This window comes from Theropithecus gelada, chromosome 1 (genome assembly GCF_003255815.1).
Source record: "Theropithecus gelada isolate Dixy chromosome 1, Tgel_1.0, whole genome shotgun sequence".
Taxonomy (NCBI): Eukaryota; Metazoa; Chordata; class Mammalia; order Primates; family Cercopithecidae; genus Theropithecus; species Theropithecus gelada.
The window spans coordinates 32,645,617-32,717,402 of NC_037668.1; positions in this window are offsets into that span (position 1 = coordinate 32,645,617).

Here is a 71,786-nt window from a genome sequence, read left to right on the forward strand (position 1 = left end):
GCCTGGCCTCACTCATAACAACAGAGACTTTGGTTCTCCATCTGCAGACACATTTGTCTCGTTTCTTATTTGGTCCAGAACTTGGGTGGGAAGAAGGGTGATGTTATTTGGGTCCCCTCAAGACCTTGACAACAGATAGTTTTAAAAATAGCATTTTAAAGCCACCAATTTTCTCTCCTCCACCTTGGTATTTCCCTGATTTTAAACAGAATGTCGACTCTGGAGGCAGAAAGCTTGGGCTTGGATCTGGGCCCTGCCACGCAGTAGCTATGTGGCCAGGGAATGCATAGCTTCTGGATCTCCGATCCCTACAGTAAAGTACAGATAAAAATACTTTCCATTGATGTGTTTAAAATCGAATGAGATAGTTAATGAATGAGTAAGTGCTCTGCAAACTCCAGAGCGGGGTGCGCGTTCTGATCTGTTTCATGCAATCTGACACACATCCTTTCCCACCCCAGCGTCTCTGAATTGGGATGCGTCTGACAGCAAGTGCGGCATCCGGGCTGCAGTTGCCGTTGTCTGCTCACATGTGAATTTAAAAAAACAATCTTAGCCTATGAAATCTCTAATCACACGTGAACTTGGCGGTTATTCCTGGTGCCATGTGGACAACTGCAGCCTTGACTCCCCAGTCCACAAACCACGTACGGACCAACTGAGGAAGGAGTAGGGGTTCTTGTTGCGGAAAACCCTCCCCCAACTTGTTCTAGAAGAGACCGGCATTCACACTTGGAGTGGGCGTCATCAGCTTGGAAGACACAGCAGTGGGCCCCTCTTAGCAGCAGCGCCCCGTCTTGTGGCTCTTGACGACCCAGAGGGTGATGCTGCATGGGGGCTCACAGACATCGGCACCATGAGTCGGGGGTGCTCAGGTGAAGGGGCTCTGATGGTGAGGACATTCAGAAATAACAGAGATTGGCTGGGTGCGGTGGCTCACACCTGTAATCCCAGCACTTTGGGAGGGAAGCCAAGGCGGGTGGGTCATTGGAGGTCAGGAGTTTGAGACCAGCCTGGTCAACATGGGGAAACCCCATCTCTACTAAAAATACAAAAATTAGCTGGGCGTGGTGGCACGTGTGTGTAATCCTAGTTACTCGGGAGGCTGAGGCAGGAGAATTGCTTGAACCTGGGAGGCAGAGGTTGCAGTGAGCTGAGAGTGCACCACTGCACTCCAGCCTGGACAACAGAGTGAGACTCTTTGTCTCAAAAAAAAAACAAAAACAGAGATTTACTTACGTTTTCCTCTTTTGTTTGTGTATAGTGAGGGAAATTAGGAAGCCAAAAAAAAAAAAAAAAAAAAAAGAAAAAAAAAAGAAAAAAAAGCCCTTCTAAGTCTATAGGAATTTTTAAAGTAATTTTATTTATTTTATTTTTTAAGAGACAGGGTCTTGCTCTGTGGCCCAGGCTGGGATGCAGCAGTGCAATCCCAGCTCACTGCAGCCTTGAACTCCTGGGCTCAAATGATCCTCCCACATTGGCCTCCCAAAGCATAGCAAATTTTAAAATTAAATTATAGATAATCAGAAAGCATTGTGTTAAAGTTTAATTGGCAGCATTTTAAATTCTTTCTTACTGGTCCATTAGATAATGGTCTCTGCCTTTGATGAACTGAATGTTGTATTCTAGGTAGATGCAGACAGATCTGAGTTCCAGTTTTAAGCTCAGATCTGCAGGTAAATAGTGGCATGAACCTGATTGCATTGCCTGGTCCCTCTGAGCCTTGGTTCCCTTATCTGACAGGAGGGCTGTATCTATTCTAGCTCTCTGGGTTGCAGGTGATGAGGAGAAGCAACCCTAATCGGCTGAAGCCAAAGAAAGGACTTAGATCTCGTTACTGCAAATCCCGGGGTGTAGCCTCATAACTGCAAATCCTGGGGTCTAGCCTCCCTCTCTGGTTCTTGTCACCTCCTTGTGGGCTTCAGTCTCGAGTTCCAGATTGGGGCAAGACATGGCCGAAGCCCAGGGCCTGCATCCTCCCAGATTCCAGCCACCTGGGAGTGTATCTGTGGTCCCTGCTCTCTGATGAGGTCCCAGGCCCTGCCATTGGTGCCAGGGGACTGCCGGAGCTGATGGGTCAGGCTTGCCCTGGAGCTGGGTGCAGTAGGCTCCATCCTGAGGTCACCCCACTGCCAGAAGGGCATGGGTGGTTTCCAGGGTAGGGAAAGTGTGTGCTGGGTGCCAAGACATTGAAGCCTACTGTGCCTGCTTCTGTGACAAGGCATGTGTCACGCGTGGCACCAGGACAGGCATATTCTCATTGAAGGGACTCAACAGGTTGAATTCTCCTTCCGCTCCTTTCCTCTCGCTTATGGTCATCCACTCTCTGGAGCTAGCTAGGCCAAGTTGGAGGGTGCAAAGGTGAATGGGGACACTGGCATTCCAAAGGGGACCTGATATGGTTTGACTGTGTCCCCACCCAAATCTCACCTTGAATTTCCACGTGTTGTGGGAGGGACCCTGGGGGAAGTAATTGAATCATGGGGGCAGGTTTTTCCTGTGCTGCTCTCATGATAGTGAATAAGTCTCATGAGATCTGATGGTTTTATAAAGGGGAGTTTCACCGCATAAGCTCTCTTTTTGCCTGCTGCCATCCATGTGAGATGTGACTTACTCCTCTTTGTCTTCCGCCACGATTGTGAGGCCTCCCCAGCCACGTGGAACTGTTAAGTCCATTAAACCTCTTTCTTGAGTAGATTGCCGAGTTTCGGGTATGTCTTTATCCGCAGCGTGAAAACAGACTAATAAAGGGCCCCTTTGCAAATACGATGGAGCCTCACATCCCACAGAGCCAGGCTCAGGCGCGTCTCTGAGGCAGGCTTTCTTTGTGAAGAGCTACCTTGCAAGGGAGCCACGGAAAGCACCTGGATTACATAGGAGTCTTTGCCTGGGGGTGGGGCGTCAGCATGTGTAACCTCCTTATTTTTGGAATAAGCTCATGTGTTTCTGCTCATGGGGGACGAAAAACAACCTGCAGAGGTGCTTCGCTGTGTTCACCGCAGCAGAGTTCCCAGGAAACTCTTGAGCTAATTCCAGGTCAAATTCTCATCCAAAACACTGGCTGCAGATGGCCCTGAATGCTGGAGTGATGGCAGGTCGTGACCAGACAGAGAAGACCGAGAGCCCTCCCGGGTTAATAGCGTAGGGGATTTATTTCCAGGATCACCACCCTGGACTTGCCAGGCAGAGGGCTGTTCTGAGCAGCGCTGGAGGACAGGGTATCTGAGGGCATCTCATTCTCCCAGCAGGACACCCCCACCTCTGGACCTCTATTGGCAATTCACCAGCTACAAAGGGCTCGCCCTCCCCAGTGCTGTTTGTGGCTTCGCTGCTCACGTGGGTCTCCTGCTTGGTTTGGAGGAAACCTTTGTGTGCCCAGAAGGCCACCAGTGGAGGCCAGCAAATGCTGCCATTTAACCCCAGCCCACAGTGCCAGCTGCTGTTGCAGGGACAGTCTTTTCCCTTTTCCAGATGGGGCTGAAAGTCATCAGCGTCTGGACCTCTCCCTTTTTCAAGGACAGTGGCGGTGGAAGGGGATGCTTTGCCCTGCTCCAGGAAATGCTCCTTCATGAGTGGGCACACAGGCTGTCCCCTGAGACTTCCACACTCTCTCTTTGCCTGGTGATGAAGGCCCAGGTTGGCAAGGTGTCTGGGACATCAGGGAGCCTAGGGTAGTGAGCATCGGCAACAGTGGCTACTCCCATTCCAGGGATCAGGAGGCCTGTGGGGAAAGACCCAACGCAAGCTGCCTCCCATGCACAACAAGGGGCTGCCCCAGTTCCATGGAGTGATAAAAACGCCCAGTTGTCCAGTCCCTGAGGCACTTTAACCACGCAGGACCAGCTCCATTTCCAGGACTTGCTCTAGGTATCTTCCCCCACCCTGCAGCCCTGGGCTGTCTTGGTCTCTGGGCCTCTCACCCTATGAATGCCATGGGGCTGGGTGCACTTTGCATATCTACATGTCATGGCCACCCGTGCCCCCGTCCCCAGGTGTTCACTGGCTGGTACCTTCCCCTGCTCCGTTCTGCAGGTTTCAGGCTGACAATAGGCACTGAAGTTCCAAGGGCATTGGAAATAGCAACCAGCTCGCCCTTCCTTCTTTCTTTCCTTCCCTCCTTCCTTCCCTTCCTTCCTTCCCTCCTTCCCTCCCCACGTCCCTTCCCTGCCTCCCTTCCTTCCTTATTTCCTCCCTCTCTCCCTCCCTCCCTTTGTCTTTCCCTCCCTCCCCCCTCCTTCCCGTCTTTTTCTCACCTTCCTTCCCTCCCTCCCTCCCTCCCTCCCTCCTTCTTTCTCTTTTTCTCTCTCTCTCTTCTTCTCACTCTGCCACCCTGGCTAGAGTGCAGTGACACAATCATATTTCACTGCAGCTTCGATGTCCTGGGCTCAAGTGATCCCTGCCCCTCAGCCCCTATGTAGCTGAGGATACAGGTGCATGCCACCACCACACATGGCTAATTTTTGTATTTTTTGTAGAGATGAGGTTTCATCGTGTTGCCCAGGCTGGTCTTGAACTCCTGGGCTCAAGTGATCGCCCGCCTCAGCCTCCCAAAATGCTGGGATTACAGGCATGAGCCATTGCGCCCAGCCCCGGCCCCTGCTTTAGGGAAAGGTGCAGCCAGATTATGACAGAAAGGCCTCTTAAAGCTGCCTCAATCATTTCTCAACATGCAAGCCCTGGCCTCCGACGACGGGGAGGTGATAGACTGGAATGGGGACTCAGAAACCTTTCTAGGGGTGAAAAAATCCAGCTTTGCACCGGAGGCTGCATTGGACTCCGCTTTCATTACCAGTAGAGGGTCTTGACTATGAGTCGTCCAGGTTCTTGGAGTTTTGAACAAAGGATTAGACAAAATGACAAAGCAATGAAAAAATGAAGCAATGGAAGCACAGATTCACTGAAATGAAAGTACACTTCACAGAGTGGGAGCAGGCTCCAGAAAGCCACTCAAGAGTGCTGGTTACAGAATTTTCTGGGGTTTAAATAGCCTTGAGAGGTTTCCCATTGGTTACCTGGTTTACACCCTGTGTAAATGAAGTAGCGACCTGCAACCAATCTGATTGGTTGCACAAGGCAACCAACTAGAGGCTGAAGTGAAGTTACAAAGTTACACCCTATGCAAACACCTGATTGGTTGTGGGAGGGGACCAATCAGAGGCTGAAGTGAAGTTACAAAGTTTTACTCGTATGCAAATGAAGACTAGACCCATGACCAGTCTGGTTGGTTGCAGGAGGGGACCAATCAGAGCTACTTTCCATTTCTCATCTGTGATGCAGTAAGCGGGGTGGTGGCAAAGGGAGGAGCTTTTGTTCTCTCGTTACTTGGGTGTGGAAAGTTGAGGTTTTCCTTTTGATTCAGTTCTAGAAAGTCAGTGCAAATCAGCCTTAGGTGCCCTGCTTCTAGACCCTATTCTCCTGCCTCACTTTGGTCCTTTTATTTTTTAGACAGAGTCTCGCTCTGTCTCCCACGCTGGAGTGCAGTGGCACAATCTTGGCTCACTGCAAGCTCCGCCTCCAGGGTTCACACCATTCTCCTGCCTCAGCCTCCCGAGTAGCTGGGACTACAGGCACCTGCCACCATGCCCGGCTAATGTTTTGCATTTTTAGTAGAGACGGGGTTTCACCGTGTTAGCCAGGATGGTCTCGATCTCCTGACCTCATGATCCACCCGCCTCGGCCCTCCAAAGTGCTGGGATTACAGGCGTGAGCCACCACGCCTGGCCCACACGTTGGTTCTTTTGACAAGATTGCAGATGGTGCTGGTTTCTGTCATCAGGAGGCATGTGATAATGTCTGGTTTCACTCTTTTTTGATGGTAGCAGCTGTAGTGGGTGTAACTGTGTCCCCTAAAAAGAGATGCCAAGTCCAAACCCCTGGTACCTGTGAACAGGCTCTTATTTGGACATCAGGTCTTTGCAGATGCAATCAAGTTAATGAGATCATACTTGGTTAGGCTGGGCCCTAAGCCAGTCGCTGGTGTCCTTATAAGAGAGGCAAATTTGGACTCGTAGAAGATGCAGCAATGCACACACAGGGAGAATGCCACGTGAAGGTGGAGGTCAAGGCGGAGATCAGGGCGAGGTCAAGGCAGAGGTCAGGGTGGTGCCTCCATGAGCCCAGGAATGCCAAGGATGGGTGACTGATGACACTGGAGGCTGGGAGACAGATTCTCCCTTAGAACCTCTGGAAGGAGCCAGTCCTGGCGACACCTGGGTTTGACTTCTGGCCTCCAGGACTTTGCGAGAATACCTTTCTGTGGTTCTGAGTCTCCCCATCTGTGGGACTTGGTCACAGAAACCAACAGGGCAGCCGTGATCCATTCACCTACTGGGCACTGCCAAACGGCGGTGTGCTAGTTCTGAATTCATTTCCATCCATTACCAGATTCACTGTATCTGGAGATGCCTCCTCCCATCCTTTATCCTTCCCACAGTAGCTGTACTTGAGTTTTATCTGGAACTCGACCTGTTAAGCCATAATTCCAGGCCTTCTGCACCCTTTAATCGCCTCGAATCTTTGCAGGGACCTGTGGAGTCGTCACTGCTGTTCTGAGAGGCAGTGCAGCCAGACACCACCACTCAAGTCCCATTTCTGCCACTGGCTCCCTGGGGACCTGGGATGAACCATGGCCCGGCTCCCTAATCAACTAAGTCAGGGTAACGAGGGCTCTGCCTCCGAAGGCCCTTCCAGGGGAAAGGAGCAGAGGCCGTGAAGCGCCTGGAACTGTATCTGGCACGCACCAGGGCTCACACGTGGCCAGCCCTTGTCGTGAGGAAAGTGAGGCACGAAGGGGTTAAGCAGCTTACCCCAGGCCCTGGCCCTCGGCACCAGCAGCCTCCTGTACACATCGTCCTGCGCCTTCTCTGGATCATAGCCCTGGGGCCTGTTGGGATCCGTGTCCTGCCAGGGGGCCTTCTGCTTCCCCACTCCTCACGCTCCCCAGTGACATACCAGGGTCTGGGCCCAATTCCTCGACATCACACAATGTGGGTCAGTGGGTGGACCTCACAGGAGGAACGAGAAACAGACACAGGTCTGGGGTCAAGCCGTGGACAGAGGGGTGTACTGGGTGGGCCTGGTTCCCAGAGGGGAGATGGCACCAACCCTGCCATTCCAACTTTCCACGGGGGCATGGGAGAAATCAGCTTGGTCCTTTATTCGGCACTAGGCAGTGTCTGGAAATGACAGTTGCCCTGCATTTGAGGCCCGAGGCCTGTGGGGTTTGTGGCCCCCCTAACCTGGGTGGAGTCTGTTTGCTGGGAGAAGGGGAGCCCATGTCTCAGCTGGCACGGGGTCCCAGGTCATTTGGGGAGAGTCCTTCTCATTGCACTCCATGCTTCCCCAGTGACAGACGGAAGGATTACGTAAGACACTTGCAGAGTCTGAGGGATTAAGAAAAAGTTTGAAGTCATTACAGACACTCTGACGGCGCCGGCTGAGCCATGGATGGGCTTCCTGATGGCGCCCCTTTGAAGCTGGCCCTCCTAAGGGCTTTGTGCTGGAGAGGCGGACCTCCGGGCCGAGGTGGGGAGCTCACCCCGGTGGATTCATGCGAGGACCTAACCCCATGGCCGCCTTCCTCCTTCCCAGGGTCCCTGCCTCTCTGCCCAGAGATGGTCTTAACTCACATGCACCCACCCCCGCCAGGGAGGTGCCCCTGCAAATCCTCCCGATGCTTTGCTAAGCAGCGCCCCCGTGCCTGGCCTTCCCTGCCAGTGTGGGCGGGAGAATGACAGGTAACTCCTCCAGCTGTCAGCACCCGGGAGAAGAACAAGGGATGGGGAGGCTTCTGTTCTGAGCCAGCAGGAGGAATGTGGTCTGCTCTTTCGGGGGGGTCTCAGCCACTTGGCAGCTTCTGTCTGGTTTGTTCTTAATGAAAACTGTCTTCCCAGCGTGCTGCCTGCCTCCAAAGTCCACAGCTTCATGCCGGGTTCACGGCTGCACTCCCTGGCCCTGACCCTGACCCTGGCCCTGGCCACACCCCTCCCCTGGCTGAGGGTGCTCTTTTCTCCCAGATACCCCAACCAAGGCCAGAGGAGCCCCTTGCCACTCCCTCCCCTCCTGGCCCATCAGCAGTTCAGCTGCCGCATAAATCATGTCTGCATGCTTCCTAAAGGGCCTCTGAATCTGCTCCATCCCTCCCTCCAGCCCTGCCACCCTGGGTGGCCCTGAGCACCTGCTCACTCATCTCCTGACTCATAGTGGTTTGTGCAACATCTCCTTCCAACCAGATGACAAATGCCTTTCTTAGCTGGGACCATCTGGAGACCTTTCCTAAGTCCCAACAGCTTGTAACCAGGTGCCGTGTACCTCGAAGGTGCTTAATGCTCACCAAGCCCATCTCCATCACTGTCTCTTTTGGGAAACCTGTCCCAGCCCTCTGGGGAGGTGGGATCTGCCCCACCACCCTACCTGGGCCTGCTTTGGGAAGGAGTGCCTGTTGTACACGTGATCTTGGTACCTTGCTCAAGGCTTTTCCTGCATCCAGGCTTTGGTCTTCTGGAGGGCAAGGGTTGATTTTCATTCCTGGTGTCCCCGCCAGGGCTCAGTCAGGGCCATGTCTCTGCCGGCACACACAATGCTGGATGCAGGAATCGGAATTTCCTGGGGAGCTTGGCTCTCTTCTCCCAGGTGGGTGCTGTGATCAGGAGGTGGAGGCATCTCCGCCTTCTTTCTGTCCCCCCCAAGGTTGTTATGTCACATGAGTCCCATGTATGACTTTGCCAGCCCACAGCCTCCCTTCACTCAGCACCAGGTCCACACCCTTCAGCCTTAAGTTTTCCTACCTGGGATGTGGGAGCTGCTTTTATCTAGCTTATCTTTCCCCTGACACAGGGTCATGAGACTGTGGAGCGGCTCTCCCGTGGCGTGAGTGTCCTCTGTGCAGCCACCGTAGCCAGTGCCTTCCGTGTCTACTGTATCAATGCGTGCCATCCTCATGCAGCCCTGACTAGAGGGCTCTTGCAGCTCCAGGGCGCCCTTCACAGAGAATGCTGTGTTGTCCTAATTTTGGAGGTGAATTCGGGCACTGAGAGGACAAGCCACTTACCCACAGAGCTAAGAAGTGGTGGGGGAGAATTTGAAGCCTGGCCTCGTAGAGAACCCGTGTGGCCAGTGTTGACCAGTGGTTGGGGGAAAAGCTGGAAAAGAAGTCACTGCATTCATTTCCCCTCATTCCTGCCAAAATAAATCACCGGCAACTCAGTGGCTGCAAGTCACACGTATCTGTTCTCCTGTGGTCGGCAGGTCAGAAGTCTGAAATGGGTCCTCAGGGGCCTTTTCCTTCTGGAAACCAAGGGACAATCAGTTTCCTTCCCTTTTGTGTGCAGGCAGCCTCCTTCCTTCATCTGCAAAGCCAGCATGCGTCCTCTTCTCTCACACTCTGCCCCCTGCCTCTTTCTCAGAAGGATGCTTGGGGACCACGTTGGACCTACCCAGACAATCCAGGAAAATCTTCCTGTATTAGTCAAAGTTCTCCAAAGAAATAGAACCAACAGAGTATATATGTTTATATCTCCATACACCTCTATTATCTGTCTATCATCTGTCTGTCTATCCATCCATCCATCCATCCACCTATCTATCTGTAATTATCTATGTAATCTAATCTATATATCTATGTATGTATGTATGTATCTATCATCTATGTATCTATCCATCCATCTATCTATCATCTATCTATGTGTATATCTATCCATCCATCTATCCAACCATCCTTCTGTCCATACATCCATCTATTCATCCATCCATTCATCCACCCATCTATCAATCATTATCTATGTAATCTATCTTTATCTACCTATCTTTATCTATCTAATATATCATCTATCATGTAGCTAATCAGCCAATCTACTTAATATATCTATCAATCAATCAATCTATCTTATCTGTGTATGTATGTAATCTATCTAATCTGTCATCTAGTCAATCGGTCAATCTATCTCTCATCTAATCTGTCATCTAGTCAATCGGTCAATCTATCATCTTCTATCTAATCAATCTATCTTATCTACCTACTATCTAATCAGTTAGTCTATCTATTTATATATCTATCTGGATCTGTCATCTATCTAATCAGTCTATCTCTATCTGGATCTATCTATATCTATCTTCTAATTAGTCTATCTAATCAGTCTATCTGTCTATGTGGATCTATCTATCATCTAATCAATCAGTCTATCATTTATCCAATCAATTTATCATCTATCTAATCAATCAGTCTATCTATCTATCTATCTATCTATCTATCTATCTATCTAATCAATCAGTCTATCTACTAATCAGTCAATCAGTCTATTTATCATCTATCTAATCAGTCAATCAGTCTCTCTCTCTCTGTCTGTCTGTCTGTCTGTCTATCTATTTGGACACATAAGAAGAGATTTGGTATGGGAGCTGGCCCGCATACCAATGCGGAGATGGAGGCAGAGGAGTCCCATGATCTGCGGTTTGTAGGTCTCCAGGGTCTCCAGGGAAGCCGGGTAGTGAGTCCAAGACTCGAAGCCTGAGATCTGTGGGGGCCACTGTCCCCAAGTCTGAAGGCCCGACCAGGAGCTGTGATGTCTGGGGCCAGCGGAAGATGGATGTTTCAGTTCAAGGAGAGAACAGATTCCCCCTTCCTCTGCCTTTGTGTTCTACTCAGGGCCTCAGTGGATTGGATGCTGCCCACATGGGTGAGGGCAGGTCTTCCGCACTCGGTCCACTGATTCAAAAGCTAATCTCTTCCAGAAACGCCCTCCTACACACACCCAGAAATGAGGCCTTACCAGCTATCTGGACCTCCTTGTCCAGTTAAGTTGACACACAGAATTAACGTCTTTGGGGTCATGATTCAGCTGGCCACAGCCCTGTGAGCTCTGCTTCATAGACATCCAGCATCCTTCTGTGTTCAGAGAGAATAGGGGACCAGGGAGGAGGCACCAGACTCTGAACCTCTGTGGCAAATGCCAGGCTTGCCTGGGCTAAAGGGCCCAACCTTCCCCGCAGCCTCAGGCAAAGCCCTGGCAAACCTGGTGCATTATTCAGCATTGTTTGTGGAGGGAGATTAAAATTGCATCTGGCTGTGGAAGCTCCTGCCCCCAACACCTGCCAGTGACAGAAGAGGCTGCTTCACAGAAGGCTCATTAAATATGAAAACATGATGTTGATTTCTAGCAAACTTAAATTACTTAAGCTGGTGTAAGTGGATAAATATTTCATGCTTCAGTTTATTAAGTTCCCACCAACAGTACGTCTGGCTGTACAGCCAGGGACCTCTCCAAATGCCTGTCTGTGGTCTCGGCCCACAGTCCTGAGGGGAACCCACTCCTGGCTCCACCAGTGGGTCTGCTGGGTTTTCGGGGTCATGCTTGGGCCCAGCTGCGAGTCACTGGGGTCCGAAGGGCTGCCCTCTGGTGCAGTTCCTGGCACAGTGGATAATTACCAAGACAGAGAAAAATACAGTGAGCAGAGAGAATAACGAGGGAGCAATGACTGGTAGTTTTGTTTTTCTTGGTGATAGAAATTAGAGCCACGACCATTTGGGAACTTAGCTTCTGCCCTGCTCCTCCTCAGCAGATGTGCGGAAGCTCTAGTGGCTTTGCCTGCCGAGCCCACCTGGGCTTCACTGGTGATGTGTCTGGATCTCCTGGCTTCAGAGGTGACTGGACAGGGACGCCCATCCCCGACCCTCCCCAGCCCCTGCTGTGCTAGACCTCCTCCCCCAGAAGCTGCAGCCAGGAAGAGCCGTCTGTGTCCTAAAAACTGTACAAAGGACTGGTACAGCAGGGAGCAAGAAATGGACACACTAGCATGAGTTGTGTCCCCCAAATCTATGTGTGGAAGGTCCTAACCCCCAGGACCCATGGGCGTGACCTCATTTGGAAACCGCCTTTCAGAGGCAAGCAAGTTAAGATGAAGCCATTAGAGTGGGCCCCAAGCCGGTGGGGTGGGGTCCTTATGTGAGGAGGAGATTTGGAGAGATACACAGAACATGAACACACAACACACAACATACACATAACACAACACATACAACACATCATACACACCACACACAATACACACAACAAACAACACGCACACCACACACGCAACACACAGCACACAATACACATAATACAGAGGTCACAACACAACACACAACTCACCACACACATCACACACCACACACAATACACAAACACAACACATACCACACACATGCAACATACACAACACACTACACACAATACACAAACACCACACACATCCCACACACACTACATACACCACACACGCAACACACAATACACACAACAAATGCAACAATACACACACCACACAACTACACACAGTACACAACTCACAACACATCACACAACTCACAACACACGTCACACACACCACACACAATACACACAAAATACACAACTCACACCACACACAACAAACACAACACACACCATACACGCAACACACAACACAACAAACAATACACACCATACCACACACAACAAACCACACATGCACCACAAATCACATACACCACACACATACAACACACAACAATGAACACACCACACACAATATACACAAGCACAAGACATACACCACACATGCAACACATGCAACACACAACACACACAACTACACACAACTCACAACACAATATACACGTAGACACAATACACAACACACACAACACACCACACACCACACGAACACACCATACACAATACACACACACCACACACAGTACACACCACATACACCACACACACCCGCACCCCACACACTGCACACCACATACACCGCACACACCACACCACACACCACACACACATACACATCACACACCACACACCACATACATCATACACACAACACACATGCAACACACAACACACACGTACACACACTACACAACTCACAACACACAACTCACCACACACCACACCCACCACACACACACACACCACACACCACATGAACACACTGCACACAATACATGCAACCAACACAACATACACCACACATGCAACACACCACACGTACACACAATACACAACACACCATACACACACCACACACAACACATCACACACACGCACACACACACCTCACACACAGGGAGGGTGCCGGGTGAGGATGGAGGCAGAAACTGTGGCGATGCCTCTATGAGCCGGATAGTGCTGCTGTTGCCACCAGCCTAGGAGCTGGAGAGGGGCCGGGACAGCCTCTCGCTCCTGCCTCAGGAGGTAGCAGCCCTGCACATGCCTGAACCTCGGGTTTCTGGCCGCAGGCCTGGGAGAGGACAGACTCCTGTTGCTTGAGCCCCTAGTGTGTGGTGCATTGTTGCAGCAACCCTGGCAGATGGAAACAGCTGATTTTGTTCCTTCTGGGAGGAACGGAGGGCGGAGGGGATGTGGTGGTTGAGTGTGTGGAGAGCTGGCTGAGATTTGAGCAGTACCTTTGGGGTTGAGAAGCTGAGGCAGGTCCATCATTCTTCACAGCCACTGGGCTGTTGGGTTCTGGGTACCAAACAGTGTCCAAGGTGCTTCAGGGACTCAGACAGCCTGAGTGGCACTGCCATTGCCCACTTGACTGGCACACAGAGAGGCGGAAATTCGCCCAAGGTCACAAAGCTGGCAAAACACAGCTGGCATATGAACCCAGGCTGCCCAACTCTGGGAGCCCTGCTCTTGTAGGGCGGAGTGGAGAACATCCCCGAGGGCATTTTCTGTCCCTGGAGGCAGAGGTGACTTGTTAGCCACATGGTCTAGATGGCCGCCAGGCTCTGCAGCCTCAGCTCACCTGGAGAGTGGTTCAGTGTCCTGTGGCTCTGTGGGTAACACTGGGCGCAGGGACCACTCCCTCCTGCCCTACGGGGGAGGCCACATGGGGACCTCTACCCACGCAGGTTGCAATTCCTTCCCCGAAAGAAAGAGGACTAGCAATCACCTTGGTCTCAGAGTCCAACCCATTTCCAGCCTGGGCCATTCCATTCTCCTGAGGTCCCTCTAGCAGCTTCCATCTGTCCGTGGAGCTGTCACTGGGTGACTCCCTACACTCAGCTTCTGCAGAAGCCCTTCCCAGAAATAAGTGGCCTCTTTCTGCTCCTTCCACTCCATCTGAAAGCGAGAAACACATTCCTAAAAGAAGCATTTAGATCAGTCAGTTGTTGGGAGACAGTTCTCCATGAATATTTCACAGTTCTGCATGGTCAGTTCTGGCCCTCTGAGCAAAGGGCACTGGCAAACTAATAGAGTAGCAAGACATTCACTTACATTCCTGATGAATCAACCTAGGAGAGGATTTGTTTTCTTCTAGAGTCGAGATGAGGTCTCCGCATCAGGAGGGGCCAGTGGGCAGATAAGCCAGCCACCCTATATAAGCCCCAGGTCTCATAATTTGGGGGTTCCTCCCTGGGGTGAACCCTCTGCACGTGTGGGGAACAACCTAGTTTGGCCACGTCACTCTGCGGGCATCGGGGCTGGGAAACTAGTGTTAAGATGCTGCTTCTAGGCTGCTTTTGCTCTGGGTAATAAATGTCTTGTTTCTCTAGCCCAGGGATCTTGTGCCTTTCTGCCCAAACACGCACGTAAAACTGGCAAGTTAACGGATTAGCTTGCGAACAGGGTAGCCAGTGAAAGAGAAAGACGGGGGCCCTCTGGACTGGTGAGAACTTGAGAGAGCTCCATGGGAATTAGTAGCAGATGTATTGGCCAAATCGTATGGTCTGCATGGGGATATGGGGGTACCTGGCCCCCCACTTTGTTGTCTGTTAATTAGCAAGGGTTTGGGAAGTAGATGAACGCTGGATGCTGGGATGTGAGGTTACAACACAAAGCCTAAATGGCATATTTGGGGTTTGTTTTCTTCTCCGGTTGGGGGAGAAAAGGTCTTGGAGTCCCCACAGCTGATACTGGGCTTGGGATGAGCCTGGAAAGATCAGAAGTTCGTTTGTTGGTTGCTTTCTACTCCAGGTGGGAGGAGAAAGGGTTAAGTGTTTCCCAAAACTGTGTGGGGCCAAACGCCGGGCCACAGACGTCCGTGGTTGAGCCGCAGGCATCTGCCGTGCTGCTCAAACCTGAAGGTCAGTCGGTCTTGCACAATGGCATGGAGATGCTTTCTCTGCGTCTCCCCGATTCACTGATGCCCCTCCAGCCTGGCCTCAGATACTGTGAGGGTTAGGGAGGAGGCCAAGGTCTCTGTTCCCAAGGGGGAACCAAAGGCCTTACACACTCATCCAGATATCCTGGGGAACTTCAGGGAGGAGAGGGATGCAGATGTTTGCAGTTCTGTTGGATGTGGGCACACGAGTCCCCCTCCTGCGTGGTCCCATGGAGGAACGGGATGCTGCCTGCAGGGAGTGGCTAAAGGCGCCACGGAATGTCAGCTGAAGCTGTGGTGGCATGTGAGGGGCAGGAAAAAGTCTGAGCCAGGACACTCCCTGGATTCTGTGAGGAGCACGGAGGAGGAGGCAGACCCTGGGATGAGGCGCCAAAAAGGAAAATACCTCTTGACTGCTCCGTTCCCCTCTCCGTCTCCTCTGCCCAGCCTGGAGGTAACATGGTCTCCTGGAAGCTACGAGTATAACTTTTTTTTTTTTTTTTTTTTTTGAGATAGAGTCCTGCTCTGTCGCCCAGGCTGAAGTGCAGTGGCACGATCTTGGCTCACTGCAGGCTCCGCCTCCCGGGTTCAAGTGATTCTCTCACCTCAGCCTCACGAGCAGCTGGGATTACAGGCACATACCACCATGCCTGGCTAATTTTTTTTTGCATTTTTAGTAGAGACGGGGTTTTGCCATGTTGGCCAGGCTGATCTCGAACCCCTGACCTCGAGTGATTCTCCCACCTCAGCTTCCCAAAGTGCTGGGATTACAGGCATGAGCCGCCGTGCCTGGCCAACTATAACTCTTGAAGTGCTGAATTTAATTGATAGGGTTTGAGAGAGAATTGCAGTAAAGAAAAAAAAAAAAAAAGCCAGGCATAGTGGCTCACACCTGTAATCCCAGCACTTTGGGAGGCCAAGGTGGGAGGATTGCTTAAGGCTTGGAGTTGGAGACCAGCCAGGGCAACATAGCCAGGGGAAAACCCTGTCTGTCTCTATTAAGAAAAGAAAAGGAGAAAAAAGGTCTGAGGGACATTGCACATCCTGCCTTTTGGGCCCATGTACTGTTTCTGCTGCTTCTGCAACATCAATTGTCATGGGAGCTGATGTGTTGCGTTGTGTTATGTGGTTGTCATTTTCCATCTCATAAGTGCCAGAGGGGATTATCCAGATCAGCGGAGAGCTGCATTTCTTTCTTTTTCTTTGTCTTTTTTTTTTTGAGACAGAGTCTCACTCTGTCGCCCAGGCTGGAGTGCAGTGGCGCGATCTCGGCTCCCTGCAACCTCCGCCTCCCAGGTTCAAGCGATTCTCTGCCTCAGCCTCTTGAGTAGCTGGGACTACAGGCACACGCTACCACGCCCAGCTATTTTTTTTTGTATTTTTAGTAGAGATTGGGTTTCACCATGTTGGCCAGGCTGGTCTCGAACTCCTGACCTCAGGTGATCCGCCTGCCTTGGCCTCCCAAGGTGCTGCGATTACAGGCGTGAGCCACCGCGCCCAGCTGGAGAACTGCATTTCTTCGTGTTTGTCCTGTTTGCAGGGCTCTCAGTTTCTTCAGTCTGTAGATTTGTCTTCCACCAAATTTAGGAAGCTTCACCAAATACCATTACTTCCTCGAGTTTTGCTTCAGCACGGCGTTCTTACTCCTCCCGTCCTGCAACCCCAGAGGGCACAAATGTTTGGCCTTTCTCCCTTTATCATCCCAGGAGCTCCTGAATCTCTACTTTTTCATGATTATACTCTGTTAAGAATTGACAATTCCTGTTAATCTAGTTTCAAGTTCACTGTCTCTTTCATTTATAATTTCTCATCTCCTTTCAGCTCATCCAGTAAGTTTTTAAAACGAATTTTCAGTTGCTGTATTTTTCAGTTCTAAAATTTCCCTTTGGGTTTTCCTTCTCTCCTCTGTGTTGCCAAAGCTTTCTGTTTTTCCTTTTGTGTAAGGGGAGTGTGCCACTGTGGCTGGAGCATTTTTGTAACAGCGGCTTTAAAGTCTTTGTCAGACAATCCTGAGACTCAAGTTATCCTTTCATTGGCCGTGGTTGGCTTTGTTCATGTGAATTGAGATTTTCCTGGTTCTTTGTATGCCGTGTAATTGTGGATTGTATCCTGGACATTTTAAACATTCTGTTACGAGATTCTGAGCTTTCATTAAATCCTTTGGAAGACATTGTGATTTTTGTTTAAGCAAGCAGCAAACTTAGTTGAATTCCAGCCGCATGTTTCTGCCCACCTTCTGTGGGTTGTGCTTCCATGGGCAGCTCAGTTTTCAGGGCCTTTGGAGCACGTTTTAGGTCCATCCCACATGTGCATCATTGAGTAATGGGCCTTTGAACCGAAAGATGGTTCAGTTCTTGAAGGCTTTGCCATGCTATCTAGGATCAGATTCATGCCACGTGCAGCTTTCAGGGTGATGGTGGGACCAGGAATTCATATATAATGGTAGGTGGTTGCTTCCCAAAGCTTCTCCATCTCTGCAATCGTCCTGATACACTTTGGCCCATTTGGTCCTTTGACCCAAAACCTAGGGCTCTAGTGACCCTGGTGTGACATGCACCTCTGTGTGTGTCAAACGGTGGAGAACAGAAAAAGGGAAAAGAGCAATGGGGTTTGCTGTGCTCTCTTGGGATTGCAGATCCACTCATCAGGGAGAAAGCTCTGCTCCCTCGGTGTTTCAGCTCTTGTGGGTTCCTGTTGGGGTCTCTGCCAACACTGACACAGGATTTATTGGGGGCTGGAGTGTGAGAATAGGAAAAATGTGGAACTTCCATGTTTTCCCTGAGCATTGGGAGGCCTCGTTCATGTCTCTTGAACCAGAATGACAGGGCTTGCCCTGGAGCTTTCTCTGTGCCAGCACCTACCTTTGTTTTTCAAACTGTGTTGTAGTCAGGCCAGGTGATCCTGGAGAAGAACATGGTAAATCACCACCAGTTTGGTGGTACTTTGACATCTGGTTTTCTTTCTCAGTCTGCCTGCTGCAGTTTACTTTTCAGAGTCCGCCAATAACTGGTCCATGCATATGTTCAGGTGTCACAGTTGTGTCCAGAAGGAAAGACCGGGTGGAATGTGCTTACTTCATCACATCTGAAGTTGGAATCCTTCCCTTTATGTTTTTAAAGATAACTTCACTGGGCCAGGTGCAGTGGCTCACACCTGTAATCCCAGCACTTTGGGAGGCCAAGGCGGATGGATCACTTGAGTCCAGGAGTTCGAGACCAGCCTGGCCAACATGAAACCCCGTCTCTACCAAAAATACAACAAATTAGCCAGGCATGGTGGTGCACTCTTGTAATCCAAGCTACTCCGGAGGCTGAAGTGGGAGAATCGTTTGAACCTGGGAGGCGGAGGTTGCAGTGAGCTGAGATCGTGCAGCTGCACTCTGGCCTGACCCTGTCTGAAAAAAAAAAAAAAAAAAAGATAATTTCACCGTACGGAATTGTAGGTTGACAGTTTTTGTTTTTTGTTTTGTTTTTGAGACGGAGTCTCACTTCTCACTCTGTTGCCCAGTCTGGAGTATAGTGGCACATACTATATATAGTATATATAGACCCACTGTCTTCTTGCTTGAATCATTTCCCTTAAGAAATCTGCTGTCATTTTAATCTTTGTTTCTCTGTATGCAACATATCTTTTTCCTCAGCTGCTTTCAGGATATTCTCCTCCTCACTGGGCTTAAGCAGTTTGATTGGGATGTGCTTTTATGTTTCTTGTGTTTGAGGTTCATTGAGCTTCTTGAATTGGTGAGTTTCTGGTTTCTGTCAAATCTGAAACATTTTCAGCCATTATTTCTTCAAATAGTATTTCTGCTCTCCCTCTCCTCCTTTGGAGATTTCAATTACACGTATCTTAGGCTGCTTGACATTCCCAAACTCACTAATTCTCTGTTAGTTTTTTTTAAATTATTTTTTTTCTCTTTGTGTTTTGTTTTGGATACTTTGTATTGCTATGTCCTTATGTTCAGCAATCTTTTAATCTGCAATGTCTAACCTGCTATTAATTCTATCCAATGCATTTTTCTTTTATTTTTTCCTTTCTTTTTATTTACTTATTTTTATTGAAACAGAGTCTTGCTCTCTTGCCCAGGCTAGAGTGCAGTGGTGCAATCTCAGCTCACTGCAACCTCCACCTCCCAGGTTCAAGCAATTCTCCTGCCTCAGCCTCCCAAGTAGCTGGGATTACAGGCTTGTGCCACCATGCCTAGCTAATTTTGTATTTTTAATAGAGACGCGGTTTCTCCGTGTTGGTCAGGCTGGTCTTGAACTCCTGATCTCAGGTGATCCACCCACCTCAGCCTCCCAAAATGCTGGGATTACAGGCGTGAGCCACCCCGCCTGGCCAAAGTTGTAATAACTTGTTAAATGTTCTTGTCTGCCAATTCTAGCATCTATGTCAGTTCTGAGTCAGTTTTGATTGATCTTTCTTCTTGCCATGGGTCATGTTTTCATGCTTCTTTGCATGCGTAGACTGTTTGATTGGATGTCATTGACATTTTATTTATCTATTTATTTTTTGAGATGGAGTCTTGCTCTGTGGCCCAGGCTGGAGTGCAGTGGCACAATCTCAGTTCACTGCAGCCTCCACCTCCCAGGTTCAAGTGATTCTCCTGCCTCAGCCTCCTGAGTAGCTGCAATTACAGGCGTGTGCGACCAGGTCTGGCTAACTTTTGTATTTTTAGTAGAGATGGGGTTTCACCGCATTGGCCAGGCTGGTCTCAAACTCCTGGCCTTAAGTGATCCGCCCGCCTTGGCCTCCCAAAATGCTGGGATTGCAGGCGTGAGCCACCGCGCCCAGCTGACACTGACATTTTATATTGTTGGTTGCTAGATTTTTGTTGTTGTTGTGATCATTTCTAAAGTATTCTTGAGCTTTGTTTGGCAATGCAGTTAAGTTCCTTGGGAACATTTCGATCTATTCAGAGCTTGCTTTTAAAAATTTCAAATCAGTGTTTAGTCTAGGGATAATTATTTCCTATAAAGGAGGCAAGACCCTTCTGAGTAGTCTACCCATGCCATATGAATTCGAAGATCTTCCTCTGTGGCTGGTAGGAGCAGTAGCAACCCCCACCCCTGTGTGAGCACGGGGAGCTGCTTCCTCCAATCTTTTCGGGTGCTGCTTTGCCCAGCCTTGAGTCATTTCCTTGCCTACATGCACTAATTGTTGCTTTGCCGAGTGCCTGGAGGGGACCCTCTGCACATCTCCAGAGCTCTCTGTGTATTTCTCTCCTGTTATGTCCTGTGAACCTTCCTGCCTTGGCTTCCCTGGACTCGGCTCTGTCTCCTCCACTCAGGGAGTCTCTTGGTCTCAACCTGGGTTCCCCGTCTCTACACCACAGCCTGGAGACTCACCCGACAGGAGAAGCCTGGGCAATCTTAGGGCTCACCTTGTTAGTTTTTCTCCTCTCAGGAATATCTGTCCTTTGCTGTCTAGTGTCTCATGGCCTGAAAACCATTGCTTCATACATTTTTTCATATTGTTTTGGTGGTTTGGTTGGGAGGGTACGTCCCATCTCTGTCACTCCACTTGGCCAGAAGCATTAGTCTCTGCCTCATCATTTAATCAGGGTGAAAATGTCAAGAAAATAACACTAACATTTACTGAGCACTCCCAACATGCGGGATGCAGTGCTAAGAACTTCATTTTTCTTATCTGTAGATTCGTCACATTGATTTGCATAAGCTGGTGATATTAGGACACCATTTTCCACATGAGGTCCCTGAGTGTTGCAGAGGCCACGGAGCTAATTAGTAGTAAAATCGCCACTCGAGCCCTGGTCAGTGGGCCTCTTGGCCACACCACTGTCCTGCCCTGTTGGTGGGCAGGTATCATGCTGCGATAGGAAGCTCCAGGAATCTCTTTTCAGGGGCCATTCCAGGACACTGAGGGCTTTTTTTGAATGGAATTTGACAGTACTTTCTGCGGGTCTTCAAAAACAGAGGTGACCCTTCTCAAGAAGCTTAGAGTAAACTTCTGGTGATAACCTTAATTTAGTCATTAACTTTTTACTTCCTTATCCCGTTGTGTGGTCTTCCATTGACTTGAATTTCTCCCAGGGTTGGACGTATGAAGGGGCCATAGAGGTCTGGCCACAGTGGAGACCCTCTAACTTTACATGTGGGGGCCTTTCTCAGGAGTTGGTAGCAGAAAGTCCAACGTGAAATAGCTTAACCACAGAGATCTGTTATCTCATGTGAGCACAGGTTCTGAGGCAAGGTGGGCTGCAGGCACCATGTGATCAAGGCTGTATCTCCCTTCCCTCCACCCTGCCTCCCCTTGTCCTCAGGCAGCGCCCCTCACCCTTTAGGATGGCCGCCTGCCTGCTGCAATGAGGGGAGCTTGCTCATTCACACCTGGTGGGAGAAGGACAGGTGGAGTGAAAGTCCCTCTCACCTCTCTGATTGGCCGGCCTAGGTCATGTGCCTGCTCCTGGACCTATTAGAGTTCCCTGAAGGAGTCTGTGTGCTGATTGGCTGAAATAATCCCTGGCAAGGAGGATGACGTACTGTGATTGGCTAATTGTGCGCTTAGCCTCCCAAGTCCATGGGCAGTGCGGAGAAGGGGCCAATCCTTGTGGTTTTGGGCGCCAAACCCAAAACTGGTTCCTATAGGGAAGGAGGGAGTGGAGAAGGCAAACGGAATGGCTGGTGAAGCTGTCAATCAGGCAGAGGTGGACGGTGCAGCAGGTGGAGAGCCAGGCCTTGTCCCGGGTCCTCCAGCACCTCACTGTGGGCAACGGGCAGTTCCCAGCCCGGGCTCCCTTCCTGCTTCTGCAAACTGAGCTTGCTGCACAAGACAACTGGCATTTCTCAGGTGCACGCTTGGTGCTGCCTCAGCACGATGTGAAGGCTGCGCGTGCACAGTCCCGTCCCGGAGCCTCCCGACTTCCCTTGGGGATGGGATTACGGTCACTTCAGTTTAGAGATAAGGAAACAGGCCTAGAGAGGTTAAGAAACTTGCTCCAAGTCAAACAGCTGGTCAGCAACAGAGCCGGGGCTGACGACTGTGTCCCTGGTGCAGGCCATGTCCCTGGCATCCCTAAACCAGGACATCCACCTGGCCGGGACAGGAAGGGCAGCGCCAGGGTCTGGGGTCTCCTCCATCCCCTCCCTCAGGACCTGCCTAGAGTGGCTGGCTGAGAAACCCACAGGAGGATGCGGCATGATGAATGCCTTCAAACTCGCACTGGGCACACACAGGCAATTCCTCCGTGGAAAGAGATGAATTCACAAAGGAGAAAGTGTGTAAAATATTAAGAAGACATTAAGTGGAGGACACGTGAACCCCTGGGCAGCGAGTGCAGGAGGCGGAGGCTGTGCCCCTGGACGCTGCAGCTGGGCTGGAGCCCTCTCCCTGGCACCATGGAAACAGCAGTATCAGAAACAACAGAGTCCTGGTTAGCGGCGTGCTCATGCCATGTGCCTGTCAGTTCTGCAAGCATTTGTTGGATGTGAAGGTTGACGTGATGGCCACGCTGTCACAACAGGTCAGCACGTTCCCAGGACTGTCCTGAAAGGTGGGTTCTTTTTTTCCCATTATCCAAATAAGGACAAGGACTCAGAGAAGCCACGTAACCTGGCTGGGAGGAGGGTTCAAGCTGGGTCTTCCTGTCCCCAAGCTGCACTCTGGACCCCCCTCCTGAAGCTGAATAACTGGGGTCTCCCCCGGCCCCCTCCCCAACTCGCTCTGCCTGGGACACGTGGCTGCATAGGGCTTCTATGCCCCAGAAACCAGGTGGCTCCTCTCCTCCTAGTCCCTCTCCTAATTGTTGTGTTGCAAGCAAAAGGGTGCAGACAGCTGAGGCTCCTCACTTCCCGCTCCAAAGCTCAGAACCTCCCTTCCCTCCTGGATCCAACAGATGCAGCGGCCACTGCTGCCCGTGCCTCTCAAACTTGTCACCTACGGATGCCGGGAAAAATGCACATAAAAGTAAGATTATGTTATTTTTTGTAAATAAGTGATGCAGTAACTCAGATCTGATTTGGGCCGTCAGCCCGATCCGGCAGAGAGAGAGAGATGGCTGCTGAAGCATTTGCGTGTGTTCTCAGGGAACGTTTATTGTGGAACGCTGGGCTCCAGTAAAACTTTCATATAAATTATTCATTATGGAATTCAGATGAAATGCCAAAAACCCTCCCACTAAGGGACTGCCTTTTTATTTTTATTTTTATTTTTTTACTTCTGAAGAGAGAGTCTTAGCATCTAACGCCATCAGATGCTACTTAGTGGGGGGAAATGGATTGGTCTGCGGAGAGAGTACTGACATTTTGTGCGGGTCTCTGAGGACATTTGGCATTTCTTAAAGGAGCCAGTGGACCGCATGCCAATGTCCTGCCCAGGAGCTCTGATTTTCTGAGGGGCACTGGGAGATGAGAGTCCCTGTCTCTCTTGCTGCCTGTAGTTGGAGAGGAAAGTGGGTGGCGCCTACAGCATAGCCCTCTGAAGCTCACAGGGCACCCTTTAGGCCCAATATAGTGGGTCTGCTCTGGGAGAGAGTTGGGGCAGGTGCTCTCTCTTTTTTTTTTTTTTTTTTTGAGGCAGGGTCTTGCTATCACCCAGCCTGGAGTGCAGTGGCACTATCTCAGCTCACTGCAGCCTCCACCTCTGGGGCTCAAGTGATCCTCTCACCTCAGCCTCCCGAGCAGCTAGGACTACAGGCATGAGCTGCCACGCCTGGCTAATTTATGTATGTTTTTTGTATAGACAAGGTTTCACCATGTTGCCCAGGTTGGTCTCAAACTCCTGGGCCCAAGTGATCTGCCTGCCTCAGCCTCCTAAAGTGCTGGGATTACAGGCGTGAGCCAACATGCCTGGCCTGTCTGTCTGTCTCTCTCTTTTTTTGAGATGGAGTCTCGCTCTGTCACCGAGGCTGGAGTTCAGTGGCTCGATCTCAGCTCACCGCAGCCTCCCGGGTAGCTGGGACTACAGTCATATGCCACCATGCCCTGCTTTTTTTTTTTTTTTTTGTATTTTTAGTAGAGACAGGGTTTCAGGGTGTTGGCCAGGCTAGTCTTGAACTCCTGACCTCAAATGATCTGCCCACCTCAGCCTTCCAAAATGCTGAGATTATGGGCATGAGCCACTGTGCCCAGCCTTTTTTTTTTTTTTTTTTTTTTTTATGAGAAGATGAAGGCTCAGAGATTGTTATGGGCTGAACTGGGTACCCCCTTACCAAATCCACATGCTGAAATCCTTACCCCCAGAACCTGTGAGTGCGACCTTATTGGGCGACAGGGTCTTGACAAAATTAAGTTAAAATGAAGCCATTCAGGTGGCCCCTAATCCCGTAGGACTGGTATCCTTCTAAGAAGGGGAGGTTTGGACACAGACACACACAGGCACACACAGAGGCCATGTGACAGTGAATAAGGCCTTCTGGGAGTCAAGGAGAGAGGCCTCAGAAAGAACTAGCCCAGTCCACACCTTGATCGTGGAGTACTGGGCTCCAGGACGGGGAGAGAATAAGTTTCTGTTGTTGAAGCTGCCCAGTTTGTGGCTTCAGGAAACCAACAGAGACGAAGGGACTTTTCAAGATTTGCCAGAGTGGAGCGGGACTCACCGTCTTGGCCGCGGGATCCTGCCTGCTGGTGTTTTTTGGTTGGAGGAAGTGGGAGCTCACTTTGCCAAGTCACCCTTAGGCCCCACGTGATGCCAGGATGCAATGAGAGAGAAGCTTAAACAGGAACTCTGCTAACGTCTTTATTTCTTCCCTTTGAAGAACCCTGGAAAGCTCTCTGTAAATATTTGTGAAGTTAATTTCACAACCCACAAGTGAATACATGAATAAATGAGTGAGTGAGTGTCAAACACAGCACTGTCCCGACGCCTGTCCTGTCTGTTCAGTGACCAGATGTGACTTCCTCTAGGGCCCTGAGGCAGCCATGGCCTCAAATCACTGCTGTGCCCTGAGGGCAGGGGTGCCAAGGGGTGAGGTCCAGTGGGCTGCTCTGCCCTCAGCACTGGGGTCTCTCGGGCTCAGCCTCTGGGAAGCGTTGAGGTCTTCCCTCTGAGGCAGGCAGTGGTGGGAGAGGAGGGTGAGGGACACGCCGCCCAGAGCTGTAGCCACCGGGCAGCCTGGACTTTGCTTTTCCTTTCCAAGGCCTTCCGTGCATGGCGAAGTGGCTGGCTCTGTTCACATTCAAGCTGGCCCAGAACAGCTTCACGTGCACCTCAGATCATCTTTTAGGGGTTTTTAAATTTTCATTTTTTAGCAGTGGTTATCATTTTGTTTTTCCATAGGGAGAAACAGGTGGTGCCTTAAAACAAACAAACAAAACTCTGACGTTTATTGGATTTATGCTGAAAATATTGAACCGTTCACAAAGGGGCCTTTGATCCTGAGAACCTTTCAGGTCTTCGGTGCTTTTGTGCTCACCGATTCCAGGCCAGGACACCAATGCTCCCACAGCCTTGAAGCCCAGTGGGAACGGGCCAGTCCGGGCCCAGGAGCCCCATGCCCCTCCCTCTCCTTTCTTCATTTGCCACCAGCTCAACATCCCTTGCCCTGCCCCGTTGCATCTACACACGTGTTTTGGTTTTGATTGATTTGTTTGCCGACACTTTTTGTTAGCAGCTCATTGAAGATTTCCAGTCTGCAGTAAGGACTGAGCCATAGAATCTTCTGGAATCCCTGCAGCCTGGCTGAGCCATGAGCTGTCCCATGGCTGCAGCCAGTGCTGCCAATCCTATGTTCTGTTTGCAGGGGACATTCTTTCCCTCCACGCCCGCACTGCCCCGAGACCAGCCCGGTCCAGGCTTTGGGGTCTGCCTGGCTGTCTCCTTGTCCTCCACTGCCCCGCCACCCCTGTCCCCAGCCTAGACCCAGAGCACTGTGTCCTGGCCTTTGTCAGACCCCGTCTATCCGCGCACCTCCGGGCCTGGTCCCTGAACCGCTGCCTGCCTCCCAGGGTCCACTCTGGCCTCAGTGAGTGACAGGCTCTCAGATCACCACATAAATGAATGAACTTCCGGAAGAAAGAATGACAACATGGGCGTTTAAAAACATTCCTTCATTCAGCGTCTACCCTATCTTTGGAATGATGCCTGATGTTCTCCCTTGAAAAGAGCAGCATTTGGGGAGAGGGAGGCCTCGCCAGCGGCACCGGTGGAACCCAGGATGGGAGCCTGCCACGCCAGACGCCAGACACGCCAGGGTTCCCGCACACCTGATCCCGATTGCATGAAGCGGAGGGGCCTCCTCCTCCCTCTTTGTTTGTGTTTTCCCTCTCCCTCTGTCCCTTCCACATGTCCCCACCCTGAGTCGGGATCTGTGCCGCGGTATAGACTGCAGAGTTTTGACCTCCTCCTCGCAGTCCTCCTTGTCTTTTATTTAAAAGGCAGCAGAGAGGGGGACTCTAGTCTCTCCCCCTGCCCTGCCTGCCAACAGCTGCACGGCATAGAGTTCACTGTTCTGTGGCTTTAGGCCTTCGTGTCCGGGCGCCTGCACAGTGGAAACAGGTGGGGGCAGAGACAAGAGCGAGGTGACGGGACAGCCACCTTGTCCTCAGCGTCCCTCCAGGAGCCCCTCGAGGTTGGAATGGCAGGCACCGGGTCCTTCCTGGAGCCTCTCGTCTCTGCTAGGCAGCGATGTGTTGTAACAGGTTCCTGGAGCACTTCCTTGCCATCTGTCTCCAGAGCTGCATTATCGCTCCGCTCCGAGAGGGGTTCCAATTTGCAATTGTAAATTGTGTTCTTTCCCCCTTTTCACTCCACATGTAGGGACTCTGACAGCTTGAAGGGGCTGTCGTGGTTTGCAGAGAGCATGGCTTGTTTTCCACACGGCACAAAACACCCTCCCTCTGGAGTCCCTCGGGGGACAGGGACAGTCCCCAGGGGTGCTGGGTGGGCACTGGAGGCCAGGTGAGTAGGAGACTGGGAGGGAGGGAGGCAGGCGCTAGACACATGGTCTTTCTCCAAGTTGACCTTGGGCTGATTCCGGGACTCGACCCTGGACTCCTCTGGGGGACCCGGAGCCCACCCTGACCAGCTCATGTGTGCAATGAGGTAAGAGTGGATGGTACTGGGGGCACCTGACCTCTCGCTTCTGTTCCTCTCCCGCGAGAGCCTTTACACCACGGGGCAGGGGCCAGAGGGCTTCCTTGCTACACAGCCGGGCCCTGCCACTTCCCCCGCGTGGCACTCTTCACACTCCTCACTCTGCCAGGCCCTGCATAAGGCCTGCTGCCCGCTGCCCGCTTCCCTCCTCTGTCCCGGGGGACACTGACCTCATCACTGTGCCTCGAACACACCAGGGCGCCTTTCACAGGCATCTGCCCCGCAGACAGCGTCACCGCCAAATTCTACCAAACATCTGAAGAGGAGTTAATATCAGACCTTCACAAACACCTCCAAAAGATGGGAGGAGAAAATGCTTCTCAGCGCCTTTTGAGTCCAGTGGTCCTTAGGTGCCAAAGCCGGACAAAGGTACCACAGGACAAGGAGCTGGCAGGCACAGCCCCTCCCAGGTCTCATTCTTCCCGCAGGCTCCCTCCCGCCGCTGGCCAGGGCCTGCGCTTGAAATGCCCGCCTGGGAGGTTTCCTGATTGTTCTGACGCCGGCTGCTCAGTGCCCCATCCCTCCCCCAGCCTTGCTCCCCCCTGCAGGGTCCTGCTGGGGACATGTGCCTGGCCCACCTGTCTGACACTGCCCCCCATCTCTGTCCCTGGACCGATGCTCCTGTCTGGCTGACTCTTTGTCTCGTGTTTACATCGGCTGTACCCAGAGCGGCACCTGGTTGCCAGAGGGCACCTCTGCTTGCATGGCGTGTAGCAGAGAGAATGGCTCCCAAGATCCTTAGCCATGGACTTGTCCCCTCATAGTCAGGGTGGGGTGGGCCTTGCCTCTGTCCGTGGAGCTGTGCCTCCCATGGCCTTCGATGGCACCCTTGTGTGGGTCTTCACCTCCTGCACCCCTGCGTGGGTCCTCAGCTTCTGCCCCTCTGCAGAGTCGGCTGCATCAGCAAGGTGCATCGGCCTGGCAACGCTGGCTACAAGGCTCCTTTGGTGCCTCTTCCGCATCTTGTTGCAGGGTCGATCTGCATCGAGGTCAGCAAAATGCTTTTGGCTCCTACTGTACAGAGAAGGAAACCGAGGCTGGCACATCCCCAGGTAGAGACAGCGTTCATGACAGCCAGGGGCCAGGGGATGATGAGCTGGTTTGTTCCAAGAGAGGGTGAAGCTTGTGACATGTGTGAAGCATGGGTGGGCAAGGTGGCACGTGGGCACCCAAGGCCAGTCCAGTTAATCCTCAGGGTTGAGCCCAGGACCAGCAGAGCCAGGGCCAGGCCTGATGCATGGACCTGCAGACCTATAGAGCATCCAGTGAGGGGGTCCCTTTCAGGCAGTACAGGGACCGCTCTCTGGGGCCACTAGGAAACCTCAAACCCACAGCTGGGCCCAGGGCAGCAGCGGGGTCGAGGTCAAGAATAGTGTCCAGTGGGAGGCTGAGCTTTGTCCGAGGCCTGCAGAGGATCCCTGGGGATGCTGTGGGGTTTTCATAGGCTGTGGAAGGAGTGTGGGATCTGGGAACCTGAAGCCCAAGGTACAGTCATTCAGCACCACAGGTGTGGCCCAATTTCTAGGTAAAGACGACAGTTTGGCCTGGGAAACACACCGCCGTTTGCCCAATTTTGAGGTCCGGGGTGTTTTTTCACTGGCTCAGCTTCCCACAGAAGGTCCCTGTTCCTTTTGGGGTTTCCTAAAGGCATCAGGGCCTGTTTTTCAGACTTGAGATCCAAGGCAAAGCGGCCTTTGCTCACTTTCAAAAAAAATTCATTTTTATTGGCGCATAATAGATGTACATAGTTTCTGGGTACACGTCAGAATTTAATACATTCATATAATTTGTAAAGATCCAATCAGCATAATTAAGGCATCCATCACCTTCAATACTGGTCTTTTCTTGATGCTGAAGACATTGGGGTTATTCTCTTCTGGCTGTTTGGAAATGTACAGTAGATTACTGTGAGCTACAGTCACCTGCTGCTCTAACACTGGGGCTTATTTCTTCCATTAAACCATATATTTGTACACATCAGTCACCCTCTCTTCATCCCCCGACTCCCTTCCCCTTCCCGGTCTCTGGTACCCACAATCTACTCTCCACCTCCATGAGATCCACCTTTTAGCTCCCCTGTGTGAGTGAGAACATGCCGTATTCGCTTTCCTCGGCTTAGCTTACTTCACTTAACATGGTGCCCTCCAGTTCCTCCGTGCTGCTGACTTTCAATACCTCGTTCTATGGTAGCTCCACCCACTCCCAGTAAACCCTCCGCGTCCTGATGTGCCATGAGACGGCTGCTGTTTCCCAAATAGTGCTACGGCCCTGCTTCTCCCCTCCTTCCCTGCCCCAGGGCCTGGGTCCACTCCCGCACACCAGCTCCCACCTGCTCCCAGCCTCCCCATCCCATCTGCACCGGCTGGGTTTTGGCTTTAATTTCAGCAAACACAGGCAATTCCTCTTCCCACTGGGGATGAGAACTGGCAGAAATATCACAGCAAAGGCAGCCTCCCCAGCTCCTACCAGCCAAGGAAAAGCAAAAATCCATAGGCGTTGCTCAGGGTGTGATTAACCTCCTGAAAAGCGCACATTCCCTCCATCATCATCATCATCATCATCATCGTGTTGATCTTGGCCGGAGTGTCCACAGCGCTCCTGACAATGCGAGTCTTCCCCAAAGGGCATCTCTTTGGTAAAGTGAGACACAGCTCCTGCAATCCAGGGAGGAGGCAGAGGGGAGTACTCGGCCCCACACCTGGGTAAAGTCACACGGATGGAGAAACCACTTCATACACTCAGTGAAAGCAATGTTCCTGATGAGTTTGAGTCAGCGCCGGGAAATTGGAGCCAGAATCAACCGCAGGAAATCAGCATCCTCTCGGCCCCTGTCTTCTCCTCGGCAGAGTGGGCTAGAAGGTCAGTGCTTGCTGGAACTGCCATCTCTGTGCGCAACGGTGATTGCAGTGACCGGCGTGAACAGTCTTCAAACGGGTCCTTGGCAGGGGTGGGAAAGTGGAGAGGGGGCACGCCGTCACACAGGCTCCTTATTAGGGATTTCCTTCCCTTTCCAACCTTAGAAGGATGCCAGAGATCTCGAGCTTTGGCCGTGGATGGACCTGGGTGTGAGTCATGGCTCAGCCATTTGCCAGCTGTGCAAACTCAGACAAGCTGCTTAAGCCGCTTCACGCTTTCGGTAAAGGCAAGGTAGATGGGGGATGAGGTATTGTACGGGGTGCATGGCCCTTAGGAGTGTCTGGTCCATAGTGAGGGCCCCGTGCATGGAAGCCATAGCAACCAGGATGTGTGCTTTCTCTGAGCAGCGCTTTGCTCCGTGGTGTCCACCGCATGTACACTAATTTCCAGGACCAGGAGCTGCTTTCGAGGACCCTCCCTAGCAAGTACTTAGGAGTCCGCCACACACAGATTGAGCACAGATCCATCTCTGGCTCCATCTCACAGCTTTCCCGCTGCTTTCCTTAGGCCAGTGGTTGACGTGGTCTCCATGAGCTGTGTGCATCCTCTGGTGACAGGAAAAGATTTGTCCCCCAGGAAGGTCCCCAGCCTTCCCCCACCTGCTCTCTGGGGGGGATTCTGCCTTGGTCTTCTCTCATCCATCCCTCAGGGGTCCCGTCTTTGTGATGTCAGTGTGAAGTGGAATCCGCAGAATGGCTAAAGTGGAGAAGACTGCAAATGCATTGGATGATGATAGCAGCATCATTTACAATCACCACGACTTGGAAGCAGCCGAGATGTCCTCTGGCAGGTGATTGGAGAAATGAACTGTGGCATGTCTACACAGACCACGGAATACTATTTAGTGCTAAAAATGAGTGAGCTTCCCATCCATGAAAAGACATAAAGGAACCAGAAATGCAGATCACAAAGTGAAAGCGGTCAGTCTGGGGAGGCTACACACCCTCTAACTCCAACTCTGTGACATTCCCAAAGAGGAAACATTATGGGGACAGGAAAAAGAGGAGGTGCCATCATTAGGGAAGCAGGAGCTGAAGAGAGTCAGAGTGACACCACTGAAAAATCTTCTCTGTCTTGAGACTAACAAGGCACCTTCCTTGCCAGTCACAACCCATGGTCCTAAGATGGTCACAGCTAAGGAGGCAGCTTGGTACTGCCTGCAAGGACAAACTCCTAAAACAACAGAAAGCCCAGATGTCCCAATACCTATAACAATATGTGCTTTCAAGATAATTATAGATACGCTTTGATGTACTCATGTACTAGACTGTTAAGGATAGTTTTCTATAAATCAATAGTGTAATCAATTTTGTCATGCCATCTGCTCCTCCTCACAGAGTCACAGCTTGGTTTAGTCATTACATAGACAAGACCCCTATATAAGAAAAACTTAAAGACGGTGCATTCTCTCAGAAGGTCCCCTGCTCTGTGAGAGTAGCTTTTAATAAACGTGCTTCCTTCGCTGCACCTTGTGATTCGCCTTGAATTGCTTCCTGTGTGAGATCAGAAACGCTCTCTTGGGGTCTGGATCAAGACCCCTTTTCCGGTAACACCATGGGTTGGGGAGAGGGAGCGATGAATAGGTGGAGCACAGGACTTTTTGGGGCAGTGAAATTCCTTCGTATCATACTGTCACAGTGGGTCTATGCCATTAAACATTTGTCTAAACTCATAGGCTGTACAACACCAACAGTGAGCTGTAATGTGGGCTATGGACTTAGGGTGATTGATATGGTTTGACCGTGTCCCCACCCAAATCTCATCTTGAATTTCCGTGTGTTGTGGGAGGGACCCAGTGGAAGGTGATTGAATCATGCGGCAGGTCTTTCCTGTGCTGTTCTCCTGATAGTGAATAAATCTCATGAGATCTGATGGTTTTCTAAAGAGGAGTTTCCCTGCACACGCTCTCTTCTCTTGTCTGCCACCATGATTGTGAAGCCTCCCCAGCGACGTGGAACTGTAAGTCCAATAAACCTCTTCTGTAAATTGCCCAGTCTCAGATATGTCTTTATCAGCAGCATGAAAATGGACTAATACAGTGATAATGACATGTCAATGTAGGTTCATCAGTTGTAATAAATGTACTGTTTGGTGGGGGGTATTAATAGTTGGGGAGGCTGTGTGTGTGTGGGGGGGTGACAGAGAGTACATGGGACTCTACCTTCTGTTGGATTTTGCTGTGAGCCCAAAAAGGCTCTAAACATATATAAAGTCCATTTACAAAAGTATCTGAGAGGCTAAATCCATCTCTATAAGAAATATGAAGAAAGAAGTAGCAGGGGGAGATGCAAAAGGTGATTGGGGTGGGGGTATTAGAGAGGATTTCTGGAATTTGCCCTGTGAGAGGCTCTGAGACAGATACAGGAGGAACAGAATTAGGGAAGGGAGAAAAGGAGTATGGCTGTGGGCTATAAATTAGATCCATGCTGAGGCAGGAGGATTGCTTTAGGCCAGGAGTTTGAGACTAGCCTGGGCAACATAGCAAGACCTTATCTCCACCAAAAAAAAAAAAAAAAACAAAACAAAAAAAACCAGAAAAAGCAGGGCATGGTGGCACATGCCTGTAGTCCTAGCTACTCAAGGGGCTGAGCGGAGAGGATTGCTTGAGCCCAGGAGGTCAAGGCTGCAGTGAGCTGAGATCATGCCACTGCACTCCTGCCTGGGCCACAGAGTGAGACTCTGTCTCGGGAAAAAAAAAAAAGTTAGAGTCATGATCATTTTCCTGAAGAGATTCAAGGACAGCGTAGTGCTACCTTTGATGCTGTATTCTACTTTTTTTTTTTTTTGAGATGGAGTCTCGCTCCCTTGCTCAGACTGGAGTGCAGTGGCTCTATCTCGGCTCACTGCAAGCTCCACCTCCTGGGTTCACGCCATTCACCTGCCTCGGCCTCCCGAGTAGCTGGGACTACAGGTGCCCACCACCACGCCTGGCTAATTTTTTATATTTTTAGTAGAGATGGGGTTTCACCGTGTTAGCCAGGATGGCCTCGATCTCCTGACCTCGTGATCCACCCACCTCGGCCTCCCAAAGTGCTGGGATCACAGGCATGAGCCATCGACCCAGCCTGTTCTACTTCTTTGAATTTAATTTCTCATTGAGACTGGACCACATGGGGTCCCAGCTTATATCTAGGTTACATTTGTAAACTAAGTTTAACCCATTTATGCCTAGTGTTCCATTATTGGAATGCTAAGCTTGTGGGAGCAATTTATGTCCGACTGCTCAAGGTCATTGCCAAGGTCTGATTTTTCACAAAAAATATTTGCTTCTGGATGAGACAGAAGTAGGATGAAAGTGAAGAGATTATGTGAACTGGACAACCCCTTCTGGCTTGAAAATACCTGTAGTGACCACAGTCTGATTTCTCCCTCCTCACACGAAGCTTTTGCGGCATTCCGTGAAGGAAGGAGCAGTCACTCCCTTCCTTCCCCAGAGGAAGATTCCGGCAGGTGAGTCAGCTGCAGAAGAGACAAGTTCTTATTTCAGCTGCGTGGAGCTGTGTCTGGGGCAGGTCGTTCCCTTTGTCTCCTTAGGGTAAACAGCAGAGCGTGGATGTAAAACTTTTAGTTTTACATAGATATTTTTGAGCATAAATTGCTGGATCTGCTGTAGAGCTCTCTGCGGTCACGACACACAGCTATTGATCCACCAGAGATCTATGCTCTCCATCTGAGCTGTAGGGATGTAATTTGGAATTGGCTTTTCAGGCAGGGATCACATTTCCAGCCTCTATTATATCTAGTAGGGCCATGTGACTGAGTTATGGATGGGAAACGTGGGTGGAAGTGATGTGTGCCCCTTCCAGGTCTCACCTGTGAGGTATTTCCTTCTCTCCCTTCCCCAACTGGGAAGTAACTGGATGGTGATGACCCAGGAAGCGGCCCTGTTGTCCTGGAAACGGGCTTACCCTGAACCACAGCCTGAAGGAGAGCCACCGACTGATCAGGAACACCCAATTGGACTTTATTCCAGCAAAACACAAAGCATTGTTGTGCTGGGCCATGGCATATTCTTGGGTTTCTTTTATTAGAACACTTGGCATTACCTTCACTAATATACACTCATATCATAGACATTTTCACTAGTTATAGACGACATGCACTATTTTTCCTTCTGAAACAGAAATTTGCAGCAGCACTACCAGAGGACAGTAGAGTTTTAAAAATCTGTTTTTAGATTGACTGGAGTTCATGTCTCTGCAAAGAACATCTAAGCCCTAAGCCATCCAGAGTGGATGAGGCATCTCTGCATGGGTTAAAATACACATTCCAGCTGCTGTAACCGAGAAGGAGTTTCATAGTGGTCAAAACGACATAGAAGTTTATTTCTCATGAATGTAACAGTCCAAACACAGCTCCACAGTGGCAAGGAGCCAGCGTCCTTTCTCTTGCTGCCCTGCTTTGCTCAACAGGTGGCTTTTGTCTTTGAGTCCAGCGTGGCTGCTCTGGCTCCAGCCATCATTTCCATACTCCAGTAGGTGGCAAGTGGGAAGAAGAAAGGGAGAGCTTATGCCTTTCACTTTAGGGACACGGCCTAGTGCTGCTCACATCACCCTGCTCACCTGTGTTGGGACCAGAATCTAGTCACATGGCAGCAAATAGCTGTGAGGAATATTGGGAAAGGTAGTCTTTGGCTACTTGGCCTCATGACCATCGGAAACTGCTGTACTACAAAAGGTGGGTTCTGATCATCTTAGTTGGAAATGCTGTGACAAATGACCATATCCTGGGGGCTTAAACAACAGACATTTATTTCGCACAGTCCTGGAGGCTGGAGACCCAAGATCAAGGTGCTGGCAGGCTTGGTGTCTGGTGAGGGCTTGCAGATGGCCACTTGTTGTATCCTCGAGACAGAGAGAGAGAGAGAGAGAGAGAGAGAGAGAGGCAGGGAGGGAGAGGGAGAGAGAGAGAGGTGGGGAGGGGGAGAAAGAGAGAGAGGGAGAGAGAGAAAGAGGCGGGGAGGGAGAGGGGGAGAGAGGCAGGGAGGGAGAGAGAGAGGTGGGGAGGGAGAGAGAGAGGGAGAGAGAGAGAAAGGGGGAGGCAGGGAAGGAGAGAGAAAGAGAGGTGGGGAGGGAGAGAGAAAGAGAGAGGCAGGGAGGGAGGGAGAGAGAGGGAGAGAGAGAGGTGGGGAGGGAGAGAGGCGGGGAGGGAGAGAGAGAGAGGCGGTGAGGGAATGGGGAGAGAGAGAGAGGCGGGGAGGGAGAGAGAGGCAGTGAGGGAATGGGGAGAGAGAGAGAGGTGGGGGGAGGGAGAGAGCGAGAGAGAGAGAGAGAGAGAGAGAGAGAAACAAGTTCTCTTGAGTCTCTTATCAGGGCACTAATCCCATCATGAGAAGTCCCCGCTTATGGCCTAATCAATCATCTCCCAAATGCCTCACCTCCCAACACTATCACCTTGGGGAGTGAGGGTTTCAGCACATGAATCTGGAGGCGACACAGACATTTAGTGTGCAGAGGCTGCCACCGTGCCTCTCTGTCCACATCCCTTTCCTGACACCTTAGGGTGTGTGCCTACACAGGCAACCAACGTCCTTTAGCATCTTTCTCCAGGAGCCCCCGAGCCTCCTTCCCTCTCACTTTATTACTGCTCCTATCCATACAGGTTTGGGCAGGAGAACAGGAGCCACACTCAGTATTCAGAGGAAAGAGAGACAGAGTGAGAGCGAGAGAAATTGACTTAATCCAGGAAATAAGAGGCTCACCTAGACATTGGAAGGGAGCAGTGAAGGTCAGTGTTAGGAAACCCGGAAGTGCAGAGATGACGAGGAAGCCCCGAAGATGCCCCTGGCAGCCCGCAGTGCCCAGTGAGCCATTCCCAGGGAATGTCTGGGAACTGCCAGAGGCTGACGAGCCTGGAACCACAGCGGGAGGGGACCTGGGAAACCGGGGGGAACGTGGAGGTGATGGGATGATGCTGAGTTGAAACGGACAATCCAATCCAGGCTTCTCAGCCCAGCAGAGCGGCTGGCTCATTTGCGGGGTTTGTTACCAGCCAAGCGTTTTCAGGGGGTTGAAAACGGCTCATTATCCCTCCTAGGTAATGTTGCCTTTAGTAAAGTATTTGATGCTTTGACCCGGACATGACTCCTCCTGAGGGCATGACAATATGTTTTTTTTCTTTCAACTTTTATTTTCAGTTCCAGGGTCCATGTGCAGGATGTGCAGGTTTGTTACATAGGTAGATCTGTGCCACGGTGGTTTGCGTTGAAGCAGGGAGTGGTGGGTGCGTAGGACGGACAGCAGGGTCCTCGCCTTCTGCTCCACTTCGGGCAAGGCCAGCTCCGCCCTGCTCCAGCCTCTCCTGGCTCTGCCCCCAGCCCCCCACTCAGCACTTGGCTTCTGCAATCACCTCCCCTCTCCGGTCTCTCCGGGTATGGCCCCTGTCTGGGTCACTCCCATCAGCATTCATCCTCCTCTCCAGGCGTGGGAGGCCTCCGTGACCCTGTGCCCCTGAATACCGCTGCCCTATTTCTCTGCTCCCTTTTGCAACCAGAGTCCTCAGAAGAGCTGGTTGCTCCCCCCTGCCTCTCCTCCCGCCCCTCTGCTGAGGCTGTGTCTTGGCCACCCAACACCCCTGCCACAGCAGGGGGCCGGCCCTCTGTCCTCCTCTTCTGTCTCCTCTTCGTCGCTTTTCTCACGCGTGGCCTTTCATCCCTTCTCTCCTGGGTTCCCGGGACCCCCTGCTTATGGGTTTCTTTCCACCCTATCTCTTTCCCAGCATTCTGGTCCTCTTCTTGGCATTCTGTTTTCAGTCTGTCCCTCTGCCCTGTGACTTTCCAGTACACGTGAGTACACGGGATGTGTTCCCCAAACCATTGAGGACGGGCTTAGCCACGTGATCTGCTTTGGCCAAGGACGTCTTGGCAGCGCTGCACAAGCAGAGGTCTCAGCTGTGCTCCTGCGGAGGGGCTCACCCCTGGGGCTTCTGTCACCTGCCTGGGGAGAATGTGCCCCAGGCATGGCCCTTCCAGAGAGTGTGGAATCCCCGGGGAGGCCCAGATGATCCATAGCCAGACGCTGGCTGAGGTTGAGAAACTGGCACTTGTTGATGTTAGCCACCGAGTTTCGAGTTTCGAGTTTCGGAGTGGCTTGTCAGACAGCAGCATTGTACAATGGCCGAATCATCCATGAAGCAGCTGAATTTCATTTTTATTTGCTGTTACAGCAGCATAACTTTGCTGATCTGGTCTGTGACCTGTGACAAAATAACTTTTTCCTCTGCCAGTCTTTCTCTTTTCATTAAAAAAAAAAAGTAGAGTCATTATTTACTCCTCCTCCACTCCCTCTCCACTCCCGTCTCTACATCATAGTAAGTTCCGAGTTTCTATCTCCACTGCCACCGCCACCCTGGCCTACGCCTGCACCTGCTCCTGCCCGGATGGTGTTACAGCCCCCGGCGGTGGTGTCTCCGCTGCCACCCAGGGCGATGCTGACGCTGGGTGAAATGCTTCTGCACACTCCCCGCCTGCGTCCCCCAGGCCTCCTGGCTTCTTGTCGCTCTCCCCTCACACCCACCCCACTCCTCTTCCCTGTTTCCATTTGCACACGGCGCCCACCTCACTGTGCCTAGAAGCTCTTTCTGCTTCGGCACTGCCCACGGCCGGCTCCTTCTTATCGGCTCCTCTCCCACAGGCCACACCCTGGAGAGAACCGCGGTTCCACCAATAAAACCGGAATCTGGACCTAGGAAGGAGAGACTTCATTGAAAAGGATGACTGCAAAGAAGAGTGTTTGACTGCAGTGGGGAAGGGGCTATTGCAATGGGGGAGGGGACCATTGCTTGGGGGAGGGGACTATTTCAGTGGAGGAGGTGACTTGCGGTGGGGGAGGGGACTGTTGCTTTTGGGGGAGGCTATTGCATTGGGGGAGGGGACTATTGCAGTCGGGGAGGGGACTATTGACGTGGAGATAGGGGACTCTTGCAGTGGGGATGGGGCTACTGAATGGGGAGAGGACCATTGCAATAAGAAGAATGATGTGTGTCGAAAGTAAAAGTTCCTCTTCAAAGTTTCCTTTCTTGTTAAAGAATAAATCATAAGTGTTAGAAATAATAGTTTCTTTTAAAGACTTACTTCCTTCAAGCCTCCTTACTTTGTGCTAATAACTCTTTGTTGGGCCCTGTCCTATGTAGCTGTTAAACATGCTCACAGGCACGTGGTACATCCTATGTCTTTGTACCATGACTAAAACATTTGTGCTGGACCTGCTCACAGGCACGTTCCAGCTCGCAGCCTACACTCCTTCCCTATTTGGCATAAGCAACTTTCTCTTTTCCTTTGTTTTTCCATTACTTCTACCTATTTAAAAAAGTTTTAAACTGTTAGCCAATCAGGTTTTAGTTTAGATTGTGCAGTCTGGCTCCAGCCAATAGAGACAGGGCACAGTAGCAGGGACAAACTGTGTAAGAGATAAAAATTGTTTCCCTCCTTTGTTCAGGTGTGCTCTTGCCATTGTTCCATCAGGGATGAGCACCCTTTCTGCAGAAAGTAAAAAATGGCCTTGCTGAGAAAATTAAATTTATGTTCAAGTGTGATTTCTTTGTTGCACTGGGGAACAAGCATTCTATTTCTAAATAAACGTTTTTACATATAACAATGTGACCATAAGCTCTGCAAGCTCTCAAGAGTTTGGCAGAAGAGGTTTTCTTTCCGTGTGGAGTAAACAAGGCTGGGCCATTCTTCTATCTCCAGTTCCCAGCCCGAAGGCTGACCCAGCATAGGCACTCACTAAATGTTTGCTGAGTGAGTGAATGGGTGGATGTTCATGGTCTTGAGCTGCATGGTGGAAAGGATAGGCCTGTCTGGGAATGAAGTGTAGTTGCAGCAGAGGTCACAGGCTCTTGGGACTGCCTGAATCCCAGCCTGAATGCCAGGGTCCTGTGTGAGTGCAGCCAAGGCCGTGGGCTCTCAGGACTGCTCTACCAGCCTGAGTGCCAGGGTCCTGTGTGAGTGCGGCAGAGCCCATGGACTCTTGGGACTGCTCTACCAGCCTGAGTGCCAGGGTCGTATGTGAGTGCGGCAAAGGCCACAGGCTCTTGGGACTGCTCTACCGACCAGAGTGCCAGGGTCCTGTGTGAGTGTGGCAGAGGCTGTGGGCTCTTGGGACTGCTCTACCGGCCTGAGTGCCAGGGTCACACTACCTGGAGTCCAATCAGGCCCTGGCTGTCAGAAAAGCTCTCAGCGAAATCCCAGCTGGAGGGGCTTAGCGGGGCTGAGGAGGAACTTCCTGGTAAGGAAGATCAGAGCTGGGAGTGAGGAATTGGGGAATTCCCTTCTCCAAGGATAACTTCAGGAACTCAAAGGGGACTGGGAGAGAGGTTTAGGGCACATGACATTGAGCTCCTGGCCTCAGTTTGCCCATCTGGAAATCGGTGGTATGATGTTTAAAGGAGGATCTTTCTCCTCACTGACTGCTTCTGGGTCCAGTGTGGCTTGGAAGGGTGTCCCTGGCCACCTCGCTGTTTGTCCTAGTCAGAGTCTGCAGGGTTCCTCATTTCATTTTCTCCCAATATAACAAAGTAGGGGGCCTGGGACCTTGGACCAGCATGATACAGACTCATTGGATTCTGGAATCCTTGCTCCCTCCATCCCAGGATCTCTGCTCTATCTCCCATGCTGTAGGCATCCATGCTCTGTCCTGCAACGTGGTTTATATTCAACTTTCCCTGACTCTTCTCCCCTGACTTTGTCACTTTTGGAGGGCAGGGGCTGTGTGTGAGCTAGGCTCACAATGGCTCAAGACAGAGCCTTGTATTCAGTAGGTGCTTAGTATGCACGCAGTAGATTCTGTTTGATCAAAACCACATGTTCAGTCTGTAAGCCAGAACGGTGAGAAGTGGGTCGTGTGCAGGCAGGACGCGCTTATACTGTCAGTAGTGGTTGACCGGGCAGGAGTCTGTGGGGGTGTTTATTGCATCTGAGCTCCTTCTTTCTCCTTAGTTCTTTAGGGGTATAATTTGATACCCAGACACTTAGCAGACACCTCCTGTGGTCACCCTCGCAGTGTGGGGTGTGGAGGGGCTGAAAGGACTCAGCCACGATAATCCATATTCTATCATCCCCAGCCTCGAGGGGCAGATGCATTACCCATAGTTTGCAGATGAGGAATTGGAGGCTCAGAAAAGCTTTAGAAACTGGCCCAAAGTCACATGGCTAGTGTGTGTTTGGAGCAAGATTTGAACTCTTCAAGTCCCTGTGCCTGCTTGTGTGTGCGTGTGTTCATGGGTGTGCACCCACACGGACGTGTGTACACACATGCACGAGCATGAAAATGTGTGCCTGCATGTGTGTACCTGGATGTATCTCTAAACCACACTGCCTGCCACGGTATGTCTCTCCCTGAGTGCCCGGCCTGGCTCTGTGGGCACCAGCGTGGATTAGGATATCCCAGGAAGCCCCTGGATCCAGGGCCATGAGGAAACTCTGGAGGGAATTCTTTCAGACAGGAAGCCCTCGGAGCAGAAGGAGCTTGGCAGGAAGAGGTTGTGCCCTCCTTGCACGTTGAGCCTCCTTTTCCCCCACTGCCCCAGGCCCTGGCATGTGTAAAGTCCCCCTCCCCAGCCCCTAAGTGACCTACAGCTACCGCTGAGCCTCTGACCTGGTGTCCCAGTTCACCACCTCTCAGGAGGCCTAGGTCCTCCCAGTGCCACTCCAGGTATGGAGGCGGTGCAGCCTGGGGTCTGCAGGGGCTCTCTAGGGGTCTCCTCTACCTGGACACCATCCTAACCAAGCCCTTCCTTCCACCCTGTGCTATTTGTTATTTTGTGTCCTTCAACATGGGACTAAGCTGGCTGAGGAGGACAGAGGTTGGGGGTCACCAATTCCAGGCCCTGAGAAGCTGGCTGGGCGGAAGCAGGTGGCCACCGGCGTGTATCTCACAACACCTCCCTCCCCAGCCCCAGGGTGACCTGATTATTTAGATTTCAGCCCCTCCCACACCCCACACTGTGAGGGTGACCACAGGAGGTGTCTGCTAAGTGTCTGGGTATCAAATTATACCCCTAAAGGACCAAGGAGAAAGAAGGAGTTCAGATGCAATAAAGACCGCCACAGACTCCTGCCCAGTCAACCACTACTGACAGTATAAGTGCATCCTAATAATACAGGGCCTTGTATTACTTGGGTCCAGAACATTCATCCACCCAACCGCTGGGGGCTGAATCCCAGCCTGGAGCCTCCGCTTCTCCAAACTTGAGGGGGAAAGCCTGGTCTTCTCTCTATCCTTTCCCCACCAACCAAACATCTTAAATCACCCTTGTTTATTTGGCTAATTGAGGAGGAGGAACGATAGCAATGAGTTGCGCAGGCTGGTGAGTTCCTCTGAGACGTTAATATTCTGATTCTGAGAGGGATCTGTCTGAATTCCTCAGTTACAGATAATACAATTATATTTCTAAATTCTTCCCCTAAATTAGTACAGATGGTTAAAAATACTCTCGCTTTTTAATTAATCATTGGAACAATAGTCTTATGAATACAAATGACTCATTGTCCCCTTCCACAGATGGCAGGGGAGGGGCGGGGGAAGGGCAGCCGTGGATTTGCCCGTGGTCCTGTCCCTGAAGGTGGAAGGTTGTGGGGCCTCAGCGGGATGGCAGGGCTGGGCCTCAGAGAGATTTGGGAGTTGTAGCCCCCGGGGGTAGAAACAGGGGCCCCCCAGCCCATTCTTTTTAGTCCTGCCTCTCTTTGTTTTTTGAGACAGGGTCTCTGTCACCTAGGCTGGAGTGCAGTGGTGCTATCTCGGCCCACTGCCACCTCTGCCTCCTGGGTTCAAGCGATTCTCGTGCCTCAGCCTCCCAAGTAGCTGGGACCACAGGCACACCCCACCCCACCAGGCTGATTTTTGTATTTTTAGTAGAGATGGGGTTTTACCATGTTGGCCAGGCTGGTCGCGACCTCCTGACCTCAGGTGAATTGCTGAACTCCTGAAGTCTGCCTCGGCCTCTCAAAGTGCTGGGATCACAGGCATGAGCCACCACGTCCCGCCGGTCCTGCCTCTTAAATCCTGTTAGCTTTGGGTTGTGACTTGTTTTCCAGGCAGGACTGAGAGAGCTGCCCTTTGCCTGAGGAGCCCTGGGCTGCCCCAGGAGCCCTTTCAGTTGAGGAGAGGAAAGATCTTAGTCTTTCAAGCAGGATGCCATGTCTCTGTCCTCTCCTTCTGGATCTGGTTAGGAACTCCCTCGTCCTCCTTCCAGGCTCAGCCCCGGTGTTCCCTCTGTTATGAAGCTGGCATGACCTCTCAGGCAGCTTTCCTCGCATTTTCCTCTGTGTGTGTGCATGGGTGCGCATGCGCCTGTGTGTGTGGCTGTGCGCTTTCTGGAGGGTGTGTTAGGTGCCATTACTGAGATGTGACCGTTGTTGTTGTGAGTCAGTCCATCCCACAGGCAGCTCCGCATCTTCTTTTGTGTCCCTAGATTCCAGCGCAGGGCTGGCCTTGGATGAGGCCAAGCACCATTGAAATCACTGTGCTTTAAAATTCAAAGCCAAATTCAATCCTGAACTTCATACAAATTAAAAACTTTTGTGCATCAATGAATACTACCAACAGAATGAAAAGCAGCCCATGGACTGGGAGAAAACACCGGCAAATCATATATCTAATAAAGAGCTAATATCCAGAATATTTAAAGACCTATAGTTCAACAACAAAAACATACAGGCCAATTCAAAAACGAACAAAGGACTTCAACAGACATTTCTTCAAAGAATATATACAAATGGCCAAGAAGCACATGCAAAATGCTCAACATTGCTAGTCATTAGCAAAATGCAAATCAAAACCACAATGTGATACCACTTCACACCCATTAGGATGACTATTTAAAAACAACAAACAGACTGAGCCCTGTGGCTCAGGCCTGTAATCCCAGAACTTGGGAGGCCAAGCTGGGAGGATCACCTGAGGTCAGGAGTTTGAGACCAGCCTGGCCAACATAGTGAAACCCTGTCTCTATTAAAAGTACAAAAATTAGCCGGGCCTGGTGGCAGCACCTGTAGTCCCAGCTACTCAGGAGGCTGAGGAGGAGAATCGCTTGAACCCAGGAGGCAGAGGTTGCAGTGAGTTGAGATCACGCCATTGGACTCCAGCCTGGGCAACAGGGTGAGACTTGGTCTCAAAAATCAATAAATAAAAAAATAAAATAATAAAAACAACAAACAGAAAATAACAAGTGTTGTCAAAGATGTGAAGAAATCAGTACCCTTGTGCGTTGCTGCTGGGAAAGAAAAATGGTTCAGCCGCTGTGGAAGACAGTATGGCAGCTCCTCAAAAATTAAAACCAGAATTACCCTATTATCCAGCAGTGGCACTTCTGGGTACATGCCTCAAAAGAGCTAAAAGCAGGGGCTGAAATGGGTATCTGCACCCCCATGTTCATAGCAGCCTTGTTCACAAGAGCCAAAAGGTAGGCAACCCATGTGTCCATTGATGGGTGAATGGGTAAACAAAACGTGGTCTACCCACACAGTGGAATGTTACTCAGTCTTAAAAAGGAAGGAGATCCTGACACAAGGGTCAACACAGATGAACCTTGAGGACAATATATCTGCACAATGTAAGCCAGTCACAACAGAACAAATACTGTACAATCCCACTTATATGAGGTCCGTAGAGTCATCAGATTCGGAGAGACAGAAAGCCTCGTGGTGGGTGCCAGGGGCTGAGGGAGGGGGAATGGGGAGTGAGTGTTGGATGGGGAACGAGGTTCATCTTGGGAAGAGGAAGGAAGTTCTGCAGATGGGTGGTGGTGTTGGTTGCGTGACTCTGTGAAAGTGCTTAATGCCACTGAAGTGGGCACTTAAAAATGGTTCAGATGGTGTAGGGGAGAAAAAATTCCTCCTCTGCTCTTTTAGGGTCTTTATTTGGGCCTAAGAATTAAACTGACTTAAGACAGATTAACAGCAGAAAAGAAAACAAATTTTATATGTACATGGAAATCCTCAAAAGAAAATGAAGAGGCCGGGCGCGGTGACTCACGCCTGAATCCCAACACTTTGGGAGGCCGAGGCGGGCAGATCACTTGAGGTCAGTTGTTAGAGACCAGCCTGGCCAACATGGAGAAACCCCATATCTACTAAAAATACAACAACTAGCCGGGTGTGGGGGTGGTGCTTATAATCCCCGGCTACTCAGGAGGCTGAGGCAGGAGAATTGCTTGAACCTGGGAGGTGGAGTTTGCAGTGAGTTGAGATTGTGCCACTGCACCCCAGCCTCGGTGACAGAGCGAGACTCCATGTCAAAAAAAAAAAAAAAAGAGAAAGAAGAAAAAGACAATGAAGACCTGAAGTGACCAGAACAGAGAGCTTATCCACCTTTTAGACAAAGAAGTTTGTGAGAAAATGACCCGGCAAAAGAGGTTTGGGCTCGGGGCAGTAAAGTGGGGAAGTGAGAGGAGCTGGGCTGCAGGGGGCTCTGGAAAATAGGGGTTATTTTGGTTTGTAGGTTCATTTCAGCACCGAGCCCCAGTCTCTGGTGATGGGGACGCTCTTCTCTTCCTGGTAACAGGGAGGGCACCTTTCTCAGGGAGACGTTGTGACCTGCTTTTAGGTAGAAAAGGGGAGTCCAGAGAGGCCTTCTTGCACCTGCCATTTCCCAAGTGTCTTCAGCTCAAAATAACCCATGTGCCAAAGCGGCATATTTTGGGGTGGCGTGTCCTGACCTCTTTCAATGGTAAGTTTTGTGTTTTGCATATTTTACCATAATTTTTTTTAAAAAGCCAAGTTCTCTTGGCCAGACAGCCTAACGCTGGACGTCGGTCAGGTTGGCATCCCCCAGCCTGGAACTCGCTCAGTGGAGGGCGAGAGTAGAGGCTGTCAAAGAAAATGGGAGTCATTAAAGTGCTAAAATAACATTTTTTTTTTTTTGAGACAGAGTCAGGCTGGAGCAGGGGTGCAATCTTGGCTCACTGCAACCTCGGCTCACTGCAGCCTCCGCCTCCCGGGTTCAAGGGATTCTCCTGCCTCAGCCTCCTGAACAGCTGTGACTACAGATGCACGCCACCACGCCCAGCTAATTTTTGTATTTTTAGTAGCAACGGGGTTTCACCATATTGGTTGGCTGGTCTTGAACTCCTGACCTCATGATCCACCCACCTCGGCCTCAAAAGTGCTGCGATTACAGACTTGAGCCTCCGTGCCCGGCCTAAAATCGGATTTATTTGGGACCGTTACAATGGGAGAAAGGGAATTTTCGTGTAGAACTGAGCTCTATTTTTTTTTTTGAGACAGTCTCACTCTGTCGCCTGGGCTGGAGTGCAGTGATGCAATCTCAGCTCATTGTCACCTTTGCCTCCTGGGTTCAAGTGATCTCTATTCTCAGCCTCACGAGTAGCTGGGATTACAGGTGCACCCCACTGCTTGGCTAATTGTTTTTTTTGTTGTTGTTGTTTGTTGTTTTTTTTTGGTATTTTTAGGAGAGACGGGGTTTCACCATGTTGGCCAGGCTGATCTCAAACTCCTGACCTCAGGTGATCTGCCCACGTCAGCCTCCCAAAGTGCTGGGATTACATGTGTGAGCCACTGCGTCTGGCCCGGAGCTTGATTTTGAACAGAGCACAGGCAAGTGAGGATTTACAGCTAAGGAGAAGGGTGGGGTCTGTGGATGGAAAATGACTAAGAGGAAACCTCGGGAACCGGGGGGATTCTGGCTCAACTCACCTAATAGGATTCTTGCTGAAGTTAGGCCAGGTGATCAGACTTCACCTGGGGGATGTGAAGGATGAAGAACCCAATCAGATGTAGACGGTGGGAGCAGTCTCGCTCACCTGGCTTAACAGAGTTTTTGCTGAAACTGGATGAGCCGATGTAAAGGTGAAGGACCGATGTAAAGGTCAGGCCTAGAGGGCTGAGAGGAGCCAGAGCAGAGTCAGGTCCAGGAGAGGACTTGTCAAGGACCAGGAGCTTGAAAATAGGCTTTCCTGCTGCAGCCCAGGTCAACCTAAATGCGCCTTCCCCGGGGGGAGGTCCCACTGATGCGTTCAGGCTCACGGCTGTTACTGCCACTTCCCTTGGTAATTGTTCCCATAAACAAATTCCTCTGTCTGGTAAGGCCTGAGTCTTTAGCTGGGGCTCTCAGAGCCTCACGCCCGGCAGTTCCTAGTCCGGCTGTTGTCTGCTCTTCAGGGCCTGTGTGGCCAAGGCCAGCCATGGCTGCATTTTATAGGCCCAGGGCTGAGCTTTGGCCACATGCAGTGAAAGCGTTGGAAAGGTTGAGGATCCAGAAGGTTGAGATTGGCCTCAGCTGGGAGACAGTGCTGTGCTGGTGATGCTCAACAACTGGCTCTCTGATAAAATACACAGATGTTATTACTGATAGAAAGGATATAAAGCGGCTGGGCATGGTGGATCACGGCACTTTGGGAGGCCGAGGCAGGCAGATCACGAGGTCAGGAGATCGAGGCCATCCTGGCTCACATGGTGAAACCCCGTCTCCACTAAAAATTCAAAAAATTAGCCGGGTGTGGTGGCGGGTGCCTGTAGTCCCAGATTCTCGGGAGGCTGAGGCAGGACAATGGCGTGAACCTGGGGGGCGGAGCTTGCAGTGAGCCGAGATCGGGCCACTGCGCTCCAGCCTGGGCGACAGAACGAGACCCCATCTCAAAAAAAAAAAAAAAAAAAAAAAAAAAAGAAAGGATATAAAGCACACAGTTGACATTAACATCTACAATACTGTGTATTTTAAATTCCATATGATGGATTCTCGAAGGTAGCTTTTGTTGATTTTTTTGTCAAACTCTTGTATCTGTTGTAGTCAAAGCTTGCAACTGATGAACAAGTCTAGTTCTGACATGAATGTCAGTTTGTATTTTTGTTTATGTTAATGAATAAGACAGAAATGAAACAACAGAGACATATGTCTAAACATCATCATTTTGTCAATTATGTGAGTGGTTCTTTGCTGAATTGGATGATAATTTTCAAATACTCAAAGAATATTTCCTCATTTTTTTGTGCTCATCACAGTGCAATGAATGGCCAGAAACACAGCAATGTACTTTAAAGTTTCGTCCTCATTATTAGCAATTTCTCTCTTTTCTAAGACTAGGCGATCTATGGAACAGTAAATCTAACCTTGATTGACAGTGTTTGCCTACTTCCGTGGTGTAAACACTGCAACTATGGCTGATTTGAGCCCAGGACTGTGCCATCACCGAAGGAGGGCTGAGAAGGGACTGGTGGTACCACCACACACTCCCCACCGTGCAGCTGCTGCAGACATGAGCCATCTGGCGTGCACGGTATGCAGTCAGATGCAGTCAAATGATGGGGAAGTGATGAATTGTGAGTACTTAATATGTTCATTTTTATAATTTACTTAATTGAAAGTTTATATAGTTTAATTTTTAATAATGGCTGTGTTTAACTACTGGCTCCTAAAATTTCTGAAAATTTAACATGAGCGCTTGCCAGGTGGAGGGCCATGCACACTGCAGAAGGCTGGTGGCCTCTGTAGTGCCCAGGAGATGCATGTACAGCCGGGCCCTGAGATGTGCACAGGCACAGCCCTCCTCCGCTGGGTCCTGAGCTCACCAGGAAGAGCGGCCTGACCCTGGGCTCCTCAGGCTGAGGGGCTCGGTTCCCAGGTCTGCTCAAAACCACATGTGGTTTCAGGGCCCTGGGCAGCGGAATACTTTTGCCCAATCCTGCTGCCATCTTTAAACAAGGAATGGGGGAAGGATACTTTCGTACAGATCACATTCTGAATATTTGGGAAACTTGGGTTGGATGCAGCGGCTCATGCCTGTAATCCCAGCACTTTGGGGAGGCGAAGTGGGTGAATCAGTTGAGGCCAAGAGTTCAAGACTAGCCTGGCCAACATGGTGAAATGCTGTGTCTACCAAAAAAGACAAAAATTGGCCAGGTGTCGTGGTTCAGGCCTATAATCCCAGCTACTGAGGAGGCTGAGGCAGGAGAATTCCTTGAACCCAGGAGGCAGAGGTTGCAGTGAGCCAAGACCAAGCCATTGCACTCCAGCCTGGGTGACAGAGTGAGATCCTGTCTCAAAAAAAAAAAAAAAAGTTGGGAAACTTAACACACTGTTAATCTGCCTGGGTGGTCTCAGCATGCAACAACCAGCTCTGGGGTTCACAGGGTCCCCCATGAGCACATCCTAGGCAGTGTCCCTCACTGTCCCTCAGAGCAGGGTGATTTGGGGGAAGTTACTGAAGCTTCCTGGGCCTCAGGCATCAGTGATATTGAGGTAGGAGGTGGGACTCAACTCTGGAGGTGGGGCTTGGACACTGGACCAAATTGAGGACTAGATAAAACAGGGCCAGGGCCGAAGCAGGTTTCCATAAGACATGCCCACCAGTGTGCCATGCCAGTTTACCATTGCCATGGCAACGCCTGGACGTTACTGCCTCTTTCCACAGCAACGACAACCGGGAAGTTGCCAGACTTTTCCTAGAAATTTCTGTATAAACTGCCCCTTAATTTGCATGTAATTAAAAGCCAGTATAAATGTGAGTACAGAAGTGGTTCTGGGTGGCTACCCTGGGCACACTGCCTATGGGGTAGCCCTGGTTCTCAAGGAGCCGTACCTCTGCTGCTGCTGTGCACTGCAACTTCAATAATAGTTGCTGTCTAACACCACTGGCTCACGCTTGAATTCTCTCCTGGGTGAAGCCAAGAACCCTCCTGGGCTAAGCTCCAATTTTGGGGCTTGCCTGTCCTGCATCAATATGGTGTGATAATAACGGGAGGGACGAAGATTGCACTGTGAGCCTATTGTGTCCCCAGTGTCCAGCATGAGGCCTGGCCCATGGTGCTCCAAAGCTGCCGCAAATGAATAGATGACTGAGGCCATGGCTGCAGTTGGTGCAGGGAAGGGTTCCAGGCAGTCAGCTGGTGCCAGTGTGGCTCCTGCAAAGGGGTTTGAGTGGCCAGTGCTATGGCCCTGGGCTTGGGGTAGTGTCCTGGGGCTGTGGTAGCAAAGCACTGCAGACTGCTGTGGGGGCTCATCACAGCAAAAGCTGGTCCCTGCACCACTCTGCAGGCTGGGAGCCTGGGACCGAGGTGTCTGCATGGCTGCACTCTCTCTGAAGTCTGTAGGGAGGATCCTTCCTGCCTCCTCTGGCTTCTAGTTGCTGCCAGGAGGCCCTGGCATTCCTCACCTTGCACATACATCCTCCCATGGCCATCTTTTCCCTGTGCCTCTGTCTTCCCATGGCCATCTTCTCAGACGGACCCCAGCCATATTGGATTAGGGCCCACCCTACTCCAGCATGAGCTTTTCTGAAGTAATAACATCTGCAATGGCCTTATTTCCAAATAGGGTCACGTTCCGAAGTATTCGGGGTTAGGTCTTCAACATATGTTTTTTAGGAGAACGCAGTTCATCCCATACCAGAGTGACAGTGGAGATCCGTCATTCATTCATTCATTTGGTGCATTGACTGAGCACCTTCCTGCTCCTTTGTCTTTGGTGCTGATGTCTGGTGATGCTTGAGACAGGTGCAGTTCCTGCCTGCATGGAGCTCTGGGTCTAACAGACAGGATGGCAGCAAACACCTCATCAGGTGGCCAGTTGGTTGTGCCCTGTCGTCAGAGGTATGACAGGGAAAGAACAAGTGGAGGCCTCTCCCATGTGGCCCCTTGCCCGGTGGGCCTTGCCCAGGTGTGGCCACATGGCTCCTGGATACCCACAGTCACCTGTATGTGTGCCACCATCCTTTTCCTGTCCCACTTGGAATGTGGGTGAGACAGGAATGTGGGCTCTGGACATCCTGGGACCTTCCCAGGGCCAAGCTCCACACAAGTGATCCCAGGGTGATCCTTGAATTGACAGTGGGAGGTGCTGTCCCAGGCAAATATGGAAGGAGAGCTACCTGGTAACTCGAAAATTCCATTTAGAATAGAAGCATCGGGGGACCAGGAACCTGCATTGTTGGGAGCTGACCACACTGAGACTCTGCAGGAAATCTTGGACCTCATTCCATTTTCTCGAAGGTTGGGTAGTCACTCACATACCTGTGTTCAGCCCAACCTCTACTTTCACTAGCAGATTAATCTTGGGTCAAGTTTTTAACTTCTCAGCCTCCTTTCTCATCTGAAAAATGGGTGACAACAGTTTCTACCTTGAAGGTTTTCAGTGAAGTTTGAATGCGGAGTAGCCAAGTCTTCCCTGTAAGGAGACACGTGGGTGTTTTCTCACCCCCAGATGAGAACTGTGCAGTTGTAGTATCCAGTGATGCGTCAGTTAGGCTAAGGAAAGGCTGGCTGCTACAATAAATAAATCCTGATCTCATGGGTGACTTTGCACAAGTTTACGCACAGAGAGAATGCCCTGTGATAATAAAGGCAGAGAGATCAGAGTGAGGCAGCTGCCAGCTGAGGAATGCCAAGGGTTAATGGCCACACCAGAAACTGGAGGAGGCAAGGAAGGATTCTACCCAGAGTATCTGAGTGACCGTGACCCTGTTCAGATGTTGATCTTAAACCTGCAGTTTCCAGAGCCACAAGAGGATAATTTTCCCTTGTTCTACTAAACTGCTCTATTTGTGTTACATTGTTATAGCAGCCCTATTAAAATAATACGTGCATGGACTATTGTGACACCTTGTAGATATGACTTTTGTACCAACCTAACTTTTTAAAAAACAAACATTACTAAACACCTGATACATGCCCCGAATGGTGCTAGGTTTTGGGGTTACAAGAATGGGTGAAACATAGTTCTTGTTCTCATAAAGCTCACAGTACCATGGTTTATATGCACAAGTCAATAGAGAAAGTCAAAAGATTGTTATAGTTACAACAGACAGACTAGGCACGAGGAGTCCTTGGAGCACCTGGGAGGGATGCCCAGCACATGCTGGCAAAGAGAGTGACAGGGCACTGGAAAGATAGTTAGGTTAGAATAGGTCCAGGGTGGGCTCAGGGCTCAGGTGGGGAGAGACAGAGTTCCTCCAGGTAGCTAAATCCTGGAGCTTGGACCAGAAGATGAGAGTGTGTGAGGCATGACAGGAATGGAGTCACTCTACATGACTGGAAGTGGAGTGCCTCGGTGGGACTGGAAAGGAGACATGAGGTCATAGAGGTCACAAGGAGCTACTTCAGGAGGGGTCTTATGAGCCAAAGTAAACTGAGGCAACCTAAGAACTTTATACCCCCAGAAAGTGGGAATGATCAATAGTTATTATGATTTAAATCATGGACAATTAAAGCCAATGCAATGGATAAAAACTGGGTATCTCTGGAATCATTCACATATCCATGTCTGGCTCAACCACAGAGTGGGCCACCCAAGGGCTCCTGCCTTTCCTCTACACTGGGCAGAATCTCACACATTGTGAGTGCCCCCTGGCTAAGGTACAAAGCAAAAACATTACCCGATGTTCATGGATGTCCCACTTGCAGTGCCTGAGGCAAGGGCTGCAGCACAGGGAGCTTAACTGAGAGTAGATTCCCAGGAAGCTGCAGAGTAGATTGATGGTAGTGGGACAGGAGGGGAGGGAAGAATCAATCAAGGATCCATTGTTAAGCCAGTTACCACTGTGGACAGCTAGTTCTTAATTCTGCTGGAGACCCTATGAGGAATTTTCTAGAATGCACTTTAAAATTACTTTCTGAAGGATACAAGGCGGGAGTATTTATCCACCAACTCCCAATTTCATTTGAAGGTTGTCTCTGTGTGTGGGACATTCTGCAGCTTTGGAGAAAGCCCTGGTGTAGAAAAGCAGGGAGTCAAGGTAGCCCAGGTTTGAACCAAGACCCTGTCAAAATGCACGGAACTGTCCACGATAGCAGTGCTAAAATCGGGCGGGCCAGGGGGAGCCTGCTACAGTCCGCCCCTTAACTGTTAATCTGCACCTGCCTCACCTTATGTTCCCTCTATCACTGAATCTCAACGTGGTGGCCAGTTGAACTCCCTAACGAAAGGCTTAAGCCAGAGGGATCTGTCAAACACAGCTAGTATTGCTGCTGTAGCAGGCCCTGAGAGGTCATAACTGAAATTCAGCATCTCTTTCCTTCACCACTCATCCTAGATTTCTCACAGCCTGCTTGGGATATGCTGATCACTGACACTAGTTATTGGTCTGGAGGTAATGAGGAGAGGAAGAGGGAACCTGAGGACAAGCGTCACCTTATGGAGCATCATCAGATGAAGGCTTGCCTTTTCATAGTCACCAATTAGGAGGGTTTTCCTCTCTAGAAAGGGGGAGAAAGTTCTCTCTTTCAATTTGGAGGGGTCAGTGGATAAGGTCCCAAATTCTCAGGTGCATTCTTCCACATGTCTCCATCCCTGGACTTGGAGTCCCACTCTTTCTGTATTGATCCCTGACATTAGCCTTGGAGACCTGTCAAGGCCACACATTCAGTCTCCTTTTATGGTTTTTCCACCCTTAGATTTAATTACAGTCCTGATTTTCAGCACCATCTGCCCTCTGGCTGCAAGAGATGAGGGTCACTGTAAATGATGCTTTGGAGGCGTTCTGGCTTTGACAACATAGCCTGAGCTGATAATTGGCTGACCTGAGCTTGTCATTCTCTTTCATCAAATCTAAGGCAGTTAACAAAACCCAGCAAACTCTCCCATCATTATAACCACTACTGCTTTCATACACTTCAAGTGCTAGTTAGTGTATAAGCCAATGCTTTCCTTATGCCTGAATCTCATCCCAACACACGACAGGCAAATATTTTATAGTTTAGAGGGATTGTTGTCACACTTAACATCGCCTAGGGATTTATCCATCAGCTCCCAATCTTCATCATTTGAGGATTGTCCCTGTGTGGGGGACATTCTGCAGTTTTGGAGAAAGCCTTGGGGCAGAAAAGTGGAGAGTCAAGGCAGCACAGACTTGAAGCAAGATCCCATCAATGTGCATTGAACTGCCCATGAGACAGTGCTTAACATGTTAACTTAAGCGATTAACATCACTGAAGACCCCGTCATGAAGTCTTTGTTGCCGTCTTTCCAGGGAGCAGTCCAGTCCATGATTCCATCCTGAGGATTGTTTTCTTTGTTAAGTTTGGATTCCCTAGAAACAGAGTCTGAGACAAGGTCTTGGATGCAGCTACTTTCATGGGGCAGTGATCCCAGGGTGTAGAAGCAGGGGTAGTGGGGGTGGAATAGGGCAGGAGGAGAGTTCAGTGAAAGCGTTTTCTATTGAGATGATTACAGCTGTGTTCAACTGAGCTCTAGTTCTACCGGGCACTCTGGGCACCGTGTAGAATGCCTCTCATTATTGTGCTTATGAAGGAAGTGAGGCTGGGCCATTTGTCCATCAACTCCCATCCCCTATTCTTTCAGGTTACTTCTGGGAGTGTCCCCTCCCCATGCCTCTGGGCTGTGCCAATGAAAGGCAGAGCAGCCTCTATTGCATCAGAGAAAGCTCTGACTCCACACAGCAGGGAGATGCAGGGTTCCTGAGGTGGGGGACTTGTTCTCGCTAATAGCACTGAGGTCAAGTGGGCTGAGGCACTAAGGTGTGAAATATCACCAGCGTCTGCTACTCCCAGCAGGCAGATTTGGATCCAGAATGCTTCCACAATATTCGAGCATGTCAGCTGCTGAAACCTTGCCTGTCATAGACCATGCTTTTGTTCCACAAACCTCATTTCCATTCCCTGTGGTCCTGGCACTTCAACCCAACCTCCAAAGTCCCTATGGGTTTGCATGAATGGGGGCACACGGCATCTGTATCAGGAGAGCAGAGGGCAGTACACCAGCTGGGCACCTGCTTATAACTTGTTTGTCAACTCCTGTTTATGCAGGAAAAAGCAGACGCCAGCTGTCTCACTTTGCATGGAGAAGACATCACATCAACTCCTGTTTTTGTATTTTGGTTGAGTAGTCTGCTGGAGCCCCAGGGGGTGTCGGCCAAAACACTGCAATCCCTGGCTGGGATAAATAGTGCCTACTCCGTTTTTCTCAGTTCGGGCTCCTGGAGGCAAATGTCAACTGTTTCATCAAAAACAAAATGCTCCCTGTGGGACGATTTCAGCAGCTCACCTACGAAGGGTATTACTTTTTCTCCACTTCTGAAAAATCTGTCCTAGTTTTCTCTTCTGCCTGCACCAACCTTCATGCTCCCGCTTCATGAATGAGGGACCTGGGAGTGCTTGCTGAGGGCGGCATGTGGCTCTCTGAAAAATATACTATGGCCTTGACCTTGCTAACTGCAGAAGCCCCATCAGAGTGGGACTGGACAGCCCAGGTGTGGAAAGATCTGGAGACCAGGTGGGCAAAGGGGACGTTAGAGAGCCGGTGGCTCCTGGATGGAACTTCCTGAGCACTTCAGCAAATGCAGGGGCAACCCATGGTGCCTTCTCTACTTTGGGGCCCCCCGGGACGCCAGTAAGAAAAAATGGGGGACAGAAGATTTGGGGATGTAAACAATTCCCAAATTGTCTTTGAATTTTCGGAGAGCCCAGGACCAAAGGCTATTTCCTGGGGGCAGTGGGAAAAGCGTGTGTGCGGAGTGGACCTTGATGTGACTCTCACTTCCCATTTGTCTTGTATAACCTTGAGCAAGTGACAGAGTCTCTCTGAGGCCTAGCTCCTTCGTTTCCAACAAGGGCATAACATTTTTCACCCCATAGGGTTGTCATGGGATTAATGAGGTGACACAGGCAACTCACTGGCCCTGCATGAAGCTTAACAACAGCTAGCTTCTTTTCCTTGTCCTGGTGTGTAGGGAAGAAAGATCAAGCCCTGTGGTTCATTGCCTGGAAAGCACATGGGTTTGGGGATGGTGAGCCACGCTGTCGTCCTGCCAACCTTCAGGCAGTCTGAAGCCTGATTAAAAGAATCGCTTCAGATGTTGGGAGCACCAGGAGCTACCTCCCTCTTTGATCTGCTTGCTTAAAAAAATTCTGTCCTTACCATAGCCTCACTTTAGGCTTTTCAGTTCTGCAGGATTTCCTAATCCTCCTTTAAATAAAGATCAAAAGGGAACCAGCACTTAGCAGCTGCTTCTTTTTCCTGCTGGTCATTACTCTGTAGAGGTTTGGGTTGCAAGTCCTAGTGAATGACTCATGAGGATGGAGAATACTAGACCTGAGACTCCAAACTAGTTGGAAAATGTGATCAGCTGGTACCTGATCCAACACCTGATCTGTTTCATTCTAGGTTTTCTGAAAGAATAGCTGCAAGTCTGTCATTGTGCTAAGCATAGAGAAGCTTTATAGGTGTTAACTCATTGGCTCCTAACAATACCCTAGAAGGTAGATGTGTTAGTCTATTTGTGTTGCCATAAAGGAATCCCTGAGGCACGGTAACGTATTAAAAAAAGAGGTTTATTTTGGCTCATGGTTCTGCAGGCTGCACCTGGAGAGGCCTCAGGGAGGTTACGGTCACGGCAGAAGGCGAAGAGGGGTCTGGCATATCACATGGTGGGAGAAGGATCAAGAGAGACAGGAGGGAGGGGCCAGGCTCTTTTTAAACAACCAGGTCTCACATGAACTCATAGAAAGAGGACTCACTTCTTACTGTGAGGACAGCAGCCAGCATTCATGAGGGATCCGTCGTCATGACCCATGCACCTCCCACCAGGCCCATCTCCAACGCTAGAGGCCACATTTCAACATGGGATTTGTAGGGGACACACGTCCAAACTATATCAGTGGCGCTCATTATTGTCACCCATTTTACAGATTGGGAAGGTGAGGAACAGAGGGGTGGAGAGACTTACCTACGGTCACACAGAGTAAGTGGGAGAGCTGGGGTTTTGGCCGCAGTATTTTAGATCCAGAGTTTGTGTAGATGGCCACTCTGCTGTACCACCAAGAATTCAACTAATGGTAAATTCTCTATTCTTTTTTTTTTTTTTTTGAGACGGAGTCTTGCTCTGTCGCCCAAGCTGGAGTGCAGTGGCACGATCCTGGCTTACTGCAAGCTCCGCCTCTTGGGTTCACGCCATTCTCCTGCCCCAGCCTCCCGAGTAGCTGGGACTACAGGCGCCCGCCACCTCGCCCGGCTCATTTTTTGTATTTTTAGTAGAGACAGGGTTTCACTGTGGTCTCGATCTCCTGACCTTGTGATTCGCCCGCCTCGGCCTCCCAAAGTGCTGGGATTACAGGCATGAGCCACTGCGCCCGGCAAATTCGCTATTCTTTTAAAAATGATTGATTGATTGATTGATTGATTGATTGAGACAGGGTCTCACTATGTTGTCCTAGCTGGCCTCAAGCTCCTGGGCTCAAGTGATCCTCCCTCATTGGCCTCCCAAAGTCCTGAGATCACAGGCATGCAGCACTGTGCCCTGTCAAGTTCTCTACTCTTACTAGATGTCTAGATGTCCAGAACAATTCCTTGTGCAAAGAATGTGTCTTCCACTCTAGCTCAGGGGCTCCTGTGCACAGGGCTGACTGGACATTTGGGACTCCAGCATGATTGGGGACCCTATTCCCCACAATGTCTAGGGGGAACTCCAGCACGGTCAGGGACCATATTCCCCACAGTTTCTGGGAGGACTCCAGCACGGTCGGGGACCGTATTCCCCACGGTGTCTAGAGGGACTTGGAGAGTGAATACGGAGCAGCCCATAACGTTTGACAGCCCAATATGGTGGCTGTGGGGCCTGATCACCCATCTTGACTGTACTCAAATAAGGCAGGAAATACCTACTAATTTAGTTCCAGGGTTAGCTATAGGTGAAACATAGAACTGAGAAGCAATTTTTCTCCTTTTGACCTTAAAACAAGGGTGAAAAGGCAGAGCGAGCTGAGCTTTGCTGCCCAGAAGCTGCCAGTCCCAGTTGTTTCTGTCTGAGGGGAGTTTGGGAATGGGGGCTCTGGCCCCCGTGTGCAGTGAGCAGATGGGGCAAGTGGGTGGTGTGAGTGGGGGAGGGGCACCATCAGTTGTGAGGTCAGCAGACATTTATCTTCAGAAAGAGAAAGTCTCAAAGCCGGGCACAGTGGCTCAAGCCTATAATCCCAGCACTTTGGGAGGCTGAGACAGGTGGATCATCACTTGAGGTCAGGAGTTTGACACCAGACTGACCAACATGGCAAAACCCCATCTCTACTAAAAACACAAAAATTAGCCAGGCATGGTGGCACATACCTGTGATCCCAGAGAATTGCTTGAGCCCAGGAGGTAGAGGCAGCAGTGAGCCAAGATCGTGCCACTGCACTCCAGCCTGGGTGATGGAGCAAGGCCCTGACTAAAAAAAAAAAGAAAAAAAAAAAAGAAAGAAAACAGAGAGAGAACGCCTCAAGGAAAGGGAATTGTCCCCTGGACGAGAACTGTGTGCTGAGCAGGCAACAGGTCCTGCCTCAGGTGTGTGGTCAGAGCAGGCAGCGGGTGGGCACTGCCCTTCACTCTCATTGCCGCAGTGGAAGGTGACTTCCAGATCTGTTTCAGGACAGGGACACCCAGGACCCCCTTCTCCCCTCAGGGGTGTGAGATGCCCTGAGGACAGTATGAGTTTGGGAGTAAGCTGCCTTCCAGCAGCCCTCCACACTCTCACATGTGCACACACACGTGCACACATCACACACACCCAGGGCACACATGAACAATCACACACACATAAGCATGCACACACTCACCCAGGGCATACATGTACACACACATGCACCACCACACACATGCTTATATGTGCATGTGCACACATGGATAAGCAGGCACACACTGATGGAGGGCACACATGTACACACATGCACAACCACATGCACAGACATACATTCATGCACACATAAGCACACATGCACTTATATGGGGCACACATGTATGCACACATGTACACACATGCACATACACGCATGTGCACACACAATAAGCATACACACACAGGGCACACAGGTACACACATGCACAACCACACATGCACATGCATGCTCACACACATAAGCATGCACATGCTTATATAGTGCACACATATATGCACATATGCACAGATGTACAGACACACACTCACACAGGGCACACATGTACACACACATGCACACATGTACAACTATATACATGCACATACATGAATGGGCACACACAGGCATGCCCACACACACACTCCCCCAGGCCCAGACTCCCAGGGCAGGAATAGTTCTAGGGCTCTCCTTTAAGGCTCGGCATCCTTGCTGGGGTACTGACAGACCCTCCAGGGTTTACCCTGGGGGCTCAGTGCTAGATGCCTTTGGTAGCCGGGGCCGCTCCCAGGAATATGAGGGGAAGTCCGCCAGAAGAGAAGAGCTGGTTAAGGCAGATGACCCGCAGCACCTGGAGAGATGGCTGCCCTGGGGACGGGAGGGATGCTGCCGCTGCGCTTTTAGCATGAGTCTTCATTTAGGTGTTAATTATTCACTCAAAAAGATTTACTGAGCGCTTACTAGGTGCCAGGCACGGCTGTCTAGGGTGCCATGATCAGCAAAGCAGACAAAGCCCTGCCCTCGTGGAGCTGGCATGCCAGTGGAGGCAACAACAGTATTTTAAAAAGTAAAACATGTTTCTGTTTGAGGCTGAGTACTGTGGAGAAGGCGTAAGGGAGGAGGCAAACGGAGAGGAGAGCCGCGTTTGGAAGCAGGTGACCAGGGAAGGTCTCCCGAGAGGGCGAGGAACAGGTGCAGACCTGGAGGAGGGGAGGGAGGAGCCCTGCAGACAGCAGGGAAAGAGCACTCCAGCCAGACGCACAGCAAGTGCAAGTGTCCTGAGGCACTGAGAGGGTGCAGCTGCGTCCCCACCTGAATCTCATCTCCATTGTAATCCCCAGCATCCCCGCGGGTGGAGGGAGGGAGTGGTGGAAGGTGATTGGACCACAGGGGCGGTTTCCCCCCTGCTGTTCTCGTGATAATGAGTGAGTTCTCGCGAGATCTCATGGTTTTATAAATGGCGGTTCCCCGGGGGCTTTTCTCTCTTTCCTGCTGCCTTGTGAAGAGGGCGCTTGTGGCTTGTTTGCCTTCTGCCACGATTGTAAGTTTCCTGGGGCCGCCTCAGCCTTGCAGAACTGTCAATTAAGCATCTTTCTTTTATAAATTACCAGTCTCGGGTGGTATCTTTATCACAGTGTGAGAATAAATGAATATGAGCAGAAACACATGGCCAGGCTCCAGGAGCAGACAGGAGGCCAGAAGGCCGGAGTGGGCTTGGGGAGAGGACAGCAAGGGATGCTGAAGCCACATCCCGAGGGTCTGGAGGGCGGCTCGGGTGACCTTGGCTCTTGCTCTGTGTGAGCCAGAAGCCATGTGAGGGTTTCGAGCAGAGGAGTAACATGACTTGATTTCATTGTTTTGGGCTGGAGGGACTGGAAGATGGAGTCGCGGCTGAGCTGAGAGATGGCTGGGGGCAGCTCTGGGGAATGTGGATTTGGACATGGTAATATGCAATGCTTATTGGACATCCCAGTGGCGCTACTGGGGAATCTCTAGGAAAAGTGGACCTGACATTTGGAGGAAAGATCACAGACAGAGAACATGCGTTCAGGAGATTTGAGTGTAGGGCTGAGGCTGGATGTGCTCACCAGCGGGTGAGTGGGCAGAGACAGGGAGAGATCCCAGAATGAAAACCTGGGCCCCACTGTTAGGAGGCAGGGGAGGAGTGGAATCCACAATGGCAAAGCAGCCACGTCCTCTGACTACAAGGTCACCATTCACCTCACAGGTCATCTGAATCGCACCCCTGGAACTATGCAGGACCCACCTGTGTGGCCACACAGTGTTCCTGAGCAAAGGAGTGACCAGAGAAGTGCATGGCGAAGCAGAAGGGTGTGACATCCTGGAGAACAGGGGACGAAAGCATGCCCAGCAGGCAGGAGCCATCACGCGGCCACGGGCTGCTGCCACGGGACCTGGCGTGGGCCACCATGGTCAGCAGCGTGGAGGTAACTGATGACCTTGGCCAAGAAGTTGGGTGGCAGTGTGGATGTCATGCTCAGAGTGAGCGGACTCAAGAGACAGTGGCGGGAGAGGGAGTGGAGATCATGGGTGTGGATGGCTCTTATGAGCTGTTTCTCTGTGGAGGGGAGTGCGGGAGTAGGGGAAGCCGGGAGGGAGCTGTGCCTTGTGCATTGTGTTCTGTGTGCTTGTTGGTTAAGGAGAAATACAGCAGCAGGTGAGTTTCATGTGTTATTGGGGATGGCGTGGCAGAGGGACTATCTCAGGAGGGAGCAGACGGAAGCAGGCTTGCTGGGGTGATGGCCTGGGCAGGGGCGAGGGGATGAACTTAGTGCACAGGAGGAGGGCTGGCGCTGGAGAGGGGCCTGGACTGGCCCCTGGGGTGACAAGGGAGAAGGTGGAGGGCACCGGCACCGAGGTGGGTTGTAGAAACTCCTGGAAGCTCCCATTTGAGGCAGTGACATGATGCCATCACCCAGGAGACCAGTGTGTGGAGGGGCTGGGGGCCGGGCCAGCAGGGAGGATGAGGGGCCCCCTTGAGATGCGTGGGCTGAGTGTAAAGCGAGGCTGATGGCATGAGCTGTTCCTCATCCTCGTTGAGCCGAAGGATGCGGGTGCTGCAAGGGGGGGGGGATGGCGGCTGTCCCTGGGATGGGGGCTTTGCAGGATGCCAAAACGGCAGGACATGAGGGTCTTGCAAGGAAGCCTCTAAAGATGAAGCAAAGGCGAGGGGGGCCTAGGAGCTATTGGAGGGGTGGGAGTCGGCGGCAGCTGTGCAGGGAGGGCCCACGGGGGTTGCAGGGAAGGGCTGCTGCAGTTGGCGTGGCCCAGGGAGGGGTTGGGAGGATGGCAGCTGCAGTTGTGAGGGTGTCTGACATCGCATGACCATGAGGGAGGAGCTCAGCCAATGCTCCGTGAGGGCCGAAGTGGAGGAGGGGCTGAGAGGAGTCAGACTCCCCATGACTGGGCGGGCATGGGGTGAGGGCAGAGCGTGAGCAACAGAAGCTGAGCCTTCCAGGAACCAGGGCTGGAGGGGGACTCGGCAAAGGTGATGGGGCCACCACGCCCACTGACATAGGACTCAGAGAGGAGGCTTTGACTGTGGAGGGAGGGAACAGGGTCTGCGCATAGACCTTTGGTAAAAATGACCCCAGTGCTCTCCCGTCCTGTGTCTCTGCTCCTAGTGGGTGGGGTCCTGGTGGGTGGGGTCCTGCACAGACTCTGGACTTGGCCGCATACCTCGCTTTGACCAGTGGGACATTAGAGTCGAAGGCTGAAAAGCCCATGTTCACTGGGGCTTGTCCTTTTGCTGGACCTGGGGTTGTAAGGCTGCCATGGGCACAGGCCCAAGCCAGCCTGCTAGAAGGTGAGATGCTGCTCGGGGGAGAACTGGGAGCCCTGGCCGATGGTCTGCTGGTGCACAACGGGTGAGGAAGCCCAGCGAGATTATCCAGCCACTAACGCACCAGCCTGGGGAGCACGACACGTCAGAGAGCTCAGCTGGGACCAGCAGGGACCAGAAAATTCACCCAGACAGCCCACAGATTTGTGGGAAGGAACCGCTGTGGCTGTGGTGTGTAGCGTTAGTGCCGCTGTTTTTTGGTCATTTGTTAGACAGTAAGCGGAAGCTCACCAGTGTAGCCTGAAAGCCACGGTGAAAAGCAGAAGGCCACCCACCCAGCTTCAGCTCCGTGGACCAAGGCCGTGGGAGGGAAAACGGCCCCCAGCTAAGACGCAGCAGGGGAGGCATGCACCATGGGGGAGAGAGCCAGGGCCCTGCTGGAGCCAGTGGGTGAAGGGACACTCTAGAGGAGTGCTTGGAGGTACAGGGGATTTTGCTGATGACTGACTGTGGGCTCTGAAGGTTAAAGTGGAGGGGTTTTGAGAGCCAGAGTGGGTGGGTAATGAGGTCAGAAAGGGTGAGCACTGTAAACAGGCTTGCAGGGCTTGCTAAGACAGCTGCTCCAATCCAGTTCAATAAACATGTCGTGAGGTCCCGCAGGGGCACGGCCCAGGGCCAAGCTGCTGCAGGACATGTGTCTGCTGTCCACTGGGTGTGCAGAGCTGCCCCCAGCCCTGGGAGCACACATGGCGCTGCTCACTCACCATGCTGAAGAAGGGGCCGGTCCTTAGCCCTTCCCACTAACTGTCAGCGGGGTTTTTCTTCTCTATGGGAACATGTCCTTGTTTTTAATTATGAATGTCATAGGAAAATCAGATTCACCTAGCAGAAATGTCATTTGTTATCCATGTGTCTGTTTTGTGAGGTGAAGGCTACCTAGCGGGGTGACAAAACAAGAGACAAGAGCTCCCCTGCCGTGAACCCCAGGCCCTCTCGGTGCTCTGTTTGGTCATGGAAAGACCTTGAACTTGCTGCTTGGAGGGCTCGTTGGCATATAAACCAGCTATTATTAGATTTCCAAGCCCATATTTATGTTTTATTAATCTGTGTAATGAAGTTCCGTTTCTCCCACGCACCATCGGGGAGGCATTTGCCCAGGAAGGCTGTGCCTGTGGCAGAGACTCACGGCCCCGGCCTGTAACAAGGGCTGTGTGCATCTTGCAGCCTGGTGGAGGCCATGCCAGGAGCACCATCCTGCAGTTTTGGGTCCCCTGACAAATGAAGGTAGCCTCCACCACCTCTCCCGGAAGGGCCCCCTCACCCAGAACCAACCTTCAGCTCAGTTGCTTCCCACTCTGGAGGGATGCTGGGGAGCCCCGTCCAGAACCCCAGCCCACCCTGAGTCCAGCAGCTATTTCTTTCTTGTGTTTCAAGGATTTGCAGCCAGAAGCTCCCTTTCCTTGGAGTCTCAGAGTGATCAGCTTTTCTGAGCTGTTGGCTTTGGAAACTATTGCCTTCTTTAATTTGGCCACAAAACCACTGGATTTTATAGGCCAACCAGCCACCTTGGAACATGCTGTGAAGCCCCCTTGAGAAACGGGCACAGACAGGATCAGCAATTTGCCAAAGTCTGGTCTGACCTGTGTGAGAGTTTGCTGGTGCCTTCCTCTCTGTGCGAGACAGTCTTCATGGTTTAGATAGATTTTTCTGCCTTGCTGCTCCAAATTAAACAGTCACTACATTTTATTTAAACAAGTTTGTGTTTGAAGGGCACTGTGGTACACGAGGAAGATCCCTGGGCATTTATTATTTCATCTGTGTTAGTCTGTTCTCACGCTGCTAATAAAGACATACCCGAGACTGGGTACTTTATAAAGGAAAGACGTTTAATTGACTCACAGTTGAGGAAATGGCTGAAGAGCCCTCAGGAAACTTAAAATCGTAGTGGAAGGGGAAGCAAACATGTCCTTCTTCACGTGGCAGCAGCAAGAAAAAGTGCTGAGTCAAAGGGGGAAAAGCCTTTTACAAAACCATCAGATCTCATGAGAGCTCACTATCATGAGAACAGCATGAAGGTAACTTCCCCCATGATTCAATTACCTCCCACTGGGTCCCTCCCATGACATGTGGGGATTATGGGAACTACAATTCAAGATGAGATTTGGGTGGGGATACAGCCAAACCATCCATGTCATCCATCCATCCATGTCATCCATCCATCCATCCATCCATCCATCCATCCATCCATCCATCATCTGTCTATCCTTCTCTCATCCATCCATCATCTCCCATCCATCCACCCATCTACTATCATCTGTCCATCCTTCTCTCATCCATCCATCATCTACTTACCATCCATCCATCCATCCATCCATCCATCATCTGTCCATCCTTCTCTCATCCATCCTACATCCATCCATCCATCCATCATTTGTCCATCTTTCTGTCATCCACCCTACATCCACCCATCCATCCATCCATCCATCCATCCACCCATCCATCCATCCATCCATCCATCCATCCATCCATTCATCTGGAGTGGTGAGAGAGATGAAGGGTTGCCCACCTCACAGAGTGTGCAGGGTCGTGGGGAGGGTGATGGTGGATATTTTAGCTGGGGTTGTCAGGGTGGGTTTCTCCAATCAAGTGTTTTGATCTGAGACCTGAAGAATGATAAGGCATCAGTCACTCAGAAAACAGGACCAACCCTGTGGCTTCTTCTTGCTCCATACCCCAGAAGACCATTTTGAAGTGTTGGACTCTTTTCCCTCCTTGCTGTTGGTGTCACCTTTATGTCCTGGCTGTCCTCTCTCCCTTCCTCTTTGCTGTCCCTAAATCTTTGTGCCAAGATGTTCAGAGGAAAGTGGTGCAGAGCTGAGACACAACCCAGGCCCTTTCCCTTGTCCTGCCCTCCATAGCAGGTGCCTTTCATCTTCAAGGCTGCAGAACGGCTGCGCTGCTTCCGGGTGCTGCATACACATCCCAGGCAGGAAGAAGGCAGAAAGGATAGAGAAGCCACCTCACTTAGATTCTCATCCCGAGGCCTGCAAGGTGGATCTACAGGAAGGCTCTGAGCTGAAAGGAGTTCTCAGCAGGGCTGTAAGTGGCAGGAGTCTGGGAATCACAGAGCCTAGACATCCAGTCCCTTCAAATCAGGCTTATGATTCACCAGTGTCCTAGCTGCCTCTAACAAGACTCACTGCTCAGCGGAAAAGCTGAAGAGCCCCCTGGAAATGGCACATTCCCAGCAAAAGCAGCTCAAAAGGATTAGGAAGGAGAGGCAGCATGCATTCCAATCCCGTTGGGCTTCTGGTCTGAGGCCTGCATGTGTTTACAAGCCCGGCTCACACCTTTGTGATCTGGTGCTCATTGGGGCCAATGTGTCTTGGGAGTCACTGAATCTGTGAGGGACCGCGTTTCCGCAGCATGGTCCTTGAGCTGCTGGCCTTGAGCTGTTGGCTTTGGAAGGGTTGGCTGGGCCCGAGCGTTCACAGCCTGGTAACTGCACGTGAAGAGAAATGGAGCTTTGATTACAAGATGTGAAATTTGTCATCTCTTTCCCCACGTGGACATTCACATGAGCCTCTCCCTCCCTGATTCTTTGATAACATTTATTTTAGCCAGTCACTTGTGTCATTTTTCTTGATTCACTTCACCTTGTGCACTTTCATTATTTTCCTCACAAAATCAAGGCTCAGATTTAATTTCCCTCTCCCATTCGATGGCCTGGCGGAGTGGCCGGGACAGGGAGGAGGACGTGCGGAGGCACGAGGTGAGGGGCTCTGGGGGCCTCTGGCAGGGAGGGCTGCAGCTTCCAAGGGTTGTGCAGGCTGGAGGGAAACACTGTCTGGGAGAGTGGGAACCCTCGCAGGTGGGGTGCTCCTTCCTTGTGGGTGGGTGGGGGGACTTTCCAAGCCCTTGTCCTGGGGTCGCTCCTGGGAAATCTTTCCCCAGAGTCCAGGCAGGCCCTATCTGGCTCTGTCCGGCCAGGGTGCTTGCTGGGGATTCTGCTGAGGCCCCAGAGGGGAGGTGTCCGTGCCAGGGTCTGCCTGGGTGCCCAGAGCCTGTGGCCATTTGGAGAGCACTGGGCCGAGTGCCAGGAGACCAGGCTGCAGTCCTATCAGGTGGAACTCTGTGTGACCTTGGGCAAGTGGTTCCCTGTCTCTGCACTTTCAGGAAGTGAGGGAGCTGGGCTGGGTGGCCGCGGCTCTGTACAGCTTTGCAAGTCAGCATCGCTGATGCGTCCAGGTGCTCTATCCCTGAAATGGGATCACGGATTCAGCAGGCATGCGGGGACCTGGGGACCTGGGGACCTGGCGGTATTCCCTTGCACTGTTGAAGCCACATGCCTAGATTTCCCCACAGGGTGGTGAATGAGGCCAGCCTGACGTAAGCCAGTGGCCAAATTCCTCCTCTGTCTGGAGTCTTGTGGGGCTTCGGGAGGCCACAGCATCCCATGTGGATCCTCCTTTCCTTTCAGGTCTAGGTGATGGCTCTCAGGGAGCGCGGGTGGTGTTGTAACCCCTCCTCCCAGGAGACATTTGGCAATATTTGGAGCCATTTTCAGTTGTGGCAATAAGAGGGGTGGGTGTGTGTGTCCAAAATGTCAATACAGTCCCCTACCCAATTTGTATGTTGAAATCCTAATCATCAGGACGTCAGAATGTGACTGTATTTATAGATTTTTCAGAATTAAGTTAAAATGGGATCATTAGGGTGGGCCCTAATCCATTGACTTGTGTCCTTATAAGAAGATGGGAGGGAGACACAGACACACACAGAGGGACGACCCTGTGGGTACAGAGAGGAGATGGTGTCCATAAGCCAAGGAGAGAGGCCTCAGGAGAAACCAACTGCCTGTGCCTCCATCTCACTTCCAGCCTGCAGGACTGTGGGGAGTAAGTGTCCGTGTTTAAGCCGCTGGGCTGTGGTGCTTTGTCATGGCAGTCCCTGTAAAACCTAGCCAGTGATGGATTCCAGGAGTAAAGCCAGGATGGCTGGCAGAGCAGGCTTTGGACAGAAAACGACTCCTGTTGAGGGGAGCGGCTCTTTCCCACTGCCTGGCTTCTCTTCCCTTTCTTGTTTTCCTTATTTTTAAAATTCCTGTTTTAAGATTGTTTGTCAGCTCCACGGGTTGGAGCACTGGTACGGGGAAGAGACGGGCTTGTGCGGTTTTGATTCCAACTTCCTCTCTGCCTCCGCTCTGGGTGGCTCTCGGACCCCGAGGCTTGGGATCTCTGAGCTGGGGGAGCTATCTGGGTGAGGCAGTTCCTGCCAATGTGGTTGAGGCTCCAGGAACTTGAACTCCTAGCATCCCTTCTCACGGCAACCATGGGCAGTGGCTCACTGAATGGCAGCAGCTTCTGAGGTCCCAGCAGGAAGGGACATGGGGAAGAGAACAGTCTGTAGTTTCCCAGCAATGAGAGGGCGACAAGCAAGAGGGAGGAAGAAGAAGAAGAGACCCTGGGGGATAAAACCACCTGGATCATGGAAAAAAGACCAGGAACAAAAGAGTGTATACAGTATTCAGTCCCATTTTTATATAAAAAAAACCAACTGTAGAGAATATTGAAAGAATCGACTCTCAGACATCATCATGATTATTACAGGGGTATTACGGCTGGACGGTGGCAAGGTGTATGAGCCAAAGGAGTTTTTACGTCTCTTTTACTTATTTAATTTCATTTTTGAGATGGAGCCTCGCTTTGTTGCCCAGGCTGGTGTGCAGTAGTGAGATCTCGGCTCACTACAACCTCTGCCTCTGGGTTCAAGTGATCCTCCTGCCTCAGCCTCCTGAGTAGCTGGGATTACTGGTGTGCACCACCACTCCTGGCTAATTTTTGCATTTTTAGTAGAGACAGGGTTTCACCATATTGCCCAGGCTGGTCTCGAACTCCTGACATGAAGTGATCCACACCCCCCTTGGCCTCCCAAAGTGCTACGATTACAGGCATGAGCCACCGTGCTTGGCTATGTCTCTTTTAAAAATGATCAAAAACATACTATTTTTGTACTAAGGATAATATAATAATAAAAAACCTTGCTTCTCTCCAGGGAAGAAAGGGACAAGGGCTGCCCCTTTGGCAGCGCTCCTGTCCCCTTGTAAAGCCGTGGGGACTTGGAGAGGTCACACCAGCTACCCAAGCCTGTTTCTTTGGCTGTGAAATGAAGAAAGAAAGAGCTCTTTATCCTGGGGTTTAAAGTAAGGATTCCAATTAAGTCATATCCGTGAAGTACCGGGCGCACGATCTGCCCTCAGTAAATGTTAGCTGTTTTTGTTATGACTATTTTCCGGCCAGAACTGTCCCTCGAGAAGAGGAAGTCTTGCTGAATATCCTCTCAATGAAACTGGAGTGGTCAGTTCTGCTCTTCTTTTGTTAGAAAGTGAGTCTTCCCTTCTTGTTTGGAAATGAGTTTCGGGGAGCTGTCTGCAAGACAGAGACACCCCAGCCCCTCTTCTGGCTTGTCTGGATGAAGCTGTTTGACTACAGCTCCGAGAGCTGGCCCTGCAACGGACTCCTGGCCAAGTGTCACAGAGAAAGGACACCTTGGTCCCTCCCATCTGAACTGCCGGAGGGACTGCATTTGTGTTTTTTGGGGGCTACCCACCAGGACAGAGTCATGAGCTTGAGGCCGGGGACACACCCATGAGCTGGCACCTTGCTGTAGTCAGGGGATCTGAGGCCCCTGTATGAGCCGGGAACACCAGTTCTAGAGACTTCCAGAAGGTTGGGGGAGAGAGGAAGGTTCCACGTTGCTGACCTTTAACTTTTGCTCCCACTTCTGCCATGGAGGCTCATTGTTAGATTTTCCTGGCTGAGCGACGTTCAGCTTCCCACACCCTGGTGGCTTCGCCTGTGCCCACTCCCAGCACCCGCACATTTGGCCTAAAGCAGTTAAACCTCTGAGCTGCCAAAAGACCTTGTAAGAACGAGAAACCACTCCATGGTTTATTAAAAAACAAACAAAAAACCTCCACAAAACAACAGCAATAAAAAAAAAAAATTTAAAATGACATTCTTTCCTTCATAGGATGTGAGCTCACATTTAAACCATATATTGCTCCAGCAGGGTCACAGGTAGAGGTCACGTCCCTGCCCCAGCCTCTTCCCATCCCTGGTCGGCGCCTGGCAGCTCCACTTTTACTTTTACTGTATCTTCTGGAGCTTTGCAGAGTGGTCCCGTAAAACAGGACAGACAAAGCGCCCAGTGGAACCACAACTGTAAGAATAGTGAACACTCTAGCTGGGTGTGGTGGTGCCTGTAGTCCCAGCACTTTGGGAGGCTGAGGTAGGAGGATCGCTTGGGCCCAGGAGTTTGAGGCTGCAGTGAGCTATGATGGCGCCACGGCACTCCAGCCTGGGTGACACAGCAAAACCCTCTCTGTAGAAAATATATATATATAGGCCAGGAGAGGTGGCTCACGCCTGTAATCCCAACCTGGGTAACATGGTGAGACCCCGACTCTATCAAAAATTAAAAAAAAAAAAAAAAAAAAAAGCTGGACATGGTGCACGCCTGTGGTCCCAGCTATTTGGGAGACTGAGATGGGAGGATTATTTGAGCCTGAGAGGTGGAGGTTGCAGTGAGCCGAGATGGTGCCACTGCACTCCAGCCTGGGCAACAGAGTGAGACCCTGTATCTCTCTCTCTCTCTATATGTGTATATATACGTATATCTATATCTATATATCTGTGTGTCTAGCTATATATTTAAAAACATAGCGAACACTCCAGCTCTTTCACAGGGGCTGTTCAGCTGCATTAATCACTGCACTATTTGAACTTCAGGGCCTGAAATCACTGCAGCTCTGAGTTTTAAAGCAGTTTGTGGTGGAAGGACTCCTGTGAATTACCCATGCTGTGTCGGAGGGGGCAGTCCAGTCTTCTGATGTATCTTTGGATTGAATGTTGGTTTAAATCACCTTCCAGAAACTTCTGGTGCCACTCCAGGTGGAGAAATGCAATGGCAGAAAGCGTCCCCGAGCCGGGTACCTGGAGTCTCCGTGACTTCCCCCACCACGATGGGTAGAAGCAAAGTGTCCCTGTGATGGAAGGTGCACTCACCCACCCCAAGATTGTTTTTCATTCAGACCCTAAAGCTGACTTCTTGTTTGAGGTTTGGAAGTGACAAACACATTTTACGTAGCAAAAGTTGACATCCTGAGTGAAAGCACAGGTCACCTTTTTAAAGGATGCCTTTGCGATATCGTGCTGTATCTTGATGAAAATTCACTCTCCTTGGCTCCTGGGATGGGGTGCAGGCTCAGGCACCTCTGCATTGGCTGTCTATGCCTGGGGCAAATCACCACCCATTCGTAGTCTACATCACCGTCACCCCTGTGGATGCTCCCAGGGCATGGTGGATTAGGAGTCTGGGTGGGGGGGTTCTCAGGTGGCCATGTGGGTGCTGGCCGGGCCTGTGCTCCTCTCTGGAGTTCGGGGTTTTCTTCCAGCCTTGTTCAGGTTGTTGGCAGAATGCAGTTCCTCGGGGCTGTAGTGCTAAGGTCCCACTTTCTTGCTGGCTGTTGGATGGGGCTGCCGTCCACCCTGGAGACTGCCCGTGCGTCCTTGCAACGAGGCCGCCATGCCGTCCACCCTGGAGACTGCCCATGCGTCCTTGCAACGAGGCCGCCATGCCGTCCACCCTGGAGACTGCCCGTGCATCCTTGCAACGAGGCCGCCATGCCGTCCACCCTGGAGACTGCCCGTGCGTCCTTGCAACGAGGCCGCCATGGCGTGCACCCTGGAGACTGCCCGTGTGTCCTTGCAACGAGGCCGCCATGCCGTCCACCCTGGAGACTGCCTGTGTGTCCTTGCAACGAGGCCGCCATGCCGTCCACCCTGGAGACTGCTTGTGTGTCCTTGCAACGAGGCCACCATGGACAGCTCAGAGTGGGGTTTTTCTTTCTTCTAGGCCAGCAGGGTGCGTCTCTCTGACTTCTGTCTCAAACCTCTAGACTCCCTTTTAAGAGTTTTCCTGCCTGATTAGTGCAGGCCCAAGCAGGACACTCTCCCTTTGAAGCACTCCATTGTTAGGGACCTGATGACATCCTCAGTCATTGCTGTGGCTGTGTGATGTGACATAATCCCGGGTGATGCCCCCTCGCTTCCCGGGTCTCCCTGCACTTGAGAGGGCCACCATACGAGGGTGTGGGGCTTGGGGGATGGCCTTAGAATTCTTCCCACCACAATCCCTGGGGTCCCTCGTGTGGGGGCAAGGGAGGGGTTCCCCTGTACATGGAGGTCAGGGAAGGAGGGGCTGTGCCTTGTGTGGGGAGCATGGTCAAGTCCCCATGTCAGCCTCTCTCATGCAACCTGAACTGCGGGTTGCCCTGGCCTCTGGACCCATGTGTCCTGGTCCTCCTTCTCCTTCATGAGGGATCAGCGCACACTTCTGGACTCTGCTATGCGTCTGCCTCCCAGTAGAGGAGGTGGCTGGGGTTTGGGTTTGGACTCTAAGTGGGCTGGAAGTTACTGGGGAGGCTCAGAGGAAGGTTTCCTGCAATGTGTGGCTTGATCCTGTCTGCAGGGATGGGTGGTGTCTGTCAGTGAGAGAGGTGGGGACAGGTGCCCTAGGCTCAGAAACAAGTGGCCCAGGCCTGGGGACAGGTGATCCAGGCTTGGGGACAGGAGCACCAGGCTTGGGGACAGGTGACCCAGGCTCAGAAACAGGTGGCTCAGGCTTGGGAACAGGTGACCCAGGCTCAGAAACAGGTGTCCCAGCCTTGGGGACAAGTGGCCGAGGCTCAGAAACAGGTGTCCCAGGCTTGGGGACAGGCCACTCAGGCTCAGAAACAGGTGGCTCAGGCTCAGAAATAGGTGGCCCAGGCTTGGGGACAGGTGATCCAGGCTTGGGGACAGGAGCACCAGGCTTGAGGACAGGCGACCCAGGCTTGAGGACAAGTGGCCCAGGCTCAGAAACAACTGGCCCAGTCTTGGACACAGATGATCCAGGCTTGGGGACAGGAACACCAGGCTTGGGGACAGGCAACCCAGGCTCAGAAACAGGTGGCCCAGGCTCAGAAACACGTGTCCCAGGCTTGGGGACAGGCCACCCAGGCTCAGAAACAGGTGTCCCAGCCTTGGGGACAAGTGGCCCAGGCTCAGAAATAGGTGGCCCAGGCTTGGGGATGGGCTGAGGAAAGGCGGGGCTGCCTCCTGGGCGCAGGTTCCCTCTCTGGGAGCTCGGAGGCTCAGGGAGAGATGAAGCGTATTATGTAGATGCACTTGCATGTTTGCAAATCTCTTCCCAACGAGGGATTTGATTCTTCGAGTGCCTGATGAGATGTTTGAGCAAACGCCGCTATTGTCCTGATCATCACTGTGATGTTGCAGTTGGCATTGCGTGGGCGTAAAGAAAGGGATCTATTTTCCTGGCTAATAAGGTTTATTTTTACTCTAGCTGAATAATACATGATCAGTGTCAAAATAAATTACAATCCTTCCATTATAAGCCACTCTCCTGCCCTACATACATGCCGAAGCTGCCTTCCCATTCCTCCAGGCTGCCGTCCCTTCCCCGGCTCCCAGGAAGGCACCCTTCCCTCCCCGCCACCGCCTGCCATTCATCCTCTCCAAGTTAGAATGGAGTATAAATTGGGCGCCTCAGGGACCTGCAAAACTTGAGAGTACGTTA